This window comes from Triticum aestivum, chromosome 7D (assembly GCF_018294505.1).
Source record: "Triticum aestivum cultivar Chinese Spring chromosome 7D, IWGSC CS RefSeq v2.1, whole genome shotgun sequence".
In the NCBI taxonomy this organism is placed as follows: Eukaryota; Viridiplantae; Streptophyta; class Magnoliopsida; order Poales; family Poaceae; genus Triticum; species Triticum aestivum.
This window is the reverse complement of record NC_057814.1, coordinates 47,011,806-47,083,639: the sequence shown is the minus strand read 5'-3', so window position 1 is coordinate 47,083,639 and position 71,834 is coordinate 47,011,806. Positions and strand designations below refer to the sequence as shown.

The window sequence follows — 71,834 nt, the reverse complement described above, 5'->3', positions numbered from 1 at the left end:
GGAAGCAGGCTGGCCTCTCCTTCTTGAGCTCGCCGAGGAAACGAGCCAGCCAAACTCCTTGGCATGCTGCTGTCGTGGCGCCGATGTACTCGGCCTCGCAGGAGGACAGAGCCACGACCTTTTGCTTGAGGGACTGCCAGCTGATAATACTGTTGCCGTAGAAGAACATGGCGCCGGTCGTGCTCCGACGTGTGTCGATGTCTCCTCCCATGTCACTGTCGCTGTAACCAGCGAGGTGGCCATCTCCTTTTCCCCTTGGGTAGAAGCAGCCCCAATGCAGAGTGCCGGCGATGTAGCGCAGAATCTTCCTCACCGCAGCCAGATGCTCGATGGTGGGCGCCTCCATGAAGCGCGAGACGTAGCCGACGGCGAAAGCGATGTCCGGCCTGGTGTGAACCAGATAGCGCAGACACCCGACGAGGCCGCGGTACTCCGTCGCGTCAGTCAGAGGCGCGGTGCTCTGCTTGCTAAGCTTCAGTCTGGGTTCCATGGGCACCGCGCACGGGTTGCACCCTGTCATGCCGCCGCGCTCCAGAATCTTCTCAGCGTAAGCCATCTGGTTCAGGGAGATACTAGCCCGCGCCTGGTGCACCTCGATCCCCAAGTAAAAACTTAGGAGACCGAGATCGCTCATCTTGAAGAGCTTCATCATCTCCTCCTTGAACCGCGTGATCTCCCCGTCGTCGTTGCCAGTGATGACCAGATCATCGACATACACCCCCACAAGGAGGCGAGACGATGCGTTGCCACGCCCGTAGATGGCGTGCTCGGTGGTGCTGCGCTCGAACCCGACCGACGCGAGGCATGCGTCCAGCTTCTGGTTCCAGGCGCGCGGCGCCTGTTTCAAGCCGTACAAGGCCTTGTCGAGGCGCAGCACCTTGCTCTCCTGTCCGGCGGCGATGTACCCAGGTGGTTGCGCGACATAGACCTCCTCCTGGAGCTCCCCGTTCAGGAACGCACTCTTCACGTCCATGTGATGCACGCCCCAGCCCCCGCGCGCGGCCAGAGCGAGCAGGAGGCGCACTGACTCCATGCGGGCGACAGGCGCGAACACCTCTTCATAGTCCACGCCCTGGCGCTGCACGAACCCTTTGGCGACGAGGCGGGCCTTGTGCCGCACCACCGCGCCCTGGGCGTCGCGTTTCACCTTGTAGACCCATTTGAGACCAATGCGGCGGTGACCAGGAGGGAGATCAGCGAGATGCCAGGTGCGATTCTCCTGGATAGACGCCATTTCCTCGTCCATAGCGCGCTTCCAGGCTGCATCTCCTTGCGCCTCATCCAGAGAGGCCGGCTCCTCTGCCAGCCCGAGGTGCAGCTCCTCGTCGTCGAGGTTGAGGATGTAGTCCGTGAGCTGTTGGTTCGGCTGCACGATGCCGTCCCGTGCACGCGTCACCATCGGGTGCACGCCCGCGTGGTCAGCTGGTGGCGACTCGATCGGAGTCGGCGAAGCGCTTGGCAGAGAACGTGACATGGCAGGGCTGAGCTCAGGATTGAGGTCCCTCCCGCCGGTGCTCGCGGCTCGCGGGCGTGAACGGAGTGGGCGCGTCGGCTCCTACTGTAGTTGCGTCCCCGCCAGTGTTGGCGTGTGGTGAAGGGGCCGGCGTCGCCGGCGCAGAGTGACGCACCCCCTCAAGCACAGCAGCCGGCCCGTACTCGACAATGAACGTCGCCGCGCCGGGAGCGTCCCCGCCCCGTTGCCAGTCCCAGCTTGCTCGCTCGTCGAAGACGACGTCGCGCGTGACGTGCACGCGCTTAGTGGCGGGGTCGTACGCCCGGTAGGCCTTGCCTCCTGGCTCATACCCGATGAAAACCATCGCCTTGCTCCTGTCCGCCAGCTTCGCCAGGTGCGGGCGCGTGTCCTTGACGTGAGCCACGCACCCGAAGACGCGCAGGAAGTGCACGTTGGGTTTGCGACCATGCCACGCCTCAAATGGCGTCTTCCCAGTCAGGCTCCTTGTGTACGACCTGTTCATCAGAAACACGGCAGTGGTGACAGCCTCACCCCAGAAGGAAGCGGGCACACCCCTGGCCTGGAGCATGCACCTCGCCATGCCCACAACGGTCAGGTTGCGGCGCTCCACCACTCCGTTTTGCTGCGGGGAGTAGGGCGCCGTCAGGTGGCGCTGCACGCCGTGGTCGGCGCAGTACTCCGCGAACGCCGTGCTCGTGAATTCGCCTCCGCGATCTGTGCGGATCGTGCGCAGGGAGCGGCGCGACTCGGTCTCCGCGGCGGCCTTGAACCGGCGGATCGCCTCGGCCGCCTCATCCTTGGAGCGCAGCAAGACGAGCCAAGTGTAACGGCTGTGGTCGTCCACTAGCAAGAGGAAGTAGCGCTTCCCGCCCGGCGTCGCCGGCGAGATCGGCCCGCAGATGTCGCCGTGGACCAGCTCCAGTGGTTCCGTCGCGCGGAACTTGGCGACCTGAGGGAACGAGGCCCGCCTCTGCTTGCCAGCCAGGCAAGCCTCGCAAATGTGCTCCGCGTGGACGATGAGGGGAAGGCCGATGACCATGCCAGTGCGCGCCATCCTCTCGAGTCCCTGAAAGTGGACGTGGCCGAATCTCTCGTGCCAGCGCCAGCCTGCACCGTCGCACTCACTTGCCGCGAGACACGCCGGCTTCACAATCTTGAGATGCAGCACATAGAGGCACTTGGCCGAACGAGTTACCTTGGCGAGCAGATTCTTCTGGCGATCGCGGACTGTCATGACGCCATGCTCCACCAGCGTCGCGCAACCGACCTCGTCTAGTTGGCCGATGCTGATGATGTTGCTCTTGAGGCGAGGTATCCAGTAGACATTGGTGAGGCCACGGTGGTGACCGCCTGCCACGGCGAACAGCACCGTGCCCCGCCCGCGTATGTCCACTAGAGACCCGTCGCCGAACTTGACCGATCCCGTCACGGACTCGTCCAGGTCCGCGAACGCCGACACGTCGCCGGTCATGTGGTTCGACGCCCCAGTGTCGAGGTACCAGGCGGCATCGGTGTCGCCAGGAGACTGCTGCAGTTCCACGCGCGCGCGCTCCTCGTTGAGGAACACCTGCGCCGCCGCGGTCGCGAGGGATGTCTGGGGCGCAGTCAGGTTCAGCTCCAGCCCTGTCGTGCTCCCCTCATCCAGAGTGCAGGCCTGGGCCATCAGAAGGCCCGGCTCATCCTCGTCAGCTTCGGCGAGGTCCGCCTCCTCGTCGCGCTTCTTCTTCCGGCATTCCCGGGCCCCGTGGCCCAGGTTGTTGCAGTAGCGGCACTAGTCGTTCTTGCGGGCGGCGCTGCCAGAAGAGCTCTGGTTCCCGCACCCGCCTCGGCCACCTCCGCGACCGCGCGAGCGTCCGCCACCGCCGGCAGCTTGGTTGCTGCTGCCTCCGGTGGCTCCGGCCTGGTCGATCTTCTGCTGGCGCGCCATCTACTCCTCGTGAGTGAACAGCAGGCTGCTCCCGCCTTGGGCGACCCCGTCCAGCCCGTAGCATTCCTCCGCCGCTTTCAGCCGGCCGGTGAGCTCCTCGACCGTGAGCTCCGACAGGTCAAGCAGCGTCTCTATGGAGAGAGCCACCTGTGCATAGCGCGGCGGGACGACCCGGAGAAATTTCTCCACGGCCCTTTCTTCCTTCAGATCATCACCAAGAAGAGCTAGGTTATTCATCATACCGGTGAGTCGAAGGGCAAACTCGTCGACGGTCTCCCCGTCCTTGAAACGGATGTCTTCGAACTCGCGGCGGAGGGACTGCACCTTCGCCTTGCGTACGCGGTCGACTCCAAGACGGATCGTCTTGATGGAGTCCCACGCCTCTTTCGCCGTCTCCTTCACGGCAAGCGTCGCTAGCATCTCCGGCGGTACGGCCCGGAGGATTGCCTCCAGCGCCAGGCGCTCGTCACGATAATCGGCGTCATCGTCAGGACACGGGCCGATCTCGATGACGATCCACAGGCCTCTCGCCTGCAGGATTACCTTCATCAGGAGCGACCACTCCGCGTAGTTCGTCCTCGTCAGGGGAGGGTAGGAGGTGGATCCAGTCGCCTCGCGGAGCGGCCGTGGCATCGCTAGCTCACGGCCGGACGACCTCCCTGAGCCGTCGCCCAGCAGGGGCGCGGGCGTGCCGTCGCCGCCGCCGCTGGTGCCCTTTCCGTCCTTCTTCGCCCCAGCCCCGGTCTTCACCGGCGAGGCGGAACGGGAGCGACTTGAATTGCTCTTTCCCATGACCAAACGCGGCTCTGATGCCAACTGTCAGCACTCCCGGAGTGCCAAGTCGACGAACACACACGTGAGAGAACAGAGCTCTAGATGGACGAAGAACAGAAGTGTTTTTGCGCTGTAAACTTCACAGCTTTTCTGCTCCTTTCTTGCTTCTATTTATTCATAGTACAGAGGGGAAACTGGGGATCGTGGCCCCTGACTTGGCGCCTACGTGATCCACAACGCTCGTGCCATCCCACGAGCAGATCAACGAGGCGCACGACTCGCTCCAGGCCATTGCAACCTTCGAGCAAAGCTAGCTAACAGAAAGACCGAAAAAACGGGAAAGCTAACCTGACAGAAAAACTAGCTAACTGAACTTTGACAGGGCTCGGGGTTTTATTTCAACACACGATCCGTCTGGAGCCGCTGCCGTAGTGAGGCAGGAATCCAAGATCGCCGTCGACCGCTGGCTGCTGCATCGAGGCGGGACGGGCGAAGCGCGGGCTCGTGCGGTTGCTGTAGTTGAGGAAGAGGCCGCGCAGCGTGAGCGGGACGACGTGGGGGAGCAGTAGGCCGCTGGCGTCCACGATGGCGCGCCACGCCTTGCGGACGCAGCGGCACACTACGAGGTCGCGCGGCGGGAGGCGGCGTCCTCCGGCAGGGCTTCCGTCTGGTCCATGGCTCCCTCGCGCGGCCGGCGCTTTGATCGCAGACCAGGGGGCACGAGAGGTTGTGCAGGAGATCGATCGAGCACCCGCGTCTAGGGTTCTGTTTTTTTTTCGCGAGGTGTCTGGGTTCTGTTTGACGAAGGAAGAGGAAGACGCTGCCGCTTTGTGTATGGATTGTGGAGATATATTACGAGTCGGCGCACCGTAAATATGGCATCCGATTCAAATTTCAAACTCAACACGGCAGCGACGGAGAGGTGTATTGATGAGCCGTACGTGTCTTCTCACTTTACTCTTTATATTGCAAGTTTGATCACCATATTATCTTTTACAAAAGTATCAACAATCTCTATGGATGGATCTTCCATCCACCCAGCACGCACGTTATTTCTAGTTAGTTTTGCTAAATCATGGGTAGAATAATTAGTCTTCCTAGGAGCATGCTTAAAGATAATATGAGAGAAATCTCACGCAAGGTGATATATATCATCAAAAACTGCCGCCGATAGATCAAAAGAGCGACCTCCATTCTTTATTGTCTCTATCACTTTGATGTTGTCGGAGTTCACCTTGCCAAACTGAGACCAAACCATAAGGTCAGTGCCTCGCAATAAGTGCATCTTCGCACCAATCGATTTCCCCGTTTTCTGCCGCGACGAATCTATCACTCGAGTCTCTGATAACAACGCCATACGAGCCCCTGAATAAGTCTGGGTCCCATCCACATTTAGCTTCACATAGTTGCTCCTTAGTCTTTTCCAACCATGTTGCTTGATCGTTGCCTTTGCATCACTCGCCATAATATAGTTAGCAACCAAAACTCTGATTGCAATTGCTATGAACTTAAGTCCTTGGACCTTTTCATTATGCACTAACTTTCTCTTCTCCCAACATAAATACCAAGAGCCAATAGCAATTGCTTCTGTTGAATTTCCCTAACCGAGGACCACACATTGTTCAGCTGGTTGTAGCAATAAATATTCTAGCACAACTTCTCCCGCATTATCCACAGCGCATGCTTTATCAATATCAAAGTCCAAACTCTGTAACTGCCATACCACTTTAGTTTTTCCACAAGTGAATAAAATGTGTTTGGTATTCCCCGCTCCTATACCGCATATAGGACATTGCCCACTGACTTTTATATGTCTGTTAGTCAAAGTCACCCGACATGGAAGCAGCCCAGCCTAACAAAGTTCGTCAGAGGAAAATTCTAACCTTGGCGGGATAGCTTAAGCTCCAAATCGTCCCCCACATTGGTGAATTTCGTGAGGGTCCGACTATATTTTCTCCTGATATTTTATGTCCATATTGGTTGTGCCACTCTGTAAAGTATGCCGATCTCACTGAGAATCTCCCGTTTTGCACAAGTTCCATGCTACGAAGTCTGGCATATCAAATTCAGGCAACGGAATCGCAAGGATCCGCGCCCATCAACTTTCCAGAATGTTTGAGAAACCAACTCTTCATCCCAACGACCCATAACAGGGTCAATGAAATCACTTACTTTTGATAGTAAATTGCCTCCACGAGCCGTGATCACTTTCTTGGTAGGTGAGTTAGGGATCCATTCATCGTCCCAAACATTGATCCGACTACCATCACCGATCCTTCATATATGACCTCTTTTTAGTGTCTACACCCCCAACATAATACTTTGCCATGTGGATGAGGCTCTCTTTTTCAGAGTTGCATTCAAGATATCACAATCTGTATAATATTTGGCTTTGAGAACACGGGCACAAAGGGATCCGGATTATCAATTAATCTCCAAGCCTGTTTCGCAAGCAGGGCTAGGTTAAAACAATGAATATCCCGAAATCCCATTCCGCCTTCTTTCTTTGGCACACACAACTTCCACTACGCAAACTAGTGCATTCTCCTCTGATTGTCATTGTCACCCCACCAATAATGCGACATCGCGTCTGTAATTCCTTTACAAATCTGTTTTGGAATTTTAAAAACCGACATGATGGTATAGCCTGTACATATGATTTGAGTACACTTCCTTTCCTCCTATTAAAAGTTGCCTTTCCTTCCATCCCATAATTCTTTTCATAACTCGTTCCACCAAAAACTGGAAACAAAATCTGTCCTATCTAAACCCATAGTGGATGGTAAGCCTAGATAAGTATCCGGTAATGCCTCGGTCATTATATTCAAACTGATGCAAATTTGTTCCTTCATCTCAACTCTAGTATTAGGGCTAAAAACCACACTTGACTTGTCCACACTAACCTTCTGTCCGAAGCGGCACATTATGATGCAAAGATTTCTTTCAGACACTCAACATTCTCAGTATTGGCCTTCATCGGGATTAAAGAATCATCTGCAAACAATAGATTAGTGAGGGCTGGTGCTTCCATACACACCTTCACTCCCTCAAGCTTCCCTTCTTCCTCAACTTTATTCAGCAAAGCAGTCAATTCTTCAGTACAAAACAGAAACAAATAAAGTGACAATGGTTCACCTTGTCTCAAGCCTCTAGACGGTTTAAAAGTTCATGTTTCTTCTGAGTCAAAAGAAGAATTTATTGGGGAACGTAGTAATTTCAAAAAAATTCCTACGCACAGGCAAGATCATGGTGATGCATAGCAACGAGCGGGAGAGTGTGTCCACGTACCCTCGTAGACCGAAAGCGGAAGCGTTTAGTAACGCGGTTGATGTAGTCGAACGTCTTCGCGATCCAACCGATCCAAGTACCGGACGCACAGCACCTCCGCGATCTACACACATTCAGCTCGGCGACGTCCCTCGAACTCTTGATCCAGTTGAGGCCGAGGGAGAGTTCCGCCAGCATGACGGCATGGTGACGGTGATGATGAAGTTGCCGGCGCAGGGCTTCGCCTAAGCACTACGGCGATATGACCGAGGTGTGTAACTGTGGAGGGGGACACCGCACACGGCTAAGAGATCAATGATCAACTTGTGTGTCTATGGGGTGCCCCCGGCCACGTATATAAAGGATGGAGGGAGGAGGAGGCCGGCCCTCATAGGGCGCGCCCAAAGTGTGGAGTCCTACTAGGACTCCCTAGTCCTAGTAGGGTTCCACCTCCCACATGGAATAGGAAAAAGGGAAGGGAGAAGGAGAAGGAAGGAAGGGAGCGCCCCCTTTCCCTAGTCCAATTCGGACCAGTCCATGGGGAAGGGGCGCGGCCACCCTTGAGGCCTTTCTCTCCTTTCCCGTATGGCCCATTAAGGCCCAATACGAATTCCCGTAACTCTCCGGTACTCCGAAAAATACCCGAATCACTCGGAACCTTTCCGACGTACGAATATAGCCTTCCAATATACCGATCTTTACGTCTCGACCATTTCGAGACTCCTCGTCATGTCCCCGATCTTATCCGGGACTCCGAACATCCTTCGGTACATCAAATCACATAACTCATAATACAAATCGTCATCGAACGTTAAGCATGCGGACCCTACGGGTTCGAGAACTATGTAGACATGACCGAGGCACATCTCCGGTCAATAACCAATAGCGGAACCTGGATGCTCATATTGGCTCCTACATATTCTACGAAGATCTTTATCGGTCAAACCGCATAACAACATACGTTGTTCCCTTTGTCACCGGTATGTTACTTGCCCGAGATTCGATCGTCGGTATCTCAATACCTAGTTCAATCTCGTTATCGGCAAGTCTCTTTACTCGTTCTATAATGCATCATCCCGCAACTAACTCATTAGTCACAATGCTTGCAAGGCTTATAGTGATGTGCATTACCGAGAGGGCCCAGAGATACCTCTCCGATACACGGAGTGACAAATCCTAATCTTGATCTATGCCAACTCAACAAACACCTTCAGAGACACATGTAGAGCATCTTTATAATCACCTAGTTACGTTGTGACGTTTGATAACACACAAGGTGTTCCTCCGGTATTCGGGAGTTGCATAATCTCATAGTCTGAGGAACATGTATAAGTCATGAAGAAAGCAGTAGCAATGAAACTGAAACGATCATAATGCTAAGCTAACGAATGGGTCTTGTCCATCACATCATTCCCGTTCATCAAATGACAACACATGTCTATGTTTAGGAAACATAACCATCTTTGATAAATGAGCTAGTCAAGTAGAGCCATACTAGGGACACTTATGTTTTGTCTATGTATTCACACATGTACTAAGTTTCCGGTTAATACAATTCTAGCATGAATAATAAACATTTATCATGAAATAAGGAAATAAATAATAAATTTATTATTGCCTCTAGGGCATATTTCCTTCAGTCTCCCACTTGCAGTAGAGTCAATAATCTAGTTCACATCGCCATGTGATTTAACACCAATAGTTCACATCACCATGTGATTAACACCCATAGTTCACATCGCCATGTGACCAACACTCAAAGGGTTTACTAGAGTCAGTAATCTAGTTCATATCGCCATGTGATTAACACCCACGGAGTACTAAGGTGTGATCATGTTTTGCTTGTGAGAGAAGTTTAGTCAACGGGTCTGCCACATTCAGATCCGTATGTATTTTGCAAATTTCTATGTCTACAATGCTCTGCACAAAGCTACTCTAGCTAATTGCTCCCACTTTCAATATGCATCCAGATTGAGACTCAGAGTCATCTGGACCAGTGTCAAAGCTTGCATCGACGTAACCCTTTACGGCGAACCTTTTGTCACCTCCATAATCGAGAAACATATCCTTATTCCACTAAGGATAATTTTGACCGCTCTCTGATGATCTACTCCTAGATCACTATTGTACTCCCTTGCCAAATTCAGTGTAAGGTATACAATAGATCTGGTACACAGCATGGCATACTTTATAGAACCTATGGTTGAGGCATAGGGAATGACTTTCATTCTCTTTCTATCTTCTGCCGTGGTCGGGCTTTGAGTCTTACTCAATTTCACACCTTGCAATAAAGGCAAGAACTCCTTCTTTGACTGTTCCATTTTGAACTACTTCAAAAATTTGTCAAGGTATGTGCTCATTGAAAAACTTATCAAGCGTTTTGATCTATCTCTATAGATCTTGATGCTCAATATGTAAGCAGCTTTACAGAGGTCTTTCTTTGAAAAACTCCTTTCAAACACTCCTTTATGCTTTCTAGAAAATTCTACATCATTTCTGATCAACAATATGTCTTTCACATATACTTATCAGAAAACTGTAGTGCTCCCACTCACTTTCATGTAAGAACAGGCTTCACCGCAAGTCTGTATAAATCTATATGCTTTGATCAACTCATCAAAGCGTATATTCCAACTCCGAGATGCTTCGCACCAGTCCATGGATGGATCGCTGGAGCTTGCACATTTTGTTAGCACCTTTAGGATCGACAAAACCTTCTGGTTGCATCATATACAACTCTTCTTTAAGAAATCCATTAAGGAATGTAGTTTTGACATCCATTTGCCAGATTTCATAAAATGTGGCAATTTGCTAACATGATTCGGACAGACTTAAGCATCGCTACGAGTGAAAAAATCTCATCGTAGTCAACACCTTGAACTTTGTCAAAACCTTTTTCGACAAGTCTAGTTTTGTAGATAGTACACTACTATCAGCGTCTGTCTTCCTCTTGAAGATCCATTTATTTTCTATGGCTTGCCGATCATCGGGCAAGTCAACCAAAGTCGACACTTTGTTCTCATACATGGATCCCATCTTAGATTTCATGGCTTCATGCCATTTCGTGGAATCTGGGCTCATCATCGCTTCCTCATAGTTCGTAGGTTCATCATGGTCAAGTAACATGACCTCCAGAACAGGATTACCGTACCACTCTGGTGCGGATCTTACTCTGGTTGACCTACGAGGTTCAGTAGTAACTTGATCTGAAGTTACATGATCATCATCATTAGCTTCCTCACTAATTGGTGTAGGAGTCACAGGAACAGATTTCTGTGATGAACTACTTTCCAATAAGGGAGCAGGTACAGTTACCTCATCAAGTTATACTTTCCTCCCACTCACTTCTTTCGAGAGAAACTCCTTCTCTAGAAAGGATCCATTCTTAGCAATGAATGTCTTGCCTTCGGATCTGTGATAGAAGGTGTACCCAACAGTCTCCTTTGGGTATCCTATGAAGACACATTTCTCCGATTTGGGTTCGAGCTTATCAGGTTGAAGCTTTTTCACATAAGCATCGCAGCTCCAAACTTTAAGAAATGACAACTTGGGTTTCTTGCTAAACCACAGTTCATAAGGTGTCATCTCAACGGATTTAGATGGTGCCCTATTTAACGTGAATGCAGCTGTCTCTAATGCATAACCCCAAAACAATAGTGGTAAAGCGGTAAGAGACATCATAGATTGCACTATATCCAATAAAGTACGGTTATGACGTTCGGACACACCATTATGCTGTGGTGTTCCAGGTGGCATGAGTTTGTGAAACTATTCCACATTGTTTTAATTGAAGGCGAAACTCGTAACTCAAATATTCTCCTCCACGGTCAGATCATAGAAACTTGATTTTCTTGTTACGATGATTTTCCACTTCACTCTGAAATTATTTAAACTTTTCAAATGTTTCAGACTTATGCTTCATCAAGTAGATATACCCATATCTGCTCAAATCATCTGTGAAGGTGAGAAAATAACGATACTTGCCGCGAGCCTCAATATTCATTGGACCACATACATCAGTATGTATGATTTCTAACAAATCTGTTGCTCGCTCCATTGTTCCGGAGAACGGAGTTTTAGTCATCTTGCCCATGAGGCATGGTTCGCAAGTACCAAGTGATTCATAATCAAGTGATTCCAAAAGTCCATCAGAATGGAGTTTCTTCATGTGCTTTACACCAATATGACCCAACCGGCAGTGCCACAAATAAGTTGCACTATCATTATTAACTTTACATCTTTTGGCTTCAATATTATGAATATGTGTATCACTATGATCGAGATTCAATAAACCATTCACCTTGGGTGTATGACCACAGAAGGTTTTATTCACATAAAGAGAATAACAATTATTCTTTGACTTAAATGAATAACCGTATTGCAATAAACATGATCCAATCATATTATGCTCAACGCAAACACCAAATAATATTTATTTTTGGTTCAACACTAATCCCGAAGGTAAAGGGAGTGTGCAATGGTGATCCTATCAACCTTGGAATCACTTCCAACACACATCATCACTTTGCCCTTAACTAGTCTCTGTTTATTTTGCAACTCCCGTTTCGAGTTACTACTCTTAGCAACTGAACCGGTATCAAATACTGAGGGGTTGCTATAAACACTAGTAAAGTACACATCAATAACATGTATATCAAATATACCTTTGTTCACTTTGCCATTCTTCTTATCCGCCAAATACTTAGGGCAGTTCTGCTTCCAGTGACCATTTCCTTTGCAGTAGAAGCACTCAGTTTCAGGCTTGGGTCTAGCTTTGGGCTTCTTCATGGGAGTGGCAACTTGCTTGCCATTCTTCTTGTAGTTCCCTTTCTTTCCCTTGCCCTTTTACTTGAAACGAGTGGTCTTGTCAACCATCAACACTTGATGCTTTTTCTTGATTTCTACCTTCGCCAATTTCAGCATCACGAAGAGCTCGAGAATTACTTTCGTCATCCCTTGCATATTATAGTTCATCACGAAGTTCTAGTAACTTGGTAATAGAGACTAGAAAACTTTGTCAATTACTATCTTATCTGGAAGATTAACTCCCACTTGATTCAAGCAATTGTAGTACCCAGACAATATGAGCACATGCTCACTTGTTAAGCAATTCTCCTCCATCTTGTAGGCAAAGTGCTTGTCAAAGGTCTCATACCTTTCGACATGGGCATGAGTCTGAAATACTAATTTCAACTCTTGGAACATCTCATATTCTCCATGGCGTTCAAAACGTCTCTGAAGCCCCGATTCTAAGCCGTAAAGCATGGTGCACTAAACTATCAAGTAGTCATCATATCGAGCTTGCCAAACATTCATAACGTCTGCATCTGCTCCTACAATCGGCGTGTCACCTAGCGGTGCTTCTTCTGTGCAGCAATGAGGATAATCCTCAGATCACGGATCCAATCCGCATCATTGCTACTAACATCTTTCAACTTAGTTTTCTCTAGGAACATATCAAAAATAAAATAGGGGAGCTAAACGCGAGCCATTGATCTACAACATAGATATGCTAATACTACCAGGACTAAGTTCATGATAAATTAAAGTTCAATTAATCATATTACTTAAGAACTCCCACTTAGATAGACATCCCTCTAGTCATCTAAATGATCACGTGATCCAAATCAACTAAACCATGTCTGATCATCACGTGAGATGGAGTAGTTTTCAATGGTGAACATCACTATGTTGATCATATCTACTATATGATTCACGCTCGACCTTTTGGTCTCCAGTGTCCCGAGGCCATATCTGTATATGCTAGGCTCGTCAAGTTTAACCCGAGTATTCTGCGTGTGCAAAACTGGCTTGCACCCGTTGTATGTGAACGTAGAGCTTATCACACCCGATCATCACGTGGTGTCTCAGCACGACGAACTGTCGCAATGGTGCATACTCAGGGAGAACACTTATACTTAAATTTAGTGAGAGATCATCTTATAATGCTACCGCCGAACTAAGCAAAATAAGATGCATATGAATAAACATCACATGCAATCAATATAAGTGATATGATATGGCCATCATCATCTTGTGCCTTTGATCTCCATCTCCAAAGCACCGTCATGATCACCATCGTCACCGGCGCGACACATTGATCTCCATCGTAGCATCGTTGTCGTCTCGCCAACTATTGCTTCTATGACTATCGCTACCGCTTAGTGATAAAGTAAAGAAATTACATGGCGATTGCATTTCATACAATAAAGCGACAACCATATGGCTCCTGCCAGTTGCCGATAACTTCGTTACAAAACATGACCATCTCATACAATAAAATTTAGCATCATGTCTTGACCATATCACATCACAACATGCCTTGCAAAAACAAGTTAGACGTCCTCTACTTTGTTGTTGCAAGTTTTACGTGGCTGCTACGTGCTTAGCAAGAGCCGTTCTTACCTACGCATCAAAACCACAATGATTTTTCGTCAAGTATGTGATGTCTTAACCTTCAACAAGGACCGGGCTTAGCCACACTCGATTCAACTAAAGTTGGAGAAACTGACACCCGCCAGCCACCTGTGTGCGAAGCACATCGGTAGAACCAGTCTCGCGTAAGCGTACGCGTAATGTCGGTCCGAGCCGCTTCATCCAACAATACCGCCGAATCAAAGTATGACATGCTGGTAAGCAGTATGACTATTATCGTCCACAACTCACTTGTGTTCTACTCGTGCATATAACATCTACGCATAAACCTGCCTCGGATGCCACTGTTGGGGAACGTAGTAATTATAAAAAAATCCTACACACACGCAAGATCATGGTGATGCATAGCAACGAGCGGGAGAGTGATACGTCTCCAACGTATCTATAATTTTTTATTGTTCCATGCTATTATATTATCCATCTAGGATGTTTTATATGCATTTATATACTATTTTATATGATTTTTGGGACTAACCTATTAACCTAGAGCCTAGTGCCAGTTTCTGTTTTTCCTTGTTTTTGAATATCGCAGGAAAGGAAAACCAAGCGGAGTCCAATTGACCTGAAACTTGACGGAGCTTATTTTTGGACCAGAAGAAGGCCATGGAGTAAAAGAGTTGGGCCAGAAGAGTCCCGGGTTGCCCACGAGGGTGGGAGGCGCGCCCACCCCCCTGGGCGCGCCCCCTACCTCGTGGACAACCCGGAGACCCCCCCTTACTTGTTCCCGACGCCAAAACCTCTTATATATTCAGAAACCCCCAGAACATAACCTAGATCGGGAGTTCCGCCGCCGCAAGCCTCTGTAGCCACCGAAAACCAATCTAGACCCGTTCCGGCACCCTACCGGAGGGGGGAATCCCTCTCCGGTGGCCATCTTCATCATCCCGGCGCTCTCCATGACGAGGAGGGAGTAGTTCACCCTCGGGGCTGAGGGTATGTACCAGTAGCTATGTGTTTGATCTCTCTCTCTCTCGTGTTCTTGATTCGACCGATCTTGATATACCGTGAGCTTTGCTATTATAGTTGGATCTTATGATGTTTCTCCCCCTCTACTCTCTTGTAATGGATTGAGTTTTCCCTTTGAAGTTATCTTATCGGATTGAGTCTTTAAGGATTTGAGAACACTTGATGTATGTCTTGCATGTGTTTATCTGTGGTGACAATGGGATATTCACGTGATCTACTTGATGTATGTTTTGGTGATCAACTTGCGGGTTCAGTGACTTTGTGAACTTATGCATAGGGGTTGGCACACGTTTTCGTCTTGACTCTCCGGTAGAAACTTTGGGGCACTCTTTGAAGTACTTTTTGTTGGTTTGAATAGATGAATCTGAGATTGTGTGATGGATATCGTATAATCATACCCACGGATACTTGAGGTGACATTGGAGTATCTAGGTGACATTAGGGTTTTGGTTGATTTGTGTCTTAAGGTGTTATTCTAGTAGGAACTCTATGATAGATCGAAGGGAAAGAATAGCTTCGTGTTATTTTACTATGGACTCTTGAATAGATCGATCAGAAAGGATAACTTTGAGGTGGTTTCGTACCCTACAATAATCTCTTCGTTTGTTCTCCGCTATTAGTGACTTTGGAGTGACTCTTTGTTGCATGTTGAGGGATAGTTATACGATCCAATTATGTTATTATTGTTGAGAGCACTTGCACTAGTGAAAGTATGAACCCTAGGCCTTGTTTCCTAGCATTGCAATACACATTACGCTCACTTTTACCACTTGTTACCTTACTGTTTTTATATTTTCAGATTACAAAAACCTATATCTATCATCCATATTGCACTTGTATCACCATCTCTTCGCCGAACTAGTGCACCTATACAATTTACCATTGTATTGGGTGTGTTGGGGACACAAGAGACTCTTTGTTATTTGGTTGCAGGGTTGTTTGAGAGAGACCATCTTCATCCTACGCCTCCCATAGATTGATAAACCTTAGGTCATCCACTTGAGGGAAATTTGCTACTGTCCTACAAACCTCCGCACTTGGAGGCCCAACAACGTCTACAAGAAGAAGGTTGTGTAGTAGACATCAAGCTCTTTTCTGGCGCCGTTGCCGGGGAGGTGAGTGCTTGAAGGTATATCTTTAGATCTTGCAATTGAATCTTTTAGTTTCTTGATTTATCACTAGTTTAGTTTATAAAAGAAAACTACAAAAAAATGGAATTGAGGATGCCTCATATGCTTCATCTTTTTAATGTCTTTCGTGAAAATAAGGATTCCGATAATTGTGCCAAAATGTTAGAAGAAGAATGCATTAAAATGTTTGGCACTAAATCTTTGAATGATGATCATGATTGCAATGTTGTTAGTGTGAATTCTTTGAATATCCATAGTACTAATGATGATTGCACTAGTCATGATGAAAATGTCTCTTATAAGCATGTCAACTTTTGTGGAGTACATAGAGCTTGCAAGTACACACCAAATAGGGAAGATAGATTTTGCAAGAGGCATAAGTATTTGGAAACTAAATGGTTGCAAGAAAGGCTAGATGATTGTGCTGAAAGATTCAATATTTATCGCCATCCTTGTGAACTTTGCAATGAACATGGTCATTTAAAGCTCCAATGCTATTTGTTTCATGATCAAATCGTGTCCAAAAATTGTGATAACTTGATTACCCTTGAGCATCATAAAGAGCTTAGTCTTCTTTTGGGGTATGAAGAAATGAAACGTATAACTGAGGGTATTCCAAAATTTAATCTTGATAGATTTCTTGATTTTGATCTAGAAGAAATTTTTATGTATTGTGCGGTGAATTGCATTGAAAATCCTTATATTGCCAATTACATAAAGACAAGAAAACAAATAGAAGATGAAGAGAATACTAATGAAAGGTAAGAGACTTCCCAATATCTTCCTATTATTTCTTATGATGAATCAGGTAACGAGGAGGAGCTTTCTATTCAACCAATCTCATTAATAAGGAGCTCCAAAAAGAGGATTAAACCCACACATAATATCAAGAAGAAAAAGAAAAGACGGAGAAGCAAAGGTGAAAAGGTATCCCTCCCAAATGATGTTGCTCCTATTACTCATTGTGATGATGATAATTGCTATACTATTGGTGCTATCCATATTATTAATGATGAGAGTGATTATGCTTATGATATGAAAAGGCCCAAGCTTGGGGATGCTATGTTTGATGAGAATGGCATGTTTGAGAATTTATTTGCTGCAATTAATGTTTGTCCCAAGCTTGGGGATGCTATGTTTTATGAAGATGATATTTTTTGCCTTCCAAGTTTTGATGAGCAAATTTATTATGATGATAGCATGCCTCCTATTTATGATGATTATTGTGATGACACGTATGCTATAAAAAGTAGTGATGATTATATTTATAAAGCTTGCCATGATTATGATTACCCTTTTTCTGAACACTACTCTTTTAATGTGGAAATAATTTATAGTATTCGAGTCTCTTATGATACTCCCACTATTCCGAATGAGAAGAATTTTGCTTATGTGGAGAGTAATAAAATTTCTTTGCTTGTAGATCATGAGAAGAATGCTTTAGGTGCTGGTTATATTGTTGAATTCATTCATGATGCTACTGAAAATTATTATGAGGGAGGAATATATGCTTGTAGGAATTGCAATAATATCAAGTTTCCTCTCTATGTGCTTAAAGTTTTGAAGTTATGCTCGTTTTGCCTTCCTATGCTAGTTGATTATTGTTCCCATAAGTTGTTTGGTCACAAAATCCCTATGCATTGGAAGTGGGTTAGACTTAAATGTGCTAGTCATATTCTTCATGATGCTCTCTTTATGTTTCAATTCTTATCTTTTAGGTGAGCATCATTGAAATCATCATGCCTAGCTAGGGGCGTTAAACGTTAGCGCTTGTTGGGAGGCAACCAAATTTTATTTTTGTTCTTTGCCTTTTTCTCCTGTTTAGTAATAAATAATTCATCTAGCCTCTGTTTAGATGTGGTTTTATGTTTTAATTAGTGTTTGTGCCAAGTAGAACCTTTGGGAAGACTTGGGTGAAGTCTTTGCGATCTTGCTGTAAAAAAAAGAAACTTTTGCTCTCACGAGATTAGCTGCCATTTTTTACTGGAGAGTGCTTTTAGGTTGATTCTGTTTGAAGATGATTAATAGAAAAATTCCTCAGGTCCACCAATTTATTTCAAGAATTTTTGGAGTTCCAGAAGTATACGTTTGATACAGATTACTACAGACTGTTCTGTTTTTGACAGATTCTGTTTTCTATGTGTTGTTTGCTTATTTTGATGAATCTATGAGTAGTATCGGAGGGTATGAACCATAGAGAAGTTGGAATGCAGTAGATATTACACCAATATGAATTTAGAATGAGTTCACAACACTACCTAAGTGGTGATTTATTTTCTTATACTAACGGAGCTTACGAGTTTTTTGTTGAGTTTTGTGTTGTGAAGTTTTCAAGTTTTGGGTAAAGATTCGATGGACTATGGAATAAGGAGTGGCAAGAGCCTAAGCTTGGGGATGCCCAAGGCACCCCAAGGTAATATTCAAGGACAACCAAGAGCCTAAGCTTGGGGATGCCCCGGATGGCATCCCCTCTTTCTTCTTCGTTCATCGGTAACTTTACTTGGAGCTATATTTTTATTCACCACATGATATGTGTTTTGCTTGGAGCGTCATTTGTTTTCTTTTGTTTTGCTTTCTGTTTGAATAAAATACCAGGATCTGAAATTTTTAAATGTTAGAGAATCTTCACATAGTTGCATAATTATTCGACTACTCATTGATCTTCACTTATATCTTTCGGAGTAGTCTGTCATTTGCTCTAGTGCTTCACTTATATCCTTTTAGAGCACGACGGTGGTTTTATTTTGTAGAAATTGTTGATCTATCATGCTTCACTTATATTATTTTGATATTCCTAAATAGCATGGTAATTTGCTTTGGTTATGAATCTAGTCCTAATATGATAGGCATCCAAGAGGGATATAATAAAAACTTTCATATAAAGTGCATTGAATAGTATGAGAAGTTTGATTCTTTATGATTGTTTTGAGATATGAAGATGGTGATATTAGAGTCATGCTAGTTGAGTAGTTGTGAATTTGAGAGATACTTGTGCTAAAGTTTGTGATTCCCGTAGCATGCACGTATGGTGAACCGTTATGTGATGAAGTCGGAGCATGATTTATTTTTTGATTGTCTTCCTTATGAGTGGCGGTCAGGGACGAGCGATGGTCTTTTCCTACCAATCTATCCCCCTAGGAGCATGCGCGTAGTACTTTGTTTCGATAACTAATAGATTTTTGCAATAAGTATATGAGTTCTTTATGACTAATGTTGAGTCCATGGATTATACGCACTCTCACCCTTCCACATTGCTAGCCTCTCTTGTGCCTCGCAAATTTCGCCGGTACCATACACCCACCATATACCTTCCTCAAAACAGCCACCATACCTACCTATTATGGCATTTCCATAGCCATTCCAAGATATATTGCCATGCAACTTTCCACCATTTCGTTTATTATGACACGCTCCATCATTGTCATATTGCTTTTGCATGATCATGTAGTTGACATCGTATTTGTGGCAAAGCCACCGTTCATGATTTTCATACATGTCACTCTTGATTCATTGCACATCACGGTACACCGCCGGAGGCATTCACATAGAGTCATATTTTGTTCTAAGTATTGAGTTGTAATTCTTGATTTATAAGTAAATAAAAGTGTGATGATCATCATTATTAGAGCATTGTCCCGGTGAGGAAAGGATGATGGAGACTATGATTCCCCCACAAGTCGGGATGAGACTCCGAACAAAAAAGAGTCCATAAAAAAGAGAAAGGCCCAAACAAAAAAAACAAAAAAAGAGAGAGAAAAGAGAGAAAAAGAGAGAAGGGACAATGTTACTACCCTTTTACCACACTTGTGCTTCAAAGTAGCACCATGATCTTCATGATAGAGAATCTCCTATGTTGTCACTTTCATATACTAGTGGGAATTTTACATTATAGAACTTGGCTTGTATATTCCAATGATGGGCTTCCTCAAAATGCCCTAGGTCTTCGTGAGCAAGCGAGTTAGATGCACACCCACTTAGTTTCTTTTGTTGAGCTTTCATACACTTATAGCTCTAGTGCATCCGTTGCATGGCAATCCCTACTCACTCACATTGATATATATTGATGGGCATCTCCATAGCCCGTTGATACGCCTAGTTGATGTGAGACTATCTTCTCCTTTTTGTCTTCTCCACAACCACTGTTCTATTCCACCTATAGTGCTATGTCCATGGCTCATGCTCATGTATTGCGTGAAGATTGAAAAATTGGAGAACATCAAAAGTATGAAACAATTGCTTGGCTTGTCATCGGGGTTGTGCATGATTTAAATATTTTGTCTGATGAAGATAAAGCATAGCCAGACTATATGATTTTGTAGGGATAGCTTGCTTTGGCCATGTTATTTTTGAGAAGACATGATTGCTTTGTTAGTATGCTTGAAGTATTATTGTTTTCATGTCAATATTAAACTTTTGTTTTGAATCTTATGGATCTGAATATTCTTGCCACAATAAAGAAGATTACATTGAAAATTATGCTAGGTAGCATTCCACATAAAAAATTCTGTTTTTATCATTTACCTACTCAAGGACGAGCAGGAATTAAGCTTGGGGATGCTGATACGTCTCCAACGTATCTATAATTTTTGATTGTTCCATGCTATTATATTATCCATCTAGGATGTTTTATATGCATTTATACGCTATTTTATATGATATTTGGGACTAACCTATTAACCTAGAACCCAGTGCCAGTTTCTGTTTTTCCTTGTTTTTGAGTATCGTAGGAAAGGAAAACCAAACGGAGTCCAATTGATCTGAAACTTGACGGAGCTTATTTTTGGACCAGAAGAAGGCCATGGAGTAAAAGAGTTGGGCCAGAAGAGTCCCGGGCTGCCCATGAGGGTGGGAGGCGCGCCCACCCCCCTGGGTGCGCCCCCCTACCTCGTGGACAGCCCGGAGACCCCCTGACTTGTTCCCGACGCCAAAACCTCTTATATATACAGAAACCCCCAGAACATAACCTAGATCGGGAGTTCCACCGCCGCAAGCCTCTGTAGCCACCGAAAACCAATCTAGACCCGTTCCGGCACCTTGCCGGAGGAGGGGAATCCCTCTCCGGTGGCCATCTTCATCATCCCGGCGCTCTCCATGACGAGGAGGGAGTAGTTCACCCTCGGGGCTGAGGGTATGTACCAGTAGCTATGTGTTTGATCTCTCTCTCTCTCTCTCTCTCTCTCTCGTGTTCTTGATTCGGCACGAGCTTGATGTACCGCGAGCTTTGCTATTATAGTTGGATCTTATGATGTTTCTCTCCCTCTACTCTCTTGTAATGGATTGAGTTTTCCCTTTGAAGTTATCTTATCAGATTGAGTCTTTAAGGATTTGAGAACACTTGATGTATGTCTTGCATGTGTTTATCTGTGGTGACAATGGGATATTCATGTGATCTACTTGATGTATGTTTTGGTGATCAACTTGCGGGTTCAGTGACTTTGTGAACTTATGCATAGGGGTTGGCACACGTTTTCGTCTTGACTCTCCGGTAGAAACTTTGGGGCACTCTTTGAAGTACTTTTTGTTGGTTTGAATAGATGAATCTGAGATTGTGTGATGCATATCGTATAATCATACCCACAGATACTTGAGGTGACATTGGAGTATCTATGTGACATTAGGGTTTTGGTTGATTTGTGTCTTAAGGTGTTATTCTAGTACGAACTCTATGATAGATCGAAGGGAAAGAATAGCTTCGTGTTATTTTACTACGGACTCTTGAATAGATCGATCAGAAATGATAACTTTGAGGTGGTTTCGTACCCTACAATAATCTCTTCGTTTGTTCTCCGCTATTAGTGACTTTGGAGTGACTCTTTGTTGCATGTTGAGGGATAGTTATACGATCCAATTATGTTATTATTGTTGAGAGCACTTGCACTAGTGAAAGTATGAACCCTAGGCCTTGTTTCCTAGCATTGCAATACACATTACGCTCACTTTTACCACTTGTTACCTTACTGTTTTTATATTTTCAGATTACAAAAACCTATATCTATCATCCATATTGCACTTGTATCACCATCTCTTCGCCGAACTAGTGCACCTATACAATTTACCATTGTATTGGGTGTGTCGGGACACAAGAGACTCTTTGTTATTTGGTTGCAGGGTTGTTTGAGAGAGACCATCTTCATCCTACGCCTCCCACGGATTGATAAACCTTAGGTCATCCATTTGAGGGAAATTTGCTACTGTCCTACAAACCTCTGCACTTGGAGGCCCAACAACGTCTACAAGAAGAAGGTTGTGTAGTAGACATTGATACGTCTCCAACGTATCTATAATTTTTTATTGTTCCGTGCTATATTATATTCTGTTTTGGATGTTCATGGGCTTTGTTATACACTTTTATATTATTTTTGGGACTAACCTATTAACCGGAGGCCCAGCCCAGAATTGTTGTTTTTGCCTATTTCAGAGTTTCACAGAAAAAGAATATCAAACGGAGTCCAAACGGAATGAAACCTTCGGGAACGTGATTTTCGGAACGAACGTGATCCAGAGGACTTGGACCCGACGTCAAGACATCAACCAGGACGGCACGAGGTAGGGGGGGCGCCTACCCCCTGGGCGCACCCTCCACCCTCGTGGGCCCCATGTTGCTCCACCGACGTACTTCTTCCTCCTATATATACCTATGTACCCCAAACTATCAGATACGGAGCAAAAAACCTAATTCCACCGCCGCAACCTTCTGTATTCGTGAGATCCCATCTTGGGGCCTTTTCCGGAGCTCCGATGGAGGGGGCATCGATCACAGAGGGCTTCTACATCAACACCATAGCCTCTCCGATGATGTGTGAGTAGTTTACCTCAAACCTTCGGGTCCATAGTTATTAGCTAGATGGCTTCTTCTCTCTTTTTGGATCTCAATACAATGTTCTCCCCCTCTTTTGTGGAGATCTATTCGATGTAATCTTCTTTTGAGGTGTGTTTGTTGAGACCGATGAATTGTGGGCTTATGATCAAGTTTATCTATGAACAATATTTGAATCTTCTCTGAATTCTTTTATGTATGATTGGTTATCTTTGCAAGTCTCTTCGAATTATCAGTTTGGTTTGGCCTACTAGATTGATCTTTCTTGCAATGGGAGAAGTGCTTAGCTTTGGGTTCAATCTTGCGGTGTCCTTTCCCAGTGACAGTAGGGGTAGCAAGGCACGTATTGTATTGTTGCCATCAAGGATAACAAGATGGGGTTTATATCATATTGCATGAGTTTATCCCTCTACATCATGTCATCTTACTTAAAGCATTACTCTGTTTTTATGAACTTAATACTCTAGATGCATGCTGGATAGCGGTCGATGTGTGGAGTAATAGTAGTAGATGCAGGCAGGAGTCGGTCTACTTGTCGTGGACGTGATGCCTATATACATGATCATACCTAGATATTCTCATAACTATGCTCAATTCTGTCAATTGCTCAACAGTAATTTTTTTACCCACCGTAATACTTATGCTCTCGAGAGAAGCCACTAGTGAAACCTATGGCCCCCGGGTCTATTTTCCATCATATTAATCTCCCGTCAACAAGCTATTTCTGGCAACGTCTTTATTTTGCTTTATTTACTTTGCATCTTTATCATAAAAATACCAAAAATATTATCTTATCATATCTATCAGATCTCACTCTCGTAAGTGACCATGAAGGGATTGACAACCCCTTTATTGCGTTGGTTGCGAGGATTTATTTGTTTGTGTAGGTGCGAGGACTCGTGCGTGGCCTCCTACTGGATTGATATATTGGTTGTCAAAAACTGAGGAAAATACTTACGTACTTTACTGCATCACCATTTCCTCTTCAAGGGAAAACCAACGCAGTGCTCAAGAGGTAGCAGATATCAGAGAGTGTGTCCACGTACCCTTGTAGACCGAAAGCGGAAGTGTTTAGTAACGCGGTTGATGTAGTCGAACGTCTTCGCGATCCAACCGATCCAAGTACCGAACGCACGGCACCTTAGCGACCTGCACACATTCAGCTCGGTGACGTCCCTCGAACTTTTGATCCAGTTGAGGCCGAGTGAGAGTTCTGCCAGCACGACGGCGTGGGGACGGTGATGATGAAGTTACCGGCGCAGGGCTTCGCCTAAGCACTACGACGATATGACCGAGGTGTGTAACTATGGAGAGGGCACCGCACACAGCTAAGAGATCAATGATCAACTTGTGTGTCTATGGGGTGCCCCCTGGCCACGTATATAAAGGATGGAGGGAGGAGGAGGCCGGCCCTCATAGGGCGCGCCCAAAGTGTGGAGTCCTACTAGGACTCCCTAGTCTCTACTCCTAATGGAGCAGTTGGTAGTCTCCGCCGGTCAATTTTCGTCCCACCTCCCCTGGTTTATTTTCGTCCCATCTCCCCTAGTTTTTTTCCGTCGGTTTTTTATTCGTCCCCCTCCCACCGGTTTTATTATCTCTCTCCACGATCCCCGCACGCCCATCCCTTCCCCGATTCACGCATCTCACCCTCCCTCCTGCACGAGCATCCGCCGCCACCAGTGCGTTGGCTGCCTCCCTCCCCCATCGTCGGCCACCTCTCGCCCCCATAACCGGTCGCCGCCACCCTTCCTCGCCGCCGGCGCCGCCGATTCCTCATCTTTTCTTCGTAGCCACAATCTTCCCTCGCGTACGGGCTCCTCCTCCTCCTCCACAAGAACAATCGATCCCCACCTAGCCGGGGATGGCGGCGCGTGAGGACGTCAGCAGCACGAACGGCGGCGTGGAGGCCTTCCTGGCGTCGTGCGCGGTGTCTGGCGACGACGCTTACGGCGCAGCCAGGGCCGTGCTCGAGCACCTCCAGGCCCCCGCCACGCGCGCCGAGGCAAGGCGCCATCCGTTGCCGCCTCGCCGACAACCCCGCCGCCGGGCAGGAGGAACGCTTCCGCGCCTTCAACCTCCGCATCCACGACGTCGTCCTACAAGGTCGGCCCCCCATCCTCCCCACTGCCCGACGATGCCTCCCCTTCCTCCTGTGTCCCTCGACCGTGTAGACACGTCGACATAACCTGGACGCCGTCACTGCATTGATCGTGTAGATCAGGGCGCCTGCGACGCGACACAGCCGTTTTCTTCGGCCGAGCGCTGAAAATGGGCCGACGGCTGCATCGCCATGCCATTTGTAGCTCAAGATTTGTAAGCCGCACAAGGTCATCTCTGCGAAAATGTTTTACGGAACCATGGTTCAGCCGAACCTATGCTCGACACCATTGATTTCTAAACACTATTCATGAGGATCCGTGCATGGTTGATTAAAAAATGCAGTTGGCATGCATGTCTATTCATGAGGATCCATGCATGGTTGATTAAAAAATGCAGTTGGCATGCATGTCACAAATCCACATGTAGTAGGATGTTAAATCGTACGGCATAGACCATAGGTTCGGCTGAACCATGGTCCTGAATCACGTCTCTCTTGGCAAGAATGTGAACAGCTATTCTTATTTATTGGTAAAGAATGCGGGGTGGTGGAACTGAATAACATAATAACTGCTTTGTGACTCAAAGGTAACTCCAAATGGTAACTTTTGCAACCCAAATGGGCAGCGATAACCATCTGAAGTTAGTATTATTTTGGCTATTGCTCTATCAGTTGCAGTTAACGTTATGTAGTCACCCACAACAGGTTTTGCAGCATCTGCTAACCCTACTCCTAGCAACAATTGGTGCAACAAAAAAATCAGAACAAAAGGCTCTGTTGGCCTTAATTCAGAACTACTGATTTTTAACTATCTAACTTATTGCAAACGAATGTGCTGCAAAATGATGAGTGAATGCTAAACTACAGGAGTGAGTGTCCCCTCGAAGGGTTCTGCTTCAGGTGGCAGTGTCTTGAGTCTGGAACCTCAGGATAAGGTCATTGTCTCCCTGTGGAAATCAATGCACTTATAGCTCAATGGAAGCCTTAGAAAAACCCTGACCTTATTGAAGTAGTAATTTTTGCTATAAACTGTGCAAGATACAACAGTTTGGGATTTTCTTTTTGGGAAGTATTAATAGTTGCTTCTTGGAAAGAATAATTTAATGTAGACGATAAACTGGCCATCAAACATTGAATGATGAACTTCCTGTCGCCTTGGTTGGTATATGACATTGGTACTTTTTGAAGATTATCTAGGACAATGATCTTTAGGTTTGGAGCTACTGTGCACACTTTATGTAATGTTTGTAAATTAAATGGCTATTGTAAACAAACTTGTTCGTCACCCTAGCGATCACTGAAAGTCAGTCAATGCTTCTGTAAACCATTTCATTCTTCATGCAGGAGCGAGTGATCTTCTTGACGGGCGGGGACAAGGTGAAGGTGGAGCAGGCGGCACAACGCATCAATGAGAATACTGATCTTTGCTGTTAATTTATATGCGCTTTATGGATTTCGGTTGTATCCTGGACGTTATATATGTAGTTCAGCTCTCTCAAGCACCTGACTACAGTTTGCTATCTCGTTGAGCTGGGTTTTGGTGATATCACGCCTTACGGAACTTCCTGTGTGTTTTCTCTTATCTGTAATAGCAGTGCTTCCTGTGGGTTTTGGTGATATCACGCCTTACGGAACTTCCTGTGTGTTTTCTCTTATCTGTGCTAGTTTTTCCTTTTAACATAAATAATAAGCCGGGTGGTATAAAGCCTTCCGTCTGAATATACCATGGATAAACTTGATTTTTTCTTCCCAATTCTATCGTTGTAAACACGTGGAAGAAGTGTTTCTGATGCGTTCTAGTATTTCTATTTCTTCATATATTGTTCGGATGCATTCTAAGTAATGTGTTATTTGTATAGGTTGCTCAAGCGAATAGAACGGGAGGGACTCTTCTGCTCTTAATTGTGCAGCCGGCAGATTCAGGACGTTTGCTAAGTTGCCTAGAAACTGTTACTGTCTTCTTGCGGTCGGCTTCTTCCCTGGACATCGTTTCAGAATTCCATTATGCAGAGATGAGCAACATGGTGCTCAGGAAACAAATTGTTATGTCCTTCCTACTTCGCTAGACTGATATCTGGAAGTAGAACGGAGCAAGAACTGAAGATGACCAGGTGAGAGCATCAGAAAGGGAAGTTCAGGGTAGTTGGGACCTACGGTTGGTTCTTTCTTTACTTGCTGAACCAGTTGCATACAGAGGCTCATAATGACGTGATACATAAATTAACTCACACGACGCGGGCTCACTTGACAGGTAGTCGCTAGCCCACACCGCTCACGCCACCGTCTTCCCCTGTTCCACTTCCTGTTGCCGTGGCTGCACTGCATCATCCTGCGGCAGATTGCTCCATTTCCCAGGTTCCCATTCTGCACGCGTGTCTGTCGAGGATTTCTTCAGGTTCCAAATCCTGTAACGGGTTCAGCAGAGAAGTATGGCTGGTGTAAAATCTGGGACATGCACACGGAAGACTGGTTGCGCTAGGCTACCTCTGAGAGGTGCTGCCGGACCAATCTTCTCCAGAATGGTATACGCGTCCAAGAAAAACTTAGGAAATGGTCACCTGACCACCGATGACTGGGCATATGATTGTATTGTACCTTCAAATATGCTTTCTCCCCCGCTGAGAACTCAGGAGGTGATCAGCAATGTGCTTCATGCGTGCCTGAGCCCGTGCCAATTTTTGCTTGACCACACTAGTGTGTTGATGGCGCCCCTGATTCCCTCAAGAACTTCCTGGATATCAGTATTGCTGGTGGATGCGATATCAGGGATCATTTATGTTCTAGCGAGTACAAATGATGCCCTATGCTTGTAGGATTCATTTGCTCTTTACTGGCTCATGCCCGTGCAATTGTGTTTGTTGATCCTGTTTACTTTGAGATTCAGTTTACTGTCATGGGCAGAAGAGAGTATGGAGATAAATAATTGACCACTAACATGATTCTGGCAACACTTTCGGTTGCAGGTAAGCTTGCACACTGGAGTTTCCATCCGTGCCCAAATTATGGATGCGGGTGGCGATGTTGCCCTTCACAGATTGTTGCCTCTGGAACAAGATACTTGCTGTACATGCCTACACAAAGAGAAGTGTCTATTCAAAATCTGATGATGCTGTCTCTGAACCCCACCCGAGGAATCTGATGATGACACTTGGTACAGTATAAGTTCTATGTACAGTATAAATTATGCTACATGAAGTTAGTGAATCCTTTTTACAGTATAAATTCTTCCATCTCAATATCAATTTCAATTTTGTTTCGCACAGTCAGTACACGGTCAATCAGGCCAGCGTGAATACGCACCAAATAAATGAACACCGCGTTTCTCCACAAGTTGTCTCATGTAGCTAAATAGTTCAAATAAGACTAGCAGGAATGAAAGGTAACCTACTGATTATCTCCCTGTGCTTGTTTGCGCGCCATGTTGGTCACCTATCTGTTGATCTTGAAGACCTTCACAATTATACCTAGTTAAACCAAATTAAGGCAAGAGAAATTTCAGATGCTAACCATATGTTTGAAGAGATGGAAGATTATTATTAGGCAGTAAATCATACATAAGATTCTTTTGTATGCCCATAGCACAAAAGCTTCCTTCCCAAAAATTATTAACAACTCGTCAAGTTTTTCACTTTAAATAAGACAATGATTGTTGGACCCTTCAAGATCTCAAGAAATCCAAGAAGTAGCCAAAAGCAACTATTCTACATGGAATGGCCACTAGTCATAGAAGGCAACCTAACTTCTTCTTTTTTGGAAATTGCAGGAAACATAAGTTGACTTGTCTATCAGTAGACCTTGACTATGGGTCTTCTTTCAGCTCCACCACATATAATTCCCCCATTGTTCATCATAACATCCCCCATAAGCCCGAGATGAGTGACATGGCTATTCCCCACCTTGTCCATCGTACCATCCTCCGCAAGCCCAAGATGATTGTTCACAATACCATCCTCCACAAGCTATCTCTAGTCCTCCTCATTTGCTCGCTCCTCGGGTACAACTCTGAAGCCATGAGTAGAAAGGCTGAAAAGGAAGCACTTCTAAGCCTTGAGAAACACTGGGGCAAACAGACGACTATCAGCTGGAGCTCCATCATGGACACAGGCCACTGTAAGTGGGATGGCGTCAGTTGCACTCGGGAGGGCTTTGTTACGCGTATTTCACTCAGTAATTACAATCTTTCCAAGCCAATTCCGTCAGAAATTTGCTCGTTCAAGAACCTTACATTCCTTGACCTTTCGTCCAACAAGATTCCAGGTTCTTTCCCTACGGTGCTTTTCAGTTGCTCAAGACTTGAGTATCTGGACCTATCATTCAATTCTTTTGTTGGTAGTCTCCCATTAAATATCCATTTACTGTCGAAAACGATTTCCTACCTTAACCTTGAATCGAATAGCTTATCCGGTAGTATTCCAAGTTCAATCTGCAAGCTTTCGTCCCTACAAGTTCTGAAACTATCCTCCAATCCCTTTGCTTCACACAGAATCGATCCACAGTTCGGAAATTTGACAAACCTAGAAGTATTGTCAATGAGTAATATGAGTATAGTTGGTGAAATTCCAGACACTATATCCAAGCTGAACCGACTTAGAATCTTAGATTTGTCTTGAAACACACTCAGTGGGACAATACCTAGTGGGATTTGGAGAATGCAGAATATGGAAACCCTCGATCTGCACAGTAACTCTCTATCTGGTCGCATACCAGATGATCCCCGTAAGCTCAAGAATCTGTCCAAACTTAGAATCTTAGACTTGTCTTCTAACACAATGAATGGGACAATACCCAATGGGATTTGGAGAATGCAGAATATGGAGGTCCTCAATCTACACAATAACTCTCTATCTGGTCGCATACCAGATGATTTCTGTAAGCTCAAGAATCTGTCATGGCTTTTATTGAACGAAAATCTTCTATCTGGCCCATTACCAGAAAACGTTACACAGTCACAATTAACCTCCATCTTCCAACTCAATTTCTCTAGTAACCAACTGACGGGCAAGATTCCATCTCCTTTCGAGATGAAAAGATTCCAATGGAGCTTTCTTTCCAACCCTGGCTTATGTTCCTCCGACCACTTTGGCAACCTTCCTATGTGCCCCAGATTGCACTTGAAGATGTTTGTAATCATTCTCTTGGTTTTTGGTTCAACCATTCTCATATGCACAGGGCTGATTGGTTTAACTAAGATCAAAGCATTTTCCTCAAAGCAAAAGGCGGATGCCCCATTTCCACAGTGGAAACTGACGGCCTTCCAAGCTATTGATTATGACATTCAAGACATCCTTTGCAACCTCATTGATGCAAACCTTGTCGGCAGCGGTGGCTCAGGAAAGGTATATAAGATCTGCCTTGGTAACAGAAACGGCGGGGTTATAGCTGTCAAGCAAATATGGTGTAGTAGTGGTGAACTGGAACATGATGTGCTGGAAAAGCAGTTTCAAGCTGAAATTGAGATTCTTGGATCCATCCGGCATGCCAATATCATAAAGTTGCTTGGCTACATATCAAGCTCTGAATCAAAGCTCCTCATATACGAATACATGGAAAACGGTAGCCTGTATGAATGGCTGCATCAGAAAGATGAACCAACGACTAGTACAACTAGACGGTTGTTGAACTGGCCGATAAGAATGTCAATAGCAATCGATGCAGCAAGAGGGCTGTGTTACATGCACCACGGTTGCTCTCCTGCTATAGCACACCGTGATGTGGAGTCTAGCAACATCCTACTGGATCCTCAGTTCAAGGCGAAGATTGCGGACTTTGGTCTAGCTCGCGCACTGCTTAAAGCCGGCGAGCCAGAGTCTGTCTCGGCGGTGGTTGGGTCCTTTGGATACATAGCTCCAGGTAACAACTTCAGTTATTTTGAACTCTGTATTTTAACTGCGTGAACAACTACTTACACCATTTGTTTTGTAGAATTCGGAAGCTCGAGAAAGATGAATGAGAAAGTTGATGTGTACAGCTTTGGGGTGGTTCTTCTGGAGCTGGTAACAGGGAGGCGTGCAAATGGTGGGGGCGGGTACGAGAATTTGGCGCAATGGGCATGGAGGCAATTTCATCAAGATGATGAGGACATACATTTGACAAATCTGATAGATGCAGAAATTCGAGATCCAGCCTACTCGCGTGAGGTACAACTGGTGTTGAAGCTAGGGCTAATTTGCACGGGCACAAACCCATCTTCAAGGCCGTCGATGAAGCAGGTGCTGCAGGTCCTGCAACGCTGAAAAACACTACACGATGCAGTTCGTAAGCCATCTGATGTTCTGAACCAGAAGGTCGTCAAAATTTACAAGGAGACGCACACTGTGGTTTTATTCTAACTAAAGATAGTTTGTCCAAATAAAACTGTAAGGGCAACACGGGCTGTAGTTTTATTACGAGTAAGAGAAAATGATTGAGCATCTGTTTTTAGAATGTGCAATGGCAGCATGTTGTGTGGCTGTCGATCCTGTTTACTTAGATTCAGTTTAAAGTCAAGCACTGAACAGAGTATGGGTATAAACATCTGGTTCTGCAGGTCCTGCAACGCTGAAAATCCTAAGCCATCTGAACCAGAAGGTCGCCAAAAGTTTCAGAGACACAGCGTGCTGTTATTCTTACTACTAGATAGTATAATTTGTCCAATGAAATTGGATGGGCGACGACACACGCAGTAGTTTTTATTACGATGAAAATGTGCAATGTCAGCATGTTGTCTGGCTGTCTGTTGATCCTATTTAATTTGAGGTTCAGTTTAAAGTCAAGGACTAAACAGAGTATCAGTATGAACATCTTATTTTGGTAACCTTGCGTGTCATGGTAGCTCCCTTTTGGGGGAATTCATTCATTCTGAACTTTGTCTTGGATGCTGTTACTTTCTGTAGACAAAAATAAAAAGGTGTCTGTCAGAATCTGATGATGCAGTCTTCCTTCAAACCTCAGAGATTCTACACAAGTGTTGGTAGATGCCAGATCCTGCTGACACAATATAAATCTTCAAAAGAGAGGTTGTGCAGCACTGCAGTTTTACTGTTAGCTGGTTCCTTCCTTGCAACAATGCAAGAAGATCTGAAGATGTACACCACTTTTTTTTTGGTTTGTTCAGCAGAGATGGGGAGGCTAGATTTTTGTAGATTATGCCCAGAAGATATTATTTCAAGAGATATCTTCCTGCTTAACATCACAGGATATTTCACGGAGCGATTATGTCGATTCCTCGCCTTTTCGGCACAATGTGTCCATCAAAGCAACAACATTTCACATATCATCCATTACACAATCAAGCTCACAGGTCCAATCCTTTTGCACGGTATAAATTATTCCTTCTCAATTCCATTCTCAGTCTTGTTTTGCACACTCAGTCAGTCAGTACAGGGTTCAGTCAATCGGGCCGGCATGAAGAACGCAACAGATAAATAAGCACTGCATCTCTCACACTATGCCCACCAATCATGTTTGCTCCGTTGTGTCAGGGGATGTAGTACATTGGGTTGGGGAGCTTGAAGGAACGGGCGCTCATGGAGTAGCCCAGCAGGTCGCTCCACTGGTCGCCCGAGTTGCCCAGGATCTTGTACCCCTCCGCCTCCATCTCCTTCCTCTTCTCCGACTTGTAGTCCGTCGCCGTTTTCTCCCGGTCAGCTGCTGCCCTGGACATCATCACAGAGGGCAGGTTTCAGAATCCCATTATGTAGAAATGAGGAACACTAGTTGGCAGAGGACTACAACAAGATTAGTGGCTGTGAAAATTCAGCACCGCAGCAAGACTATTTCACCCCTGTTCTCAGGTTGTGAGACTGCCATGTTGGAATTTGGATGAAAGGAGTGGCACTAACTAAATTCATGTCTGTAACGCATACTAGAACAGAGTATTCAGTCCAACATAATGAACTTTCTACTGCCTATGAGCTTGTGATGTGCAATGGCAACGGCAGAAGAGGGACGGTGAAAGTGTAGGTACCTGAGTATGAGCTTGTCCCAGTGGTGGAAGCCCTGTCTCCTGAGGTTGTCGACGGTGACGGCCTCGTGGGCCTCGGTGCGGCCGGTGAGCAGGAAGGTCTTGAATCCGAGGTCGCGCACCTCCCTGTAGAGGCGGAGGCTGGAGGGGATCGCCGGCGCCTCCCCCGTCTCCACCCACCGGTCGAACTCCCGGTGGTCGAACAGCTCCAGCCTGCAATCGAACAGCAAATTAACTAGCATTCTCAGTCGAGGAATGGAGCTTCCGGCCCGGCGGTCTCGAAATGGCTCACCCGTATCCGTGCTGCGCGTAGTAGGGGAGGTTGGAGAGCAGCGTCTCGTCGATGTCGAAGACCCAGGCGGCTTGCGCGGCGGCGGGCGGGGCGGCGGCGCGGGCGTAGGCGGAGGCCTCCCTTGCGACGAGGTCGAGGTCGGAGCGGTAGGCGGGGCCGGTGAGGTAGGCGCGCACGTGCGGCACGCAGTTCTTGGGCACCGCCGCCCACGGCGCCAGGTTGTTGGCCTCCCCCGCCGTCCTCCAGCTCGCGCACCGCAGCTCCGTCCCCGCCTCGTCCGCGCCCTCGGCCCGCTTCTCCTCCGTGGGCAGCTGGATGACGAGTGGGCGCGGCGGCAGCTGGTCCTGCGCGTCCTGCGCCTCTCCCGCGACGGCGAGGAGGAGCGCCAGCAGGAGCAGGGCGGCGCCGCGGTTGCGCGCCATGTCCGCCGCTGGCGCGGGTGGGGTCGCCGGAGAGGAGGGGGGATGGGCGCGCGCACGCACGCACGTGGGGCAAAGAATTAGGCCGGTGGTGGGGTTGGCGGGGGGTTGGATGTGGCCGGCTGGATCGGCTGGCTCCGGCGAATTGGGCGGCGACGGGAAAGGGAAAGGGGAAAAGCGTGCGATGCGAGACGAAGTGGTCGGGAGCGGCGGCCGGCGGGTTAAATAGACAGGGAGACGGAGGCGTTTGGTTTTGGTGAAGGAAACCAGAGAAGGAAAGGGGGGCGACGGATTCGAATCTGCGGGGGGAGGATTCGTCCGGCGTCGCGGCTGGTTGCTTAGGGGCGGTCTGGGGGGTGACGTGCCGCTCGCGGATTGGGCTCACGGCGCTGGCGCGCTCCGGTGCTATGGTCGGCGTGCGTAATCCCTTTTTATTTAAAATCAATGATGGTGATGGAAACTGAAAAGGAAATCTCACGAAAAGCCAACGTTTGATGCCTCTTTCCAAAGGAAAGAGTGCGACCGCGTTGCTTGGGTTTCTTCCAGCTCTGGTACTGCCTCTGCTCGGTCCCACGTCTTCTCTCGGCATCCGCCATGGTTTTTCTTTGCTTTGCTTTGCGCGTGATGGTAAGTCCTCGTGAGGACAAGGGCGCATCTACGCCCGGTCCGGGCGAACGGACCAGCCAAAAATGATAAAACCGACCCAGCCGGCCGCCCCCAAAATGGTCTCAAACATCTGGCATGTCCGGGACCCCCGTATCCGGTCCAAATCTAGAGCGGATATGGGGAGGCTAGGGGACCACGTCAGCCCGACCTAGGCTGTCCCACCCCGACCTCTCCATAACCACTAAAACCTCGCCCCGAGCAAGCCCTAGCTCCACTTCACTCTCGCTCCGTTCTTCGTCTCTTCTCCTCCCACTCCTTAGTCCCCATCTGTTACCCCTCACCATCTCTTTCCACCATGTCTAGTATCGGCAACGCCAAAGGCAACTGATCCGACAATAAGTGGGACCCCTTCCTTCGTGAGGCGGATGGCGACAAGCAGTAGTTGGCCCTCCGCATCACACTACTGCGCCACACGGGTGGACACGAGCGGCAGCTCCAGCTATGCTTCGTCCCCTGTCGCCCTCCTCCACAGTGCCGACGCCGGAGCGGACCCGTCACGCACCACGTTAAATAGATGAGATAGGGAGACGGGGGCGTTTGGTTTTGGTGAAAACTGCAACCGTGTCCACCACGCAAAATAGATGAGAAGGAAGAAAACCAGGGAAGGGGGAGGAAAGGAGAGCGGGGGCGAGGGATTCAAATCTGCGGGAGGAGGATTCGTCCGTCGTCATGATTGGTTGCTTAGGGGCGGGGGCACTGGCGCTCTGGGGGTGACATGCCGGCCGCGGATTGGGCTCACGATGGTGGCGCGCTCCGGTGGTTTGGTCGGCACAGCCGGCACCGGCGTGTGCCACAGCGTAATCTCCGTAAATAAATGAACAAATAATCCTATCTTATGAGACTGTCCACGAAAAAAGTCAGCGTTGGATGCGACGGCGTCATCTTTTGTTCCTAAAGGAAAGAGCGCGACCGCTTTATTTGGTTTCTTCTCGTACAACCTCTCTAGAAAAAATATAAGAGCAATTACATTACTTTTTTCTTTTGAGAACACAGCACATATGCATGCGCTCATACATACATGCATATGAACCCTGGTGGACTGGGGATACCACTGTCCTTCTAACAATCAAACCATATGTTGGTTCGCATCACTTAGACTAGTAATAAAATAGCGATCTAAACACTATTATATTTCCTTCTCGAGGGAGTATTTATTATTTTATTCTTAATTAAAGAACGCAACCCACACCCTCACAAATAGGGTGTCGTATCCTATGAATCCTCAAGTTTCATGTATCCCTACATCCGGATCGTTTCAGTCGTCCGATCTAAATCGTCGCGTTAGAGCTGATTCCGGTGTATTTTTTCAAAAATAAGCCCGCAACCTCTGTAAGTCAGGCCTGCGAATTTGCACGGGCACCCCTGTCCCACCCCACGTCGCAGATCCGATCACTACGGCGGCGACCCGCGGCCAAAGACGGAGACCTCGCCGTGCGCCCTAAACACCGACGACACAGGATACTGATCGATTGCAGTTGGGTTCATCTCGATCTCCTGACGCGGCCGCCGTGTACTTCTTGGTGCGAGGTACGCATGTCAAGGTGACTTGATTTTCTCCCGATGCCCGAGCGATCTGGAGCTAAGGTGCCTCACCTAGGGACTACCAGGTAGCTAGCTCGCCACAACTCACAACACGCAAACACACACATGCAGAAATAGAATTGGTGTGCATGGCCATGTGCAGAGTTGACCAGATCAATAGACCGTATTCTCTTATAGCTTTGCCTAACTAGTATAGAAAATTATTAATTTATTAAAAGGTGAGCAGCCAGATTTTGATTGGCTGGTGGCGTATGAGATGTGGCCAAAATATGGATTTCATATACTGTACATGAGTGATTCTCGTTTCAGAGGCTAATTCTGTATCTGTTTGTGGCTTGTGCAGCAATGCAATCTACCAATAGCTTGCAAATGCAGTTGGAGGAGGAAAGATTTACGACACCTGTAAAGAAAGCAAGTGTTCCTCTCCCCGTGAGTCAATTGCTTCCTGGTTGTATTCACTTCAGTAATTTATACACAATGGTGCTTACTAATTCATTGTTTATGTTTAAGTGTTCGTCTTTTACACCGGAATGTGAAGAGAATTTGAAGCCTAATTTAGGCATGATATTTGAAGGATTACAGGCTGTTGAGAAGTTCTATAAGTTTTATGGACATGAAGTTGTGTGGTAATGATACCTACAAGATAGAATCATGGGTTGAGCACTACAATCATGGTCACTTGATCAGATCAAATCGTCGAGTTATTGAGAGTGCAAAGAATGCATTCTACACATGTAACAAAGCAAGCATAGACACCTGTCAGACATACAGGCTTCTCCAAGTCAGCGAGGGTTCCTGCAGTGAAGCACACTAGGCAAGAGGAATATGAGGCATTTATTGGTTGCAACATCCCTACTCAAGTTAACATACACCCGTCAAATGATGTTCGTTCGGCAGGGAGAAGTAAAAGAATAAGGAGAGGAAAGGAGATGAATGGGGAAGAACTGAAAGAGAAGAACGAAGAAGCCAAGGCCAAGGTCGCACGCTCGTGCAAGACGTGCAACCAAGTAGGGTTTCATGATAGTCGCAATTGTCCAAAGAAAAAGGGTCAAGGAAAAGAAGTCATGAATGTGCATGTCATGCATACAGAATTACAGATTGTGCATCATGAAAGCTACACCTCTTGCAAGAAAAATAAATGCTTTATCAATAGTATTGTTTTATTCGATGTATAAAATTTCTTTGTGTAATGGATCAAATAATTATTTTGTCCAACTGTTTGACTTAGTGGTGAGCAGATTCAATGAATTGCAGTTTTTCTATCAGGTTATGAAGCTTGCAGTAACCACATGTCTTTGTACGACTTAGTAAATTGACATGAATAATTGATTTTAGCATAGTTTTCAGCATGTTTCAGTTCTTACTCTTGCTACCCGAGTCTTGATCGCCACTGCATTTGTGAGGAAATGTATATCGTTTTCCATTGGAACACATGGCACACCTGTATCATATAGTCAACCAGTTTGTGAAAAGGCGCCCAGCTTTCTGTCATTAAAGTTGGACTGACAAAGGTGAAACACATTACAGATCTTGTATCAATACAGAGGCCCAGGATTAGGACTTAGGCTGCTAAACTGTTAGTAAGTACTTCAGCTATGGTTCGCTGCACTCTGTGAATTACGCTGGTTCGCTTGCTTGCTTCACCAAAGTTGAGAGGAACCTCCAAAGAAAAGGTTTAGGTACCATTTGGTATGATGATGAAGGTTTCAGTATGTGAACTTCCATATGTTTTTATGATAATTTTATTTTTGGCTAACACATCTGAACATCTGTGGCTTGATTCAGTCATTAAGTCACACAAGAACACCTCAAATTGCAAATACGAACAAGGTTATTAGAAATCTTTCTTTCTCAATTTTCCATTCAGATTAACTTACACTCATGTCTCTCTAAATAATCAATGTTCACAAACGATGTACATCACATTCTAGACTCCCGAGCTACACGCACACCCAACAGCGAACAATTGGAATCAGTTGGCTGTACAGAAGCCAATCTGCAAGTACTAGATACAGTTACAAGAACGATGAAAATTCAGAGTCTGTAGCAGGCCAATCTCTCGAGCTCCAAGCCTGCCATGTCCACAGCCCACGCGAGTCTGTTATCAGGCACCCACAGGACGAGCACGCAGTGCAATCCGACGGCGCGGAGGCTGCGGACGCCAGCAGCCTCGGTATCAGGACCGGTGAGAGGAGGATGTGCACGGCGGCGGCGACAGACCTTGGCTAGGGCACGGCAGACCGCGTCGGGGCCGAAGAATGGCATCTAGCTTCCGGCGACCGCGAGCACCGACGCATGTTGCAGACTTGGAGCCGAGCTTGTCGCCGTCGCCGTTGGAAGAACTAGCACGCGTGTTGTTTAGAGATAAGACGAGGGTTCCGAAGTTATTCGATTTAGGGGCTAATTTGTAAAATAAACAGGGCAGGCGTGGGCCTTTTAGTGCAAAATTAATTCGATTGATCAGCCACACACGATTTAGATCGGCCGGCTAGAAACTCTTCGAATGCACGGGTGCACAAAACTAGCGGATTCATATGATACGACGCCCACAAATAGGGACTGAGCCAGGATTTGGAGACACAAATAGTGGACAAGACAAAAAAAATATTGATCACAAGCCAGGATAATTATTATTTGCTTTTTTGGTACTACTACTACTACTATTTGGCCTCCTGTTTTTCTCTAAAAAATGCTAGACCCTGTTAGTTTCACCTTTAGGCAGCAGATTCTTGTAGGAAAAAAAAATCAGAAGCCGAAACAAAACATCTATCTATTAGGAATCATCATCTTTGGCAATGAAGATAAATCTGAGAATCGGGCCATCTTCAGTGCAATTGTCTGAAGAACGTCCGAGCGTACTTGAGTACGCAAATCAGCTTTACCAGTGAAGCGATTCCACGGATGATCCGAAGCCAAGTGAAGCTGACAGAAACAAAGGCCGTGAAAAAGCCACGAGCCTCTCCCTCCTCAAGTAATAATCCTCACCTGAATTTCACGAGGTGTGGCCGGCCGGGCCTTTTCTTCTTCCAACCAAATAAAGGGAGAAAGCCAAGGAGACCAAGGAGGAGGAGCCACCGGTGTCCGCGTTCAGACTGCTACAGGCAGAGCATCACTACAACCTTGAGCTCCGGGAGGAGCACCGACTAGCGGAGGACCAACTAGAGAACCTGTCATCACGGCCATGGTTTCGGCGAACCCTGCAACCATCCATGTCAACCAGGCCATGCTCACCTTCGTGCACAACACCCCGCGGCAACGAGGAACCGGTTTTTCGAGGTGCTGGAGGCGGAGGACGACGACCTCACCTCCAACGGGAAGGAGTAGAGTAGGATTTAGTCGTTTTTAGGTCCTTTTGCCATGTATGTATGTAAAAATTATTTCAAGAAATCAGTGTCCGCTTTAATTTGTTGACTCCGGTTGAATGGCCGGCGCTCCACCTGCTGTCATTGGTGATCCACGTTGTTGGAGTTGCCCTTACGCCTCTTTTCCTATTGCCAGGATGAAGAGTCAGTTGGTGGCTGGCCCCAACACTGTTTTGTGGATACGACTGCTGATATTGAACCCACAGTGCTAAACAACACAATTCTGGTGAAGCCGTTTTCTTCTGCCACAAGGAAACCCAACATAAACAATCCACTTCTTTTTATAGACATGTAATATATCCTGGTCCAGAACAACCATCACAGAGGTCATGATACAACAAAACATGCATTACACATGAAAGTCATATCTTATCTTGGTCCAGCACACGGACAGTGAGGTCATAATACACCATGCCCAAGCAAGATGGAGACTAAACGGTGTTGAATGCTCTGCGTCCGCTGAAGAATAAATAAGGAAAAAGAAAAAGGTCACATGCCATGCCACTTGACCTACATTTTGACAAGGAGAAACTAACAGCACCAAGAGTGAAAGCGAGACCGAGAAGTATCAAACTCCACTGAGAAACAAAGGGAGAAAGGTCAAAAAAACACCAGCTCTGTAACCGGTAGCAACATAGAACCAGACGATTAGCCTACTGCCTGATACTATACCTTGGATAGAGCTCATCACAACTCATGGGGATGTGTAAACTGTGTGCCTGTGTCCAACACATACACGGTTGCATCATATATTTACATGCTGCTAACAAACAACACTACAGGGTCTGAACATGCCCGACGTACGCCACTGACCGAGTATGCAACTTAAATAGCAGCCGACTACATTGTGGACCGTCCTAATCTTCGTTGAAGTACTTGTCCTCCGCGTCGTAGTTGGCCTCCCTGGACCAGTGGTCGTCCAGCATCTCGTCGTTGTCGATCTGGAGGTAGTCCATGTGCTCCGAGTCTTGGCCTGACAGGAACTTCTCCTGCATCACCGAGGTGAACTGCTCCAGCTGATCCTCCATCTCCTCGGGGGACAATATCGGCTTGAAAGTCCCTGCAGGGGGGCCTGCAGTCTCGTTCGGGCACCCAGCGTTATCGTCGTGTGCAACCAGCTGCGACCAGGGGTTAGGAAGAAAATGAACGTCTAATAATCTGCTACGGCAGAGTTTACTACTGCTCTACCAGAGTATCTTAGTAAGGAAAAGGGAGATTGAAAAAATAGATCTATCTAAACTCAGAGGAAAGATATCCTGGTTTTTCTCTCCAGTCAAATAAGAAAAGGCAAATGCCGCAAGCGCAAACCAAAAGCGACAGTAAATGAAAGATACGCCTTAGATTGATTGAGTCTAGCATATTGGCCTGCTGAACCAGATTGTCATTTCTCCGGACAACAGCTCTACATCAAGTTGAGACCGACACAGTTGGGCCATAATGTCATGCATCTGTTCTAGTCAAGAACTAATCCAGTGATCTGTTTACTTTCAACTTGTTTCTTCCTCACCACTTAAATGTACGGTAAAAATGCGAGGTGCATATGATGTTTACAGATTCATCACAGGGCCCTAGCCGACAATAAAATACTGCAGAGTTAACAATGAGAGTTTCTAAATCTGACCACAGCTACAGCCGAGGCTACACCAACCCGCGGTTACAAATGTTTCAGAAAGAAAAAGGTAATCCTAGTTTCCTTGGGTGTTCTGAGGCCAGCAAAGCGGAGACGGACGACCACGGTCCCGACCTTGGCCCAATTGACACACATCTTACAAAAGGTGAAGACTAGGACTTGCAGGAAGGCTGATATATACCTATATTAGAATATCTGAGAATCCATTCCTATTGCACAAAATGGTCCAGATAGACTGAGCAAAAAAAGGGCTTCAATTCGATTCTCCAAATTGGAAAGTCACATACGACGGGCAGTGCACTCAAAGGTTTGGCGAATGAGGGCCCACCCAAAAGCACTATATCTGAAGTTAGAACTATCTAATAGCAGTTACATGGTGCCATAGTAATCCTAGTTTCTTAGAGTGGGTCCGATATATCTGAATTAGAACTATGTAATAACAAACCATATTAATCCTAGTTTCTTAGAGCGGGTCTGATAGATCTGAAGTTAGAACTACGTAACTAGCAAACTAGCAGTTACACAATGCCATACAAAGAACGCATTTCACACACAAAAAACATGAATAAATAGAAACCGTATCCTAGCGTAAACATAACCAACCAAGATGCTATTGCAGGGTATCTGCAACTGCAAACTACATTTAAGGAAACTCTAAAGCAGCTCTGCAGAAAAAGATGTTTTTTTTTCCTACCTAACCATTTACTGGGTTTGATGTAATACAGTCATACCTGTAAAACAAGTAATTTTCTACAACCTCTGTAACTTAACGTAAGACGTTTTTACAGCAAAAACGTCTTACATTAAGTTACAGAGGGAGTACATCTGAAGACTTCACACAGTGTAGATTACTATTTTCCATAGACAAAGCAGACTACAAATCAAAATTAATATTCTACAAGTCAGAGCGAGTTTGATATAAGCGAAATCGATGTAAGCGCAACTACATCGCCTCAATGTATCATCGCAACACAAACTTGTACAGTTCTATGTAAGTGCAAGCAATTGTAACACAGAAATTAGGCACAATCAAGTCAGAACATGCAGAGAGTAATACTAATTGGCAGCAAGCAAACCTCAGTCGAGCTAAGATTCTCGGTGTTCTCCTCCATGCCGATGTTCTCTTCTTCCTCTTCTTCCTCCTCCTCCTCTTCTTCCTCTTCCTCCTCCTCTTCCTCCTGCCCCATCATCGGCCGCTCAACGGGGCCGCCGACCCACTCGCTGGGGTCAACACCCCTCCTGATCTGCTCCCCGCGGATCTTCTCCACGATGACGGCCTCCTCGGCCCGCCGCATCAGCGTCTCGGAGAACTTCTCCCCGGGCCGCACCATGGCCCGCCCGAAGGGGTCCTGGAACCTGCCGAGGTACTCGTGGTGCAGGTACGGCTCCCGCTCCCGCATCGCCTCCTCGGAGAAGTAGTCCCCCTGGCTCACCAGGCGGTGGAGGTAGGCGCGGCGCCGGTTGCGCACGCGCGCGGGGGCCGGGGCCTCCCCGGCGGCCGCGGCGCGGAGGCGGCGGAGGTGCCAGCCCACCTCGTAGTCATCCCGGAGGGCGTCGAAGGGGGCCAGCTCGTCCGGGCGCAGCGCGGCGCCGTACCGCTCGAGGAAGAGCGGCGCGTCGCGGGAGAGGAGGTCGAGGAGGGCGGACTTGCGCGTCTCCGGCGGCGGCGAGGTGCGGAGGAAGGCCGTGGGGAAGTAGAGGCCGTCGACGGCGGAGAGCCGGGCGGCGATGCGGTCCATCGCCGCGGGCTCCATGGTGAGCGGCGGTGGGTCGGCGCCGGAGGGGGAGGGCTGGCTCGGTCGGGCTTTGGCGGTGCGCGGATCGGTGGGTTGGGCTTTGAACTCTTCTATGGAGTCGGTTTCGTTTTCTAATGGGCCGTAAGTCCGTCGTGGTGTGTCCATCGTGAACGGAACGGATCAAAAGGTGAAAATTAGATCCATTGTCCAGTAACAATTAGTTCTTTTTCTCAAAAGAAGTAACAATTAGTTTTAAAGAGAAATTAGGAGTACTAATTAATATTTAAAGATTTTTTTGCAAGGATAATAACGATAACTTCATGAACATTATATTTGATAGTTTTCAATAATTCTAAAAAAAATACAGTACGTTAGAACATCGATGTACCCCTTCGCAAAGAAAGAACATCGATGTACATTATAAACGTGCTAAATTTCACAAATAAACTCATATTCGTGTGGGAATTTATTTAATACCAACGGTTTTTTTATTCGCAAAAAAAAAACCAATGATTGTTTTCATCCGCAAAAAAAACCAACATTTGTTAGGCCTGAAATTTTCTCCTTAATCTAGTGAGGGTTAAATGAACAAAAACGCTAAAAATCTGACGTCGGATTTCTAGGCATGGCAAATCCGAGGTTTTCATGGCAATTTATATTTGGCGCGATGATAGCAATTTTAGTTTGCAACCACAATAATTTCGTGGCAAAAATGAAAATTGAAGCGAATTTCCCATGCTCGCCAAATAAACTTGTCATTCTCGACAAACATAATTTGCCATTAAAAAGTGTTCGATTTATCATGCCTAAAAGCTGACGTTCGCTGAATATCCGGGTCCTAAATGAATTGAAGTCATTATGTTTGCCTTAACAACGTGATTATCCTATTGTTTATCGCCCCTTAGTAGCTGCAAATATTTACATACATATATGTCCTAAAAATTGAAAAAAAAGAAGTCCTCGGGCTCTTTTTTAAGGCAGAGGCCAAGCAAGGTCGGCGGTGCAGCAAGTGATCAACATGCCCAAGGGACATGCCAGTTGGGAAATGTTGACACAAGTGGTCTCATGCATGGGAAAGCTTGCCCTAGCGATGTACAAGAGGAGGTCAAGGTTGTGCTGCAGGGTTACACAAGTATAGTTTCAGCAAAATATTTAGGGCTCCCTACACCAATGGGCCAAATGGCATGAGGGAATTTTCACATCATCCAAGCGCAACTTCTGAAAGGAATGGCGCAATACGGAGAATTTTCTAATGGCGCAAAGAAATCCTCATCAAGGCAGTTATGCAATCCCCGTCGACCTATTTGATGGATGTCTTTAAACTTCCCGGGCCTTTATGAAGAACTCATGAAAATCATAAGAGAGTTTTGATGGGGTGCAAGCAAAGATATCCATTGCACCCACTAGATCTCGTGGGAATGCATGATCCGAAACCTTGTGGTGGTATGGGTTTTTGACATTTACAACTCTTTAATCAGACAGTGCTGGTTAAACAGACATCGATGCTTTTTGTTGCGACATGCTAAGTTTTCTCCCTTATTGCTAGTAGGTTGATGGGTGGCACGCCTGGCACACATGTTTTGGCCTTGCAGCCTTGCTTGTGTGTCCATAACTCAAAATAGGTGACCTAAGCCGCTACCCGACTAAACATACCAATAGTCACCAAATTCATATGGGCTACTGATGAGTAGGCAATGATTTTCTTATAATCGATTTGTCTTAAAGTGGTCAAGGAAGTATATATTATAATATCAGATGGCGTAGAGAGCCCCTAGGAAGCCCTCGTGGAACAGACGGACGCGGAGGCTCCCAGTAAGCCACGCATGGGCATGACGCAAGTCGGGCTAGTTCGGTCACGACGAACGGGATGTGTGTCGCGCACGCTTGCGCCAGCTCACGCGCCTTTGCCCCCCTTCAACCCCCTAGAGGCGAGGACGCGAACGCGTAGGTTCGGCATCCGGCCTCGCGAGTGGGCATGTGAAAGGGCGCTGCAAGATGGTGGCCCCGCCCCTCTTCCCACGTCCATCCGTCATGGACAACCAAGGCGGGTTGCCCGGGTGCATGCCGTCCAGACAGATCGGATGATGCAGAGAGCTCACAAGAGGTCCCTGCGGAACACCACCTGAAAAGGGATGCATGGAGGGCCTCCTCTCCCGTGAAGCCCCCAGAAGGTGGGTACTCCAGCATCCTTTTATAGGAGTAAGGGCATCCCCAAAGCTGACCCTGAAGCCAACCGCTTTTGTCCATACTGAGACGTCTCGACCCGGTATCCCATCAATTCGCGGATCGATTTGGACGTCTGTTTTCCCGCAAACTAGAGGCAAAACCAGGGGCTTGCGGGATTGCCGCCACATATGCGAAGGAGATCCCGGACTGGCCCGAAAATCTCTCCTGCATGAAGCGGTTGCCATTGCTAAAGCCGTTCCAGAGCACGAGCGTTGCATTCATGCTAGCCTAGAGCGAACGCGACCTCTCATTTGTGCCAACACTGAAGTGACGCGTCGGTCGAGAGCACCGCTTGCGCCGCGTCCGATGTCCGCGCCTGTTTAATGTTGTAGAGACATTACTGGACAGGATAGGATGTATATCTACCACTTGAAGCAGGTTGCCGTCTGTCCACCTACCGTCATTATACACGCACACCAGCTGCGAAACCAACTCCGGTGCCCGCATTGACACACCCCACCGCTTGGCCTGGCCGGTGTTGGCCATTTACACCAGGTCACACTCGGCACAAACCACACCACACCACGTCCGCTTCACATCCTCCTCCGTGGACCACCACCTCCATGACCGCAAGCTCCACTACAATGTTGGCGAGCCTCCAGACAGAGCATAAGCACGAGCTAGCCACCCTTACGGCCGGCTAGCAGGGTTGTCATGTGAGGCGAATAGAGGTCGGCCTGCCAGCCTACTCCTCGAAGGTCTCCGATGATGACCCGACGATGGAGACAACCTCCGACGACGAGTCGGTGCCCCTGCGCGCCCTGTTCCATTCCGGCTTGACCATGGAGCATGCGCAAGCACACTTCAAGGATGCCATGGCGGAGCAGCAGCCGGCGCCACAGTCGATGTCAGGGTTCTGGCAGGTGCAGGAGGAATAGGGTACTGTTGGGGAACGTAGTAATTTCAAAAAAATTCCTACGCGCACGCAAGATCACGGTGATGCATAGCAACGAGAGGGGAGAGTGTTGTCCACGTACGCTCGTAGACCGAAAGCGGAAGCGTTATGACAACGTGGTTGATGTAGTCGTACGTCTTCACGATCGACCGATCCTAGTACTGAACGTACGGCACCTCCGCGATTTGCACACGTTCAGCTCGGCGACGTCCCACGAACTCACGATCCAGTAGAGCTTCGAGGGAGAGCTTCATCAGCACGATGGTGTGATGACGGTGATGATGAAGCTACCGGCGCAGGGCTTCGCCTAAGCACTACGACGATATGACCGAGGTGGATTATGGTGGAGGGGGCACCGAACACGGCTAACAGATCAATGATCAACTTGTGTGTCTATGGGGTGCCCCCCTCCCCGTATATAAAGGAGTGGAGGAGGGGGGAGGGCTGGCCTCTCTATGGCGCGCCCTGGAGGAGTCCTACACCCACTAGGAGTAGGATTCCCCCCCCCTTCCCTAGTTGGACTAGGAGAGAAGGAAGGGGAGAGAGGGAGGAAGGAAAGGGGGGCGCCGCCCCCCCCCTCCTAGTCCAATTCGGACCAGAGGGGAAGGGGGCGCGCGGCCTGCTCTGGCCTCCTCCCTCTCCCTCCACTATGGCCCAATAAGGCCATATACTTACCGGGGGGTTCCGGTAACCTCCCGGTACTCCGGTAAATTCCCGTATTCACCCGGAACTATTCCGATGTCCAAATATAGGCTTCCAATATATCGATCTTTATGTCTCGGCCATTTTGAGACTCCTCGTCATGTCCGTGATCATATCTGGGACTCCGAACTACCTTCGGTACATCAAAACACATAAACTCATAATATCGATCGTCACCGAACGTTAAGTGTGCGGACCCTATGGGTTCGAGAACTATGTAGACATGACCGAGACACGTCTCCGGTCAATAACCAATAGCGGAACCTGGATGCTCATATTGGCTCGTACATATTCTACGAAGATCTTTATCGGTCAAACCGCATAACAACATACGTTGTTCCCTTTGTCATCGGTATGTTACTTGCCCGAGATTCGATCGTCGGTATCTCAATACCTAGTTCAATCTCGTTACCGGCAAGTCTCTTTACTCGTGCTGTAATGCATCATCCCGCAACTAACTCATTAGTTACATTGCTTGCAAGGATTATAGTGACGTGCATTACCGAGAGGGCCCAGAGATACCTCTCGGACAATCGGAGTGGCAAATCCTAATCTCGATCTATGCCAACTCAACAAGTACCATCAGAGACACCTGTAGAGCACCTTTATAATCACCCAGTTACGTTGTGACGTTTGGTAGCACACAAAGTGTTCCTCCGGTATTCAGGAGTTGCATAATCTCATAGTCATAGGAACATGTATAAGTCATGAAGAAAGCAATAGCAATATACTAAAAAATCAAGTGCTAAGCTAACGGAATGGGTCAAGTCAATCACATCATTCTCTAATAATGTGATCCCGTTAATCAAATGACAACTCATGTCTATGGTTAGGAAACATAACCATCTTTGATTCAACGAGCTAGTCAAGTAGAGGCATACTAATGACACTCTGTTTGTCTATGTATTCACACATGTACTAAGTTTCCAGTTAATACAATTCTAGCATGAATAATAAACATTTATCATGATATAAGGAAATATAAATAACAACTTTATTATTGCCTCTAGGGCATATTTCCTTCAGTCTCCCACTTGCACTAGAGTCAATAATCTAGATTACACAGTAATGATTCTAACACCCATGGAGTCTTGGTGCTGATCATGTTTTGCTCGTGAGAGAGGCTTAGTCAACGGGTCTGCAACATTCAGATCCGTATGTATCTTGCAAATCTCTATGTCTCCCTCCTTCACTTGATCGCGGATGGAATTGAAGCATCTCTTGATGTGCTTGGTTCTCTTGTGAAATCTGGATTCCTTTGCCAAGGCAATTCCACCAGTATTGTCACAAAATATTTTCATTAGACCCAATGCACTAGGTATGACACCTAGATCGGATATGAACTCCTTCATCCAGACTCCTTCATTTGCTGCTTCCGAAGTAGCTATGTACTCCGCTTCACACATAGATCCCGCCACGACGCTTTGCTTAGAACTGCACCAACTGACAGCTCCACCGTTCAATATAAATACGTATCCGGTTTGTGACTTAGAGTCATCTGGATCAGTGTCAAAGCTTGCATCAACGTAACCATTTACGACGAGCTCTTTGTCACCTCCATAAACGAGAAACATATCCTTAGTCCTTTTCAGGTATTTCAGGATGTTCTTGACCGTTGTCCAGTGATCCACTCCTGGATTACTTTGGTACCTCCCTGCTAAACTAATAGCAAGGCACACATCAGGTCTGGTACACAGCATTGCATACATGATAGAGCCTATGGCTGAAGCATAGGGAACGCTTTTCATTTTCTCTCTATCTTCTGCAGTGGTCGGGCATTGAGTCTGACTCAACTTCACACCTTGTAACACAGGCAAGAACCCTTTCTTTGCTTGATCCATTTTGAACTTCTTCAAAACTTTATCAAGGTATGTGCTTTGTGAAAGTCCAATTAAGCGTCTCGATCTATCTCTATAGATCTTGATGCCCAATATATAAGCAGCTTCACCGAGGTCTTTCATTGAAAAACTCTTGTTCAAGTATCCTTTTATGCTATCCAGAAATTCTATATCATTTCCAATCAACAATATGTCATCCACATATAATATTAGAAATGCTATAGAGCTCCCACTCACTTTATTGTAAATACAGGCTTCTCAAAGTCTGTATAAAACCATATGCTTTGATCACACTATCAAAACATTTATTCCAACTCCGAGAGGCTTGCACCAGTCCATAAATGGATCGCTGGAGCTTGCACACTTTGTTAGCATCCTTTGGATCGATAAAACCTTCAGGTTGCATCATGTACAACTCTTCTTCCAGAAATCCATTCAGGAATGCAGTCTTTACATCCATTTGCCAAATTTCATAATCATAAAATGCGGCAATTGCTAACATGATTCGGACGGACTTAAGCATCGCTACGAGTGAGAAGGTCTCATCGTAGTCAACTCCTTGAACTTGTCGAAAACCTTTCACAATAAGTCGAGCTTTGTAGACAGTAACATTATCGTCAGCGTCGGTCTTCTTCTTGAAGATCCATTTATTCTCTATGGCTTGTCGATCATCGGGCAAGTCAACCAAAGTCCATACTTTGTTCTCATACATGGATCCCATCTCAGATTTCATGGCCTCAAGCCATTTCGCGGAATCTGGGCTCATCATCGCTTCCTCATAGTTTGTAGGTTCGTCATGGTCAAGTAACATGACCTCCAGAACAGGATTACCGTACCACTCTGGTGCGGATCTTACTCTAGTTGACCTACGAGGTTCGATAGTAACTTGATCTGAAGTTACATGATCATCATCATTAGCTTCCTCACTAATTGGTGTAGGAGTCACAGGAACAGATTTCTGTGATGAGCTACTTTTCAATAAGGGAGCAGGTACAGTTACCTCATCAAGTTCTACATTCCTCCCACTCACTTTTTCAAGAGAAACTCCTTCTGTAGAAAGGATCAATTCTTAGCAACGAATATCTTGCCTTCGGATCTGTGATAGAAGGTGTACCCAACAGTCTCCTTTGGGTATCCTATGAAGACACATTTCTCCGATTTGGGTTCGAGCTTATCAGGTTGAAGCTTTTTCACATAAGCATCGCAGCCCCAAACTTTAAGAAATGGCAACTTTGGTTTCTTGCCAAACCACAGTTCATAAGGTGCCGTCTCAACGGATTTAGATGGTGCCCTATTTAATGTGAATGCAGCCGTCTCTAAAGCATAACCCCAAAACGATAGCGGTAAATCAGTAAGAGACATCATAGATCGCACCATATCAAGTAAAGTACGATTACGACGTTCGGACACACCATTACGCTGTGGTGTTCGGGGTGGCGTGAGTTGCGAAACTATTCCGCATTGTTTCAAATGAAGACCAAATTCGTAACTCAAATATTCTCCTCCACGATCAGATCGTAGAAACTTTATTTTCTTGCTACGATAATTTTTCACTTCACTCTGAAATTCTTTGAACTTTTCAAATGTTTCAGACTTATGTTTCATTAAGTCGATATACCCATATCTGCTTAAATCATCTGTAAAGGTGAGAAAATAACGATACCCGCCGTGAGCCTTAAGATTCATCGGACCACATACATCAGTATGTATGATTTCCAACAAATCTGTTTCTCGCTCCATTGTTTCGGAGAACGGAGTTTTAGCCATCTTGCCCATGAGGCATGGTTCGCAAGTACTAAGTGATTCATAATCAAGTGATTCCAAAATTCCATCGGAATGGAGTTTCTTCATGCGCTTTACACCAATATGACCTAAACGGCAGTGCCACAAATAAGTTGCACTATCATTATCGACTCTGCTTCTTTTGGCTTCAATATTATGAATATGTGTATCACTACTATCGAGATTCAATATAAATAGGCCGCTCTTCAAGGGTGCATGACCATAAAAGATATTACTCATATAAATAGAACAACCATTATTCTTTGATTTAAATGAATAACCGTCTCGCATCAAACAAGATCCAGATATAATGTTCATGCTCAACGCTGGCACCAAATAACAATTATTCAGGTGTAAAACTAATCCCGAAGGTAGATGTAGAGGTAGCGTGCTGACCGCGATCACATCGGCTTTGAAACCATTTCCCACGCGCATCGTCACCTCGTCCTTAGCCAATCTTCGCTTAATCTGTAGTCCTTGTTTCGAGTTGCAAATATTAGCAACAGAACCAGTATCAAATACCTAGGTGCTACTGCGAGCATTAGTAAGGTACACATCAATAACATGTATATCACATATACCTTTGTTCACCTTGCCATCCTTCTTATCCGCCAAATACTTGGGGCAGTTCCGCTTTCAGTGACCAATCCCTTTGCAGTAGAAACACTCAGTCTCAGGCTTAGGTCCAGACTTGGGCTTCTTCACTTGAGCAGCAACTTGCTTGCCGTTCTTCTTAAAGTTCCCCTTCTTCCCTTTACCCTTTTTCTTGAAACTGGTGATCTTGTTGACCATCAACACTTGATGCTCCTTCTTGATTTCTACCTCCGCAGCCTTTAGCATTGCGAAAAGCTCGGGAATTGTCTTATCCATCCCTTGCATGTTATAGTTCATCACGAAGCTCTTGTAGCTTTGTGGCAGTGATTGAAGAATTCTGCCAATGACACTATCATCCGGAAGATTAACTCCCAGTTGAATCAAGTGATTGTTATACCCAGACATTTTGAGTATATGCTCACTGACAGAACTATTCTCCTCCATCTTGCAGATGTAGAACTTATTGGAGACTTCATATCTCTTAATCCGGGCATTTGCTTGAAATATTAACTTCAACTCCTGGAACATCTCATATGCACCATGACGTTCAAAACGTCGTTGAAGTCCCGGTTCTAAGCCGTAAAGCATGGCACACTGAACTATCGAGTAGTCATCAGCTTTGCTCTGCCAGACGTTCATAACATCTGGCGTTGCTCCTGCAGCGGGTTTGGCATCTAGCGGTGCTTCCAGGACGTAATTCTTCTGTGCAGCAATGAGGATAATCCTCAAGTTACGGACCCAGTCCGTATAGTTGCTACCATCATCTTTCAACTTAGCTTTCTCTAGGAACACATTAAAATTCAACGGAACAACAGCACGGGCCATCTATCTACAACAACATAGACATGCAAAATACTATCAGGTACTAAGTTCATGATAAATTAAAGTTCAATTAATTAAATTACTTAAGAACTCCCACTTAGATAGACATCCCTCTAATCATCTAAGTGATCACGTGATCCAAATCAACTAAACCATGTTCGATCATCACGTGAGATGGAGTAGTTTTCAATGGTGAACATCACTATGTTGATCATATCTACTATATGATTCACGCTCGACCTTTCGGTCTCAGTGTTCCGAGGCCATATCTACATATGCTAGGCTCCTCAAGTCTAACCCGAGTATTCTGCGTGTGCAAAAATGGCTTGCACCCGTTGTATGCGAACGTAGAGCTTATCACACCCGATCATCACGTGGTGTCTCAGCACGACGAACTTTCGCCAACGGTGCATACATAGGGAGAACACTTGTACCTTGAAATTAGTGAGAGATCATCTTATAATGCTACCGTCGATCTAAGCAAAATAAGATGCATAAAGGATAAACATCACATGCAATCAATATAAGTGATATGATATGGCCATCATCATCTTGTGCCTTTGATCTTCATCTCCAAAGCATCTTCATGATCACCATCGTCACCGGCGCGACACCTTGATCTTCATCGTAGCATCGTTGTCGTCTCGCCAACTATTGTTTCTATGATTATTGCTACCACTTAGTGATAAAGTAAAGCAATTACATGGCAATTGCATTTCATACAATAAAGTGACAACCATATGGCTCCTGCCAGTTGCCGATAACTCTGTTACAAAACATGATCCTCTCATACAATAAAATTTAGCATCATGTCTTGACCATATCACATCACAACATGCCCTGCAAAAAGAAGTTAGACGTCCTCTACTTGTTGTTGCAAGTTTTACGTGGCTGCTATGGGCTGAGCAAGAACCGTTCTTACCTACGCATCAAAACCACAACAATATTTTGTCAAGTATGTGTTGTTTTAACCTTCAACAAGGACCGGGCGTAGCCACACTCGATTCAACTAAAGTTGGAGAAACTGACACCCGCCAGCCACCTGTGTGCGAAGCACATCGGTAGAACCAGTCTCGCGTAAGCGTACGCGTAATGTCGGTCCGAGCCGCTTCATCCAACAATACCGCCGAATCAAAGTATGACATGCTGGTAAGCAGTATGACTAGTATCGTCCACAACTCACTTGTGTTCTACTCGTGCATATAACATCTACGCATAAACCTGGCTCGGATGCCACTGTTGGGGAACGTAGTAATTTCAAAAAATTTACTATGCACACGCAAGATCATGGTGATGCATAGCAATGAGAGGGAAGAGTGTTGTCCACGTACCCTCGTAGACCGAAAGCGGAAGCGTTATGACAACGCGGTTGATGTAGTCGTACGTCTTCACGATCGACCGATCCTAGTACCGAACGTACGACACCTCCGCGATCTGCACACGTTCAGCTCGGCGACGTCCCACGAACTCACAATCCAGTAGAGCTTTGAGGGAGAGCTTCATCAGCACGACGGCGTAATAACGGTGATGATGAAGCTACCGGCGCAGGGCTTCGCCTAAGCACTACGACGATATGACCGAGGTGGATTATGGTGGAGGGGGGCACCGCACACGGCTAAGAGATCAATGATCAACTTGTGTGTCTATGGGGTGCCCCCTCCCCCGTATATAAAGGAGTGAAGGAGGGGGAGGGCCGGCCTCTCTATGGCGCGCCATGGAGGAGTCCTACTCCCACTGGGAGTAGGATTCCCCCCCTTCCCTAGTTGGACTAGGAGAGAAGGAAGGGGGAGAGAGGGAGGAAGGAAAGGGGGGTGCCCCCCTCCTAGTCCAATTCAGACCAGAGGGGAAGGGGGCGTGCAGCCTGCCCTGGCCTCCTCTCTCTCTCCACTATGGCCCAATAAGGCCCATATACTTACCGGGGGGGGGGGGGTTCGGTAACCTCCCGGTACTCCGGTAAATTCCCGAATTCACCCGGAACTATTCCGATGTCCAAATATAGGCTTTCAATATATCGATATTTATGTCTCGACCATTTCAAGACTCCTCGTCATGTCCGTGATCATATCCGGGACTCTGAACTACCTTCGGTACATCAAAACACATAAACTCATAATATCGATCGTCACCGAACGTTAAGCATGCGGACCCTATGGGTTCGAGAACTATGTAGACATGACCGAGACACGTCTCTGGTCAATAACCAATAGCGGAACCTAGATGCTCATATTGGCTCCTACATATTCTACGAAGATCTTTATCGGTTAAATCGCATAACAACATACGTTGTTTCCTTTGTCATCGGTATGTTACTTTCCCGAGATTCGATCGTCGGTATCTCAATACCTAGTTCAATCTCGTTACCAGCAAGTCTCTTTAGTCGTTCCGTAATGCATCATCCCACAACTAACTCATTAGTTACATTGCTTGCAAGGATTATAGTGACGTGCATTACCGAGAGGGCCCAGAGATACCTCTCGGACAATCGGAGTGACAAATCCTAATCTCGATCTATGCCAACTCAACAAGTACCATCGGAGACACCTGTAGAGCACCTTTATAATCACTCAGTTACGTTGTGACGTTTGGTAGCACACAAAGTGTTCCTCCGGTATTCGGGAGTTGCATAATCTCATAGTCATAGGAACATGTATAAGTCATGAAGAAAACAATAGCAATATACTAAACGATCAAGTGCTAAGCTAACGGAATGGGTCAAGTCAATCACATCATTCTCTAATGATGTGAACCCGTTAATCAAATGACAACTAATGTCTATGGTTAGGAAACATAACCATTTTTGATTCAACGAGCTAGTCAAGTATAGGCATACTAGTGACACTCTGTTTGTCTATGTATTCACACATGTACTAAGTTTCCGGTTAATACAATTCTAGCATGAATAATAAACATTTATCATGATATAAGGAAATATAAATAACAACTTTATTATTGTCTCTAGGGCATATTTCCTTCAGGTACAACTTCTCCCTCCTCAAGCAGGATCAGTTAATGGAAGGCTAAATCTACGGCTAGCTCGTGAGCGAGGAATCCGAGGCGGCCAAGGCCGCGGAGAACCCCAACTTCATCACCGAGCAAAGGGTGATGTACAAGGCCGCGCGCGCTCATGCCGCCTACAACGCAGTCGCGTCATAGTCGGACGCGGAGGCGGCGCAAGCGATCGCGGATGAGAATGTCGGTAGCTGCGCACCCTTCGCACTGCCAATGAAGTTTCAAGGGTGCCGATTCCACGACGAGGCATGTCCGTCCATGTCCATCATCGATCTCACGTGAACCGGTGATGGACAGACTGACTCCGACAAGGAGCGGTAGGGCGTGGGAGGCGGCGAGGCCTCGAGTCCCATGAGCCGATCCTTGTCCCGTGTTCTACTCTTGCTCATCGGCGGTCGCACTTTCACTCCGCGTGGCTCAGCTGGCCGTCGGACATGGACACGACCGCCCGACATGGGCACGGAAGGGAAGAATAAGGACTCGGAGGACGTGCGCCACCTTCGATTTTTAGACTAAGTTTAGGTTCGGTCGCTTTTATTTAATAAAATATGCCAGAAACATAAAAACAAAATCACCCGATTTAGATGAAAACCGTTCAATTTGCATGTATTCCGTCCGGTTTGTTTAAATACGGATTGAAATGCACGCGAGCATGGTTGGACGACCGACTCCGTATCAATGTGAACGTCCGAGGATAGATACGTATCCAACTATGGTCAGCGTTTGAAATGGCCTAATATATATAGTGTGGTATGCCATGACCTGTACCAAAGAAACATTTTCTGTGTTCGTAAAAAAACATTTTCTTTTTAAGAATACCAGGAAAAAACATTTCCAAGACACGGCGTGGATGGGCGTCGCAACGGTAAGAAATTCCCCTGTCCGCCCCCAATCCAAGACGGAAGCACCGCACCGCAGCCGACCCCGCATTGATGCCTACCCCTGCCCCTGCCCGCTCCGGATCCTTCCATCCATCACCAGCTCCACTTTCCTTCTATTTCCGCCGCCACGCCACGCCACGCGCCCCTCGGCCAAGGACAAGGCTCCGGCCGCCGCCACCGCCTCTGCCCCGGCTATAAAGCCGCGCCCTTTGGCCGCTCCGCCCCTCCTCCTCCTCTCTTCCTCCGCGCCGCGCCTTCCTCCTCCTCGCCGCGCCCTGCCCGGTCCGCTCCCCCTCCTCCTCTCTTCGTCCGGGCGGTGCCTCTCTCCTCCGACCTCCCCGCCGCGCTCCGGCCGGCCCACTGCTCCTCCTCCGCCCTTCGTCCGGGCCGCGCTCCTCGAGCCGGGTTTCATCTTGCTCGCCCTCCTCGATCGATTTTGCCCGTCTAGAATCGCGTCTGGATTTGATTTTGCTCGTCCTTTTGCCCGTTTAGAGTCGCGTCCGGATTTGACTTTGCTCGCCGTCGCCGCCCCGCCTGATTTGATTTTGCTCGTTCTCGCCGTCGTCCGCTTAGAATCGCGTCCGATTTGAGTTTGCTCGTTCTCAGTTCGTCGGTTTAGAACCGCTCCCGAGTTGATTTTGCGCGTCCCCGCCGTCGTCAGTTTAGAGTCGCTCGCTTCTGATTTGGTTCTGCTCGTCCACGCCGTCGTCCGTTTACGTTTTTGCTCGTTCTCGCCGTTGCCCCGACGCGCCCGCATGTTCTTGGTCCGTCTCGTCGAGGGTCTCCGTCTGGTTTGCGATTCAGAAATTTCTGCGTGTGCTTCTGTTGTCTGAGAGACGCTTTGGATCCTGCGTTTCTTCGCGTTCGTGTCGGCGCGAGCGTTGCAGGAACGGTCGGGTCTTGGTTTTGAAATTGGATTACGGGCCGGAGATGGAGAGGCGGAGAGCAATTTTGTCAGTTTGTCGTGCTAGTTCAGATCGGTTCCTAGGCTCCTGCGTTGTTCGTCGGTTGTTGTCTCATCTCAAACGGCTAGCTTGTTCGTGTTAGCCTAGATACTATGGTTCCTATGTCGATTCTCATTGTACCAGCTAGCTTGTTTCACTTTCGTCAGGCTAGATGCAGGGGTGATTTTGTTCTGATGGGTGTTAATTTCTGTTCTTTTCAATTCAATTGGTTGGTTACTTCCTATCATGCTCTGTGTATGTTCCCATATATGCTGATGTGTGTTCAGGGGTGCCATTTCGAGCAGGCAGGCATAGCAGAAAGTTTTAAAAGAGTGCAAATCATGTGGCTTGCTGCTTGACTAATTGAACACCTGCTGCTGCTACTGTAGGACAAGGTTTCCTTCTTTTATTCCTCGTGTTGCTATTTCCATTTTCATATAGGAGTACACTAGATGAATTGCTGCTAGCCCCTTAGGCTTCGTTCTGATTGCATAGCATTACTCCAGAATTTTGTCATTGCACACCTGCGCATATAATTCTGCTATGAGCATAACTTCCAGACTTTATTTATCTGTGAAAGCACCTTCATCACATGTTTTCTATCAATGCTGCTCATGTCCCTTTTGTTTGTCCTGTTAAATTTTATGGCATCAACTTGGAGCAAATTTTGTACTCATTGGTTCAAATATCAAGAATGCTGACTTCTGTATTTGTCGCTACGTAAGCCATGCACTTGGGAAGCCTGGGCGTGATTAGGATTTGGATTGCATATAGATTTTATGCCATGTTTGTTTAGAACCTGGTTGTGACCTAATATAGTGTAAATCTGCTAATTTTTTAATTTCATTTATGTTCAACGCAAGTAGGTTTTGTTCGTAAGTGGTATTTCTTTTGCGTGTGCATGAACACTCACGCTGTCACTTTTTCTTATCATAATCATTTACCGTGATGTTTGACCATACATTTCTACTGTTCTTTGTTCCCTTTTGAGGTTCACTGACTCAATTATGCATGAGATATGATATCATTTACTGCTGTCCAGTCACTGAAATAATGCTTTTCTTGCTTTGCCTTGACTTTGTGACAAGAATAAGCATGCGTCTCTGTGCCTACAAACTTGTGGGTAGTGATGATGATCTAACTAGCTTCCTGTTTTCAGGAATGAAGATCTGAATTACCCTCACCCCTCTACAGAAATCAGTTTACTCATTCAGTTTCTAGAACTTCTTTATAGCTTTCTGAGTTTACTTTGGTCTTGCATGTATTAGCTTTCTGTTTGTACCCCCTATCTATGTTTGTTTCTCTGTGTGTTTCTTGTGTGCAAGTGCTCCATTGTGTGTGTCTTGACTGTGTGTCTGACTGTGTGTGTGTGATGTGCCCCTATCTATGTATGTTTCTTTGTCTGTTTCATGTGTGCAAGCACTCCATTGTCTGTGTGTGACTGTGTTTGATTGCTTAGATGGGGTGATTCTGATTGTGTTACTGCTTATATGGTCTGTCCAATTGGTTTCTTCTTCATGCTTTGCTTGTGTTCCAGTGTCGTCTCCCCATATATGGGGATGTGTTGAGGGATGCAAACCATGTAGGCCGTTTCGAGCAGGCAGGGATCCAGAGACACTGGTCAGGCTTCTCTCCTGCTGATAGATGATGATAGGCTGAGCAGAAAAGTTTGATTCTTGTAACACTCACTTGCTTGGCTTCCACTCCTTTGCGTGGCCGATTTGGCATCCAATGCATCCCATGCCCTCTTCCCTGTTTATCTCACTCACTCATCACAGCACCCTTTTCCCTGTTTTTGTTCCTTATTTTTCTTACCATACTAATCATGTTGGTGTTTGACACTACATTTTTTGTGATATCTGTGTTTCGTTATGTCTTATGTGGATATCATATTCTTTTTTTTATATTACTGATGTCCAATCACTGGAATAATGCTTTTCTAAGTATTTCAGGCAGGATATAGACAAATGTCACATTTGCTCTTCCTTGCGTTTCTAAGGACACTGATGTGTCGGGTTTGCTTACAGTGCAGGTATATTTATGGTTTTTACATTTTGTGATGCTGATGTCTGTAGTCCCAAAACGCTTATTTAGCCATGTTTCCCTTGTTCACTTCACAAGATTATGTATTCATGCTGATAGTATGTTACTGTTTCCAGGACCGAAAATTCTATAAAGAATCATTGGAATATGTTTTTTACATTTTGCAATACTGATGTAGTCCCAAAATGCCTATTTAGCCATGGTTTCCTTGTTCACTTCACAAGTATTCATGTTGATAGTATGCTACTCTTTTCAGGACAGATAGTTCTATAAAGAATCATTGGAATATTTCTTTGAGAAAGAAGTTAGATATCTATGGCTGATAGTATGTTACTCTTTTCAGGACAGATAGTTCTATAAAGAATCATATATTGGAATATTTCTTTGAGAAAGAAGTTAGATATCTATGACACCAGAAATATTTTGGCAATTCCACGACTAATTGGCCGTGATGACTTCAAGTATAAACAAAAGATGGCTGCTTCTGAGGGTCATCTTGATCTGAACAACTCATCATTCTAATTTTAGCTCACCTCTACAGTCATACAAACTGGCATGCCAAGGACTGCTCAGGGTTCCTATCGCTTTCTGTTTTACCAACTAAGGTAATCAAATTTTGATCTTCAGCTTGCAAATTTATCACCTTTCTGTTTTACCAACTAAGGTAATCAAATTTTGATCTTCAGCTTGCATGTACATGAGCTCTGATTGTCTACATATATACTTGAATTGCTTTGGATTTGTCGGACTACTTTTCTACATGATGTTCTCCATGATTCAGTTGATTTGTTAATTTGAGTATTTTCCCGGTGAGTTCTTTAGGTTCATCTTGTGACTCAAAATACAATTTTGGTACGTGCAGACTCTGAAATTTGGTGATAAAGAAAAGGTACCTCCTAATTTGCTCTCTGGCGCTCTTACACTTGACTTCGTTTGTATAACAGTAGCGGCCTCGTAGTTGGGTAATGCAGAGAGGTTTGGAATCGAAGAACTAAAATAATGCAAAGTTGGAAGGTTCTGAACGGGAAGCTTGAACAAATAGTTTACTTTTTCTCATGTCTTCGATTAGTTTCATCCTATCTATGTCTGTTTCTTGTGTGCAAGCACTCCATTGTGTCTGTGTGACTGTGTGTGTGACCGTGACTGTGTGTGTGTGACTGACAATTTGTGTGTGTGACTGACTCTGTGTGTGTGTTTCTTTGTCCGTTTCTTGTGTGCAAGCGCTCCATTGTGTGTGTCTGTGTGTGTGTGTTGACTGTCTGACTGTGTATTGACTGTGACTGTGTGTGTGTGTGTGTTGACTGACTGTGACTGTGTCCATTGTGTGTGTGTGTATGTGTGTGTCTGTGTGTGTGCTGACTGTCTGACTGTGTATTGACTGTCTGACTCTGTATTGACTGTGTGTGTGTGTGTTGACTGACTGTGACTATGTATTGACTGTGTGTATGTGTGTGTTGACTGTGACTGTGTGTCATTGTGCAAGCACTCCATAACTACCTATTGGCACCTGATAATGCATGGAAATTTCTATAAGGTCATGGGCATGTAATTTTATGACCTACATACCTCTGTAGTTGGTAGTATCATTGCCCTTTGGACACTCTTCAATGCATTGCTGTATATTTTCCTGCCACAAGTATGATGTTTGTGTTCAGAATGATGTATATGTAGAATCCAGGGTGGATGGAGGTTTTCATGATGGCTCTGATGGTGTGCTTCTTGTGTTTGAACCGAAGTCGTGGATCGCTCATCAACCTGGTCTGTGTTTGTATGGTAACCCCTCTCGAATTTAACTCCTTTCAAGTTTGTACACAATATTTATGCATATCCCACATTTTAGCTAGTTATAATACCATGCTTCTTTGGACGTTGTTCTATATATGCAAGTGTGGTGAGCTCACATATTGTGTCAGTATCTACCTACGCAGCTGAATTATTTCCGGATAGGACAGAAGTGCAATGTTTACATCCATGGCAGAAGGTTCTTTAACACTGAACTCATCAAAGGTCCTTGGACTCAAGAGGTTTGTCATTGCACTCCTGACTTTGCTCGAGAAAAAAAAGATTTTGCACATTTTATAGTTATATTTATGATATTTTTTCTACAGGAAGATGACAAAATTATTGACCTTATAAACAAGTATGGACTAACAAAATGGTCGCATTGCAAGGTATTTCTTTTGATTGTTTTATTTTTATATGGTTTGCTGAAATGCATTTTCCCCCTATGTGCAAGGTAAACACACTGGTAACAATTCTCTGTCGATGCATTGCAGGTCAGCTACCAGAACTTCCTGCTGCTGATCCTGGGATGTTTCCGAACATGCTCCCGAACACGTTCAATTTATCCGCTCTAGGACAGGTGACTACTGTGCTCCTTTTATGATTCAGTGTAGCTAGTAGTCAAATCATGGATAGTCCATTCTGTCATCACAACGCGACCAGATTCACTCTGATTTGCAGTTTATTTGGTGATGGCAGAATGAACCCACCTGTGATCTATTATGCTTCTTTATTATTCAATGTTTTGTTATTACTTTCTAATTCTTTCTTTCCTTTGCATCGATCCACTTGCTATGCAGCCACTGCCACGACACAGTAGGTATGCTCGATTTTTTCCTTTGTGCTTGAGATTTTTCTTGTTCCGGATGCATATGTCTGACTACTCTTTTCTTAGGTTACTCGGCATTCTCGGCGTGTTTACTTTGGTGGACTTCCTCCGATCGCTAATGAACAGGTAATTGCCTTGTGTAACTTGTTATTTCTTGGCTTCTCTTTCTCTATTCGCAGTCCGTGCTAACTATTTTGTTCTTCTTTCTGCAGACGGTTGCTCTATTCTTCAATCAAGTTGTGGCTGCTATCGGGGGAAACACATTTGGTCTAGGTGATGCAGTTGTTAATATGAAGCTGATTTTTGAATTCATTCAAAACATCATAGTTGTTAATATGAAGCTGATTTTTGAATTTATTCAAAACATCTTAGGTGGCATAATCATCTGAATCCAAACATATGGAAGGATGCTTGGACTACTGAGGAGGAACATGCACTGATTAATGCCATCAGGTATTTGGGAATAAATGAGCAGAGATAGCAAAAGTTATTCCTGGAAGGTACATTATGGGTCTTGCTTGTAGGATGCTTTCTGTTTGTGCCCTTTCTATCTCTTGTGTGTGTGACTGACTGTGTGTGACTGTGACTGTGTATGTGTGACTGACTCTGCGTGACTGCTACTGTGTGTGTGTGTGACTGAATCTGTTTGTGACTGTGACTCTCTCTGTGTGTGTGTTTGAATTAGTATTGCATTTGCTTGATGGTGTGTGCTGTATGCTTTGCTTGATGGGGTGTCTTGAATGGTTTGCTTGATGGTGTGTCCTGAATGCTTTGCTTGATGGTGTGTCCTGAATGCTTTGCTTGAATGATTGGTGTTGTATGTTTTGTTTGTTGTGGTGTAACACTGCCTTTGCCGGTCCCAAGCCCGGATGTGAAAATGTGGAGGGAGCTGCATTGATATTGCATTTGCTTGATTGTGTGTCATGTATGCTTTGCTTAAATGATTGATGTTGTTGTATAATTTGTGTTTTGTATTGTTGTGGTTTAACACTGCCTTTGCCGGTCCCAAGCCCGGATGTGAAAATGTGGAGGGAGGTGCAGTTACCTTCTTTGTATTGTTTGCATTACACACAGTTTGCATTACCTTCTTTGTATTGTTTGCATTACACACAATTTGCATTGCCTTCTTTGTGGTTACTGTCCTGATTGAAATAGTGGATCTTCACATAATGTGAAGAAGCTTTGAAATGCATCCTTCCTTGCTATGAAAAATCTAGGCATGCCAGCAACTTTGTGATTCCTTTCTCAAGCTGTATGAGGTCAGTTTTTAGTTTTTTTTTTTTTTTTTTTTGCGAATAATATCAGGTCAGTGTTTACCTACGATAATACCAAAGGGAAGCGATGTTCGATTGTTCTGGGTGGTGTATGGCTTACCTAGAAAATAAAATGCAGTGCTATCTGTTCGGCTGTATACAAATTTTTCCGACCATAGAATTCGTCTCGTCTCCTAAATTAATCCTATTGGTTTTAAATCTTGTCACTGTGGATGTTCTTTTTTCTACAAATATGGTAAATACATCTCCTAAATTAATCCTACTGGTTTTAAATCTTGTCAATGTGGATGTTCTTTTTTCTGCTAATATATATTGTCAAGTAAAAACGTCAGTTGTTTGTCCCAAGCAACTGCGCGTTGCTAGCTAGGCAAGTTGAGTGAGTAATGTCCTGAACACTAGAGAACTGACGTCAGTTCTATACTGATCTCGTGTGAACGTGCTTGCGCCCTCGGATGCATCGCACGGATCTTGGCGCGAGGGTCGCCACGTGAGGCGCAGAAATTGTTTGCGCTAACTGTCGGCTAAGCGAACGTTCCCTATATCCCCCTTCCTCGCTCCACTAACGCCAGTCCCCCATCTTTTCCTAACCCGTCTCGCACTCCGCCCCGCAGGTGATTAAGTATGGTTTCTTTGTCTCCGCTGGCAATTTGAGCGTCTTCGACTGCTCGGAGTTAAGTTCTTCATCGGCTCCAGCATTGGGCTAAGGTGTACACTGCTTCGCCGCCACCGCTCTGTTTTCTGTAGGGTTCATTTCGCCGGGGTTCGATGGATGTTGAGTGGTTGACATGGCGGCGGTGACATTTTTGCGATTCTGTTGGGGCTGTGAAGAGTTCGGTTTTTGCGATTTTCTTTGTTTCTTAATTCTATTTTTTCCCTGCTTCCCTTCCATCCTCATGGGCCTGCAGCCCAACCACCCAGGCGAGCGAGCGACTCTTTTCCTTCTCTTCCTCTGCCTTTGTACGCTCTCGCTTACATCGCAGAGGCTATATCTCGCTTATAGCAAGTCTTCCTTCGGTCTCGCCTGAAGCGCATCTATAGTTTTTGGCCGGCCCATTCACACTAAAATAAATACACTAGAGAAAAAGGGTCACGCATGAATCAATCCCACGAGGACACGATGTCTAGCTGTAGAGTTGCGCTGCTAGCCACTTGTCCACCACCGGGTTCATATTTAATTAGAAGGTCATGACCTTGTTAAAGAAAAAGCGTTGGGTTTTCACCGGTTTTTTGGGTTTTTTTTATTTTATTTTCACCGTTTTCCTTCGTTTATTTTCTCTATATACACTTAACATTTTCTCAAATGTTTAATTAATTTTTTTTGAATATATGATCAATATTTTTTCTGTGCACATTTAACATTTTTCATATGTTTTATTAACATTTTGCAAAGACAATTTCATAAGTTTTTTAATACATGGTCAACATTTTTGTATACACATTTAACAATTTCTAAATGCTTGTTTAACATTATCTAAATACTTGTTTTCAAAAAATTCAAATGCTTTGATTAATATTTGTTAAATACATGATTAACTTTTTTTGTATACATTTTTGGTATACATGAGAAACTTTTTCTCTATGTACATTTAACATTTTTGAAATGCTTGCTTAGAACTTTTTAAATGTTTAATGTAAAATATTTTGTAATATATTTATTTAGAATATTTGTAAGTATAAACGAAAGTAAAAATGAAAAAAAATGGAAAACATGAAAAAAGAGGCAGTGGCCTCCCGCGCACTAGGCCGGCCCATACGCTCGCGTGACTTCATCGAGTCGGAAGGTTACCCGCTATAAGTGAGTTACCCCACCTATTACCCCCTTCAATTCGAGTAAATAGCATAAAACTACTACAGTTTGGACTAGGGTTTCAAAAAACTACTAGTTTTATATTTTTGCTGATAACTACCAACTTTGGGGTCGGCTGTTCAAAACCCCGAAATGACCGAGTGCTTTAAAATTGATCGTGATTACAAGGATGGCCCACTCGTTGGAGCTGACGTGGCATAAAATGTCAACACCGATATCTTTCTTACTCACCCCATTTTGTTCTTCCTCCCGCGCTCGTCCTCAGCCATGGAGGACCTCGTGCTCGACGCGCACGCCCATGGCTGACCGACCGATGGCTAGAGCGATGCTGCCGGTGGGCAGCCCGTCTTCCCCCTCCCCCGGCAGACTAACCTGTCTAGGGAAGCATCCTACCCAAGTCGACCTTCGCTGGCTGCATAGACTGACATGGCCAAGGGAAGAGCACACACAGAGCTGCGCATGCTGGTTCTTGTGCGCCGCCACCTGCTGCTATCCCTGGCTCCTCGCCACCCTTGTGTGGCTGCCCGTCTCCGCCACCTATTGCGCCCACCAGCCACTCGCTGCCCCTGCTTTGCGAGAATGAGGCTCTGTAGGGAGCCGCCGCACGCTGCTTGCCGCAAGCCGCTTGAGGCCGCGTGCTAGTGGCCGCACCAATGGGGAGCTGTCGCGTGGTGCTGGACGTGAGCCGCCTAAGGCCCTGGTGCTGGCCGCGCACTGATACGTCTCCATCGTATCTACTTTTCCAAACTCTTTTGCCCTTGTTTTGGACTCTAATTTGCATGATTTGAATGGAACTAACCCGGACTGGCATTGTTTTTAGCAAAACTGCTATGGTGTTATTTTTGTGCAGAAATAAAAGTTCTTGGAATGACCTAAAACTTCACGGAGATAACTTTTGGAATAAATACATTGGCGAAAGAATCAACCGAAGGGGACCTACACCCTAGCCACAAGGGTGGGGCGCGTGCCCTACCCCCTAAGCGCGCCCCCTATCTTGTGGGTCCCCTGGACCTCCACCGAACTCAACTCCAACTCCATATATTCACGTCCGGGAAGAAAAAAATTAGAGAGAAGGATTCGTCGCGTTTTACGATACGAAGTCGCAGCCAAGCCCAGTTCTTCCTCGAGAGGGCAGATCTGGAGTCCGTTCGGGGCTCCAGAGAGGGAAATCCGTCGCCATCGTCATCATCAACCATCCTCCATCACCAATTTCATGATTCTCACCGCCGTGCGTGAGTAATCCCGTCGTAGCCCATCGTAGGCTTGCTGGACGGTGATGGGTTGGATGAGATTTACCATGTAATCGAGTTATTTTTGTTAGGGTTTGATCCCTAGTATCCATTATGTTCTAAGATTGATGTTGCTATGACTTTGCCATGCTTAATGCTTGTCACTAGGGCCCGAGTGCCATGATTTCAGATTCGAACCTATTATGTTTTCATGAATATATGAGTGTTCTTGATCCTATCTTGCAAATTATAGTCACCTACTACGTGTTATGATCCGGCAACCCCGGAGTGACAATAGTCGGGACACTTCCTGGTGATGGCCGTAGTTTGAGGAGTTCATGTATTCACTAAGTGCTAATGCTTTGGTCCGGTTCTCTACTAAAATGAGGCCTTAATATCGCTTAGTTTTCATTCGGACCCCGCTGCCACGGGAGGGTAGGACAAAAGATGTCATGCAAGTTCTTTTCCATAAGCACTTATGACTATATTCGGAATACATGCCTACATTATATTGATGAACTGAAGCTAGCACTACTAGGGAAAACCCTAGCAGTAGCGCGTGTTTAAAGCCTATCAGTAGCGCGGGGTACCGCGCTACTAGTAAGGTGCTACAGCTAAAGGTTAGCAGCAGTGTCGGTTGGACCACGCTACTGCTATATCGACTTAGTAGCAGCGCGTTCCAATATGAGCGCTACTGGTAATTAGTAGTAGCGCTTCTCCTAGCACGCGCTACTACTATTATTCTGTATTTCTTTTTTATTTCATGTTGTATTCATACACCTTTATACAAGTTTTCATACTGCAGCAATTTAGAGAATGATTTTACATCATAATGAGTTATTACATCAGTGGGAGAAAGAACCGTGAACTAGTTATTACATCATAATGAGTTATTACATCCACTTGAAACTAATCCGCGGTTCTTTCACCCAATGATATAATAAATATCATCGTCATCATCATATCATTAACAACTTATCATCATAATACATCATTGTCATATAACATCTCCTCATGATCATCGTTTTCATCAATGAGACATCACATACAAGTTGGTCACTAGACATAATCACAATTACTCATCATCATCAACTCTCATAAACATATTGTACCTCATAGGACCTACTACATTCTCTTAGGACCTACTATATTATCTTAGGTAAAATAGCATAAAACAAGATAGCCCCTGACTCTCCATTATGGAGAATGGAGATTATCCTGTCTCCAATTCTTGCCTTTCGCACAATGTTGCTTCCAAGAACCTCCTTACGACTGTCCATACATTTCTTCCATTCTTTGATTATCATGCGTTCACCGTTTTTAGAAATCCGGTATGCACAGGTGAGATTCGTAGGACGACCTGGCTGTATGTTCAAAACATCAAGGCGACCATTCTGATACATCAAACGAGGCACACAATCCATCGGGATTTTCTGTTGAAAAACATAGTGATAACTTCGTAGTCAGCAATGTAGTTCAGTTTTAGAAGTATGGAAAAGATGCATGAATGTCGTAATAGTAAAAAATCTTACCAGGATATCTCCATGGAAGTTATCATGGTTCAACACGTGCACTAGTGGCACGTATTCACCATAATTTGGAGGAGTTCGATAAAAGGCATTGTAATTCTCAATTTCAGTACAATATGCGACCAGATGATTTTTCTCTTGATAAGTTAACTCAGAGCCATCGGTGTAGTTGGTTCTGTCTACCATCTTCCGCACACTCTTTGAAGAATGAAAATAAGCTATCAATGGAAATAAGCTGTCAACTATTTTGAAATAAACAATATAAATTACTTAATAACTATGTTTGAGGAACTCACATAGCGGTAGAATTGGAAGCGTATCAACAAGAACCCAAATGTCCAAATTGTCTTGGTCGATGTCAGGATCACCAAGATCCATGGTGACAAACATACCCTCTTGAAAATCATACATCTTGCAAAGTGCTTCCCAACCCGGGGAACCAAAATTGGATACGCTCTCAGAATTGTATAGATTTACCTCAAAATCCATACCATGATGGGTCCTTAGGTTAATTTTCTTTGTTTCATTCCTCTCATGATCTTCAAAACCCATCCTCTCCAAGACATAGCGTCTTGCATGGCATGGGATAAGCTAGTCGAATTGTAAAAGACGAAAATTACACGTTGAAGTAGTAGAAGTCGAGCTTAATTATGAAAAAAACACTTGGCGTCGTAGCGTACCGTTTCACAATCGAAGGCCTCCTCGAGCTTAATGCTGAAGCGCCGACCTTCGTCCAGGTGAGGCCTGTCGCAGAAACCCCGGTTGTCGCCGCACTAGGAGCACTCCCCGGGACCTTCTTCGTCCGATGACATTTTCTATGTTCATAATTCAAAGATTAAACTTGTACAATTAAATATATGTACTACAAAAACTAAATTAGATCATTATTATTCATCACGGGTTGACTATGGGTCTCTCGAGTCTTTTCTTGAAAACTCTCAGCTCACGTGGTGTATATATTCGACCGTCGGTGATGGTAGCTCCTCCTTTTGTTCCCGAGTGCATTACACCAAATTGTCTAGCACATGGGAACGAAGGAGAAGCTACCCCCACGACAACACTCGGGATTCTTCGTCCTCTCATATATGGTGGATACTCTCCCTCACTGATTCCCTCTCTGACATTTGTGACCGTCGGTGATGGTCGTTACTCCTCCTTCCCCTAGTGCATAACAAAGGTCTAGCACCCGGAGAAGAAGGAGAAACGACCCCCACGACAACAGTCGGGATTCTTCGGCCTCGACAGTCTTAAAGTCAACCCGAAATATCGTTTAATTATCTTTCTAGAAAATCCAGGCCACTCGATATTTCCTACATATTCTAGCACAAGTCATGCCAAAATTCACGGAAAATTCCAGCATGACCTTTGCTAAAACAGGACATATCGAGCGCCTGAAATTTGCCCGAGCGGAAATTAATCAACACTACGGAAAAACATAGGCCACTCGGAGGTGTAACCTGCAAACATGACCGGCCACTTGGGCAACCACATATCCTATTTGAGCAACACAAGATATACATGTTTTTATCTACATCATATCTTATAGGACTCATATTGACATGGAGATTTGGCTGGTCTCACCTCGAGGTCGGAGGGGGTCGGTGACGGGGACGACGACGGGGATGATGGAGGGGCTCCTTGATATCTGCAAAAACAAAAACCCTATAAGTTATCACTAATAGATCCCGAATAGTATCATACATATAACATCACTAATACAACTAAAACCCTAGCGAACGACGGGTATCGACAACGAGGATGCGGGATAGGCATCGTCGACGTCGATTGACGTCGATCCGGGAATAATTGCTTAAACTAAAAAAATAACAACAAATGTGACATGTTCAACTAGTTCTATTAATTCAACTAGTTCTTACTAAAAATAAACTTACTATAAATAGAAATAAACTAGTTCTTTCTAAAAATAAACTAGTTCAACTAGTTATATTAATTTTCTTACTAAAAATACATTAGTTCTATTAATTCAACTAGTTCTTACTAAAACCAAACTAGTTCAACTAGTTTATTAATTTACTTACTAATTATTTTAAACACTTACTAAAAACAGTAAAAAACTACATTATACAATAGTAAAAAACAGAAAAAAAGAGATGGAGGGAGGAGGAAGAAGGAGAGAGGAGGAGGGGGAGGAGGCTGGTGGGATCGGAGGAGGGAGGGGGCGGGGGGAGGAGGGGGAGGGGGCGGCCGGAGGAGGAGGAGGAGGGAGGGGGCAGCCGGAGGAGGAGGAGGAGGGAGGGGCAGGGGGTGGAGGGGGAGGGGCGGCCGGAGGAGGAGGGGGGAGAGGGCGGCCGGAGGAGGAGGAGGGAGGGGCGGTGGGAGGAGGGCGGCCGGAGGAGGAGGGGGGAGGAGGGAGTACCTCGGCGAGGAGCAGCGCGGCGGCGGCAAACAACGGGTTCGGTGCGGGCGAGAGCGAGTGAGAGGGAGAGAGTGAGTGAGAGGGTGCAGTGAGCCGCTCTAGGATAAGGTAAGTAAGTAGTAGCGCATTTCAGGGAAACGCGCTACTGCTAAGGAACGTAGCAGTAGTGCTGGTCAGGCATTCGCGCTACTGCTAAGTGGGGCTAGCCATCTGCGCCCAGTACAAGTATAGAAGCAGCGCGCTTTAGCAGAATGCGCTACTGCTAAAGTAGTAGTAGTAGCGTGGTTTATATAAACTCGCTACTATACTAAGTAGCAGTAGCGCCCTGTTTTGTCCAATGCTACTGCTAAGATGCTGTGTATAAGGTTTTCCCTAGTAGTGTAGTTCTGTGTCACCTTATGTTATAACTGTTGCATGACGAATGCCATCCGACATAATTATCCATCATTGATCCACTACCTAGGAGCTCGTTTCATATTGATCTTTGCTCCGTTACTTTTCCATTGCCACTATTATGATTGCTACAAAACTGCTACTGTTACTTTTGCCACCGTTATCGTTACTTCCATACTACTTTGCTACTAAATACTTTGCTGCAGATATTAAGTCTTTTAGGTGTGGTTGAATTGACAACTCAACTGCTAATACTTGAGAATATTCTTTGGCTTCCCTTGTGTCGAATCAATAAATTTGGGTTGAATACTCTACCCTCGAAAACTGTTGCAATCTACTTGTGGGTTATCACGCACCCCTAGTCAATGTCCTGGAGCTTGGCCTCCTCAGGTCACCGGCTGGGGAGGGGATGGAGGGGAGTGGGCGACGATTCTAGGGAGAGGACGGCGACAGGTTGCGGGAGAGAGGTCAAGACGGATCGGCCCAGGGACCTGATTGCTTTTTTCCTTTCTTTACAAGGACCTGGTCGCTTTTTAAAGGAAATTACATGGACCTGATTACTTTTTTGAAAAATATAGGGACGCAATTGCTTTTTATAAATATTGGGGCCCCACCTGTCATAACCAATGAACGGTCAACCTATCAGTGTTGACTTTTATGCCATGTGGACCTGACGGGTGGGCCACAGGTGTCAAACAAACGGTTTAAAATTTAAACACTCAGTTATTTGGGGGTTTTTGAAATAGCGAACCCCAAAGTTGGTAGTTATTAGTGAAAAAATAAAAACCGGTAGTTTTTTGGAACCCCAACGTATCTTTTTATTGATAGAAGAAGAGAGAATGAGTACAAGTGAGACACGACACATGCACGAACGCAAGGCGTGTACACGGTGCCCAAAATAGAAAATAAGAGAGACAAGGTGCTTTGCCCAAACAAGCAAAAGACACAGCTAAGCCCACTAACTAGAGAGGCAGTCCAAACCAACGTAACCACGAATCCAGCACTGGGGACACTCGGAGCACCAGGGGAAACCCTAGATCGGAAGACAATGGCGCCACAACATTTTCCTTCAATGTAGGAAATCATGCAGTCATTAATTATTACTGACAACTTATTAGCACTACTTTTTCCCCATCACAGTTTACACCGTGTGAGGCGTCAGATAATAAGAGTACTTTAAGACTTGCAACCCCGGCTCTCGATCGTCTTGACTATTCCCAGGTCACAACTCCGTGCTCTCGTACCCTACGTCTGTGCTGCACATGTGCCCTGCTCCAGCACACGGCTACTACTATACCCGTCTCCTCCGGGCTTCGGCTAGCTCTGCTGGTGCTACTTCTTAGCTTGCGTTGGTTTTTCCCTTGAAGAGGAAAGGGTGATGCAGCAAAGTAGAGATAAGTATTTCCCTCAGTTTGAGAACCAAGGTATCAATCCAGTAGGAGGTACGCGCAAGTTCCAATCTATGCACCTGCACAAACAATCGAACACTTGCACCCAACGCGATAAAGGGGTTGTCAATCCCTTCACGGTCACTTGCGAGGATGAGATCTGATAGAGATGGATATAAAAGATTACTAAAACATAAAAAAATAAAAGTAAATAAATTGCAACAAGGTATTTTTGGGTTTTTTGGTTTATAGATCTGAAAATATATGATGGAAAATAGACCGGGGGCCATAGGTTTCACTAGAGGCTTCTCTCTTGAAAGAAAACATACGGTGGGTGACCAAATTACTGTCGAGCAATCGATAAAAAAGCGCAAAGTTATGATGATATCCAAGGCCATGATTATGAATATAGGCATCATGTCCATGTCAAGTAGACCGACTCCTGCCTGCATCTACTACTATTACTCCACACATCGACCGCTATCCAACATGCATCTAGAGTATTAAGTTCATAAGAACGGAGTAACGCCTTAAGTAAGATGACATGATCTAGAGGGATAAACTCAAGCAATATGATGAAAACCCCATCTTTTTATCCTTAATGGCAACAATACAATACGTGCCTCGCTACCCCTACTTTGCACTGGGTGAGGACACCGCAAGATTGAGCCCAAAACTAAGCACCTCTCCCATTGCAAGAAGAACCAATCTAGTTGGCCAAACCAAACCGATAATTTGAAGAGAAATACAGAGATATCAAATCATGCATATAAGAATTCAGAAGAGAATCAAATAATATTCATAGATAATCTGATCATAAATCCACAATTCATCGGATCTCGACAAACACACCGCAAAAGAATATTACATCAGATAGAACTCCAAGAATATCAAGGAGAACATTGTATTGAAGATCAAAGAGAGAGAAGAAGCCATCTAGCTATGGACCCGTAGGTCTATGGTAAACTACTCACGCTTCATCGAAAGGTTAATAGGGTTGATGTAGAAGTCCT

At 45.7% G+C, this 71,834-nt stretch overlaps 2 protein-coding genes, 2 long non-coding RNA genes and 1 pseudogene across 23 annotated transcripts; 3 read left to right on the top strand and 2 right to left on the bottom strand.

The window, feature by feature from the left end:
- Positions 1 to 24,260: 24,260 nt before the first annotated feature.
- Positions 24,261 to 31,244, top strand: LOC123169036 (MDIS1-interacting receptor like kinase 1-like; annotated as a pseudogene).
- Positions 31,245 to 32,125: 881 nt separating this feature from the next.
- On the bottom strand, positions 32,126 to 33,843 carry LOC123169035 (acid phosphatase 1). The gene is made up of 3 exons (XM_044586891.1): positions 33,123 to 33,843; positions 32,834 to 33,043; positions 32,126 to 32,522 (listed from the first exon to the last, which is right to left on the bottom strand). Exons 1-3 carry the CDS (start codon positions 33,542 to 33,544, stop codon positions 32,345 to 32,347), a joined length of 810 nt encoding a protein of 269 aa, XP_044442826.1. The 5' UTR covers positions 33,545 to 33,843; the 3' UTR covers positions 32,126 to 32,344.
- Positions 33,844 to 35,542: 1,699 nt separating this feature from the next.
- Positions 35,543 to 36,981, top strand: LOC123170535 (uncharacterized). The gene is made up of 3 exons (XR_006485246.1): positions 35,543 to 35,734; positions 36,093 to 36,178; positions 36,260 to 36,981. It is a non-coding gene; the product is annotated as an uncharacterized lncRNA (long non-coding RNA).
- Positions 36,982 to 39,658: 2,677 nt separating this feature from the next.
- On the bottom strand, positions 39,659 to 42,562 carry LOC123166862 (coiled-coil domain-containing protein 97). Of its 2 annotated transcripts, none has more exons than XM_044584671.1 (2): positions 41,818 to 42,562; positions 39,659 to 40,229 (listed from the first exon to the last, which is right to left on the bottom strand). In XM_044584671.1, exons 1-2 carry the CDS (start codon positions 42,493 to 42,495, stop codon positions 39,969 to 39,971), a joined length of 939 nt encoding a protein of 312 aa, XP_044440606.1. In that variant the 5' UTR covers positions 42,496 to 42,562; the 3' UTR covers positions 39,659 to 39,968. The 2 variants fall into 2 exon arrangements, with proteins under 2 accessions (XP_044440606.1, XP_044440607.1); XM_044584672.1 differs by having other exon boundaries at positions 39,659 to 40,183.
- A 12,757-nt stretch (positions 42,563 to 55,319) lies between these two features.
- Positions 55,320 to 61,657, top strand: LOC123167581 (uncharacterized). Of its 19 annotated transcripts, none has more exons than XR_006483977.1 (11): positions 55,320 to 58,202; positions 58,557 to 58,818; positions 58,900 to 59,102; positions 59,869 to 59,986; positions 60,142 to 60,237; positions 60,322 to 60,384; positions 60,490 to 60,575; positions 60,796 to 60,815; positions 60,891 to 60,950; positions 61,037 to 61,097; positions 61,197 to 61,657. It is a non-coding gene; the product is annotated as an uncharacterized lncRNA (long non-coding RNA). The 19 variants fall into 19 exon arrangements; XR_006483985.1 differs by having other exon boundaries at positions 55,322 to 58,202; positions 58,562 to 58,818; positions 59,036 to 59,102; XR_006483975.1 differs by having other exon boundaries at positions 55,322 to 58,202; positions 59,036 to 59,102; positions 60,127 to 60,237.
- Positions 61,658 to 71,834: the final 10,177 nt, after the last annotated feature.

Excerpts from the sequence above, each read along its gene's own strand:
- LOC123169035 (XM_044586891.1), bottom strand. The coding sequence starts at position 33,544 with ATGGCGCGCAACCGCGGCGCCGCCCTGCTCCTGCTGGCGCTCCTCCTC. Across the intron at positions 33,044-33,122 it reads TACGCGCAGCACGGATACGG|GCTGGAGCTGTTCGACCACC; the intron begins GTGAGCCATTTC and ends GTTCGATTGCAG. Across the intron at positions 32,523-32,833 it reads TGGGACAAGCTCATACTCAG|GGCAGCAGCTGACCGGGAGA; the intron begins GTACCTACACTT and ends GATGATGTCCAG.
- LOC123166862 (XM_044584671.1), bottom strand. The coding sequence starts at position 42,495 with ATGGAGCCCGCGGCGATGGACCGCATCGCCGCCCGGCTCTCCGCCGTC. Across the intron at positions 40,230-41,817 it reads AGAATCTTAGCTCGACTGAG|CTGGTTGCACACGACGATAA; the intron begins GTTTGCTTGCTG and ends CCCTGGTCGCAG.